The 72,089-nt window shown below is 44.7% G+C and overlaps 1 protein-coding gene across 1 annotated transcript; it reads left to right on the top strand.

Moving 5' to 3' along the window:
- Window positions 1-33,325: 33,325 nt before the first annotated feature.
- LOC129381627 (uncharacterized) lies at window positions 33,326-70,405 on the top strand. The gene is made up of 8 exons (XM_055064641.2): window positions 33,326-33,580; window positions 38,409-38,616; window positions 41,814-41,961; window positions 46,583-46,707; window positions 59,106-59,253; window positions 63,939-64,124; window positions 65,436-65,558; window positions 70,081-70,405. Exons 1-8 carry the CDS (start codon window positions 33,487-33,489, stop codon window positions 70,249-70,251), a joined length of 1,203 nt encoding a protein of 400 aa, XP_054920616.2. The 5' UTR covers window positions 33,326-33,486; the 3' UTR covers window positions 70,252-70,405.
- Window positions 70,406-72,089: the final 1,684 nt, after the last annotated feature.

Below are 72,089 nucleotides of genomic sequence, written 5' to 3'. Positions count from 1 at the left end.
GGTTACCGTTGAAGGCGTACTGTACAATTCTAATAGGCGATAACCGAAACATGCCGCCGTTCTATGCTGGCTCTTTGAGTTGGACCGATCCGAATGTGCGTTGCTTGCAGAAGCGAAATGAGTGCCAATCGGCGCGTTGTCGCCTCGTGCTAAGCGTCGCACTCGAGCGCCGTTTGCGCGGCGATGACGCGTGCATGAAGCTAGCTCACTGCGCAGACGCTAACGCGCAAAACGCGCAAGGGCGTGTACGCGACAATCTGCACACAAATCGCGTGGGGTGATCGGAGCCGCGCCCGAGCGGATAGCTTCAAAGAAGCGATACATGTTCTCACACGTACAGGCACGCTCGCATGGCTCTCGGCGTATCTTCTACTAAAAAATTCGATATCTGCTTGGTATCGGCTATGCACTGTCGCGTGGTCTTTGGTTCTGCGAGAGAGCCGGGACTATTTTTCCCCGCTGTGAAACATCGCTGTGCGTGTTTTAGCTAAAATTTACCGTAGCAACCCATTTCTTCCTTTTCTCGACGGCAGTCGTATAGAGTCGCAAATTTTTAATTGCCAGTATAGTGTGTACTTATATTTCGTGCGTAGTTATGTGCAGGGTGTGGCAGATTCTTAATCCGCGTTATCTAGTTTTCTGTCCGCATTCCCTTCGCACAGGTTACGCTTGCAGCAAATTCCCAGTGCTAAAGTGTTCTACGTCAACAGAACTTTCACGTCGTGCAAGAGACACCCGTTGATATGTGGCTGATTCGCTAGCAAGCCCGCATCTGTTGCCACTCTCCATCAAGTGGGATTTTCAACTATTTTTTATGCTGCTCTGTGATGTACTAGCTGCCGCATGGACGCTGTGAAGGCTTACTTTTGATTTGCTTTGGCGTTTAGTAGTAAATGATGGGCTACCTTTTGAGGGGAGGCATTTACTTTTCTTTGTGAGAATGTTTACCAGCCTAACCAAGTGATACGTGCGTACTGTAAACAGCAGCACGAACAGAGGCGGACGACGAAAAAGGTAGGAGCACACACGAGCGAAAGCTCAACTGAAAGTTTACTTTTGATGGCCGAGGTATTAAAGACACTGGTCAACTTGACAAAGGTAAAAAGCCGCGCATGCGTGGCAGAAACAGCCACGTGCGACAAGAAAAAAATATGAAAAAGCTATGTCATGCAGAATAAACGTGCGTGAAAAAGGAGAACTATCGGACAAATCTTTCGAAAAACCGAAAGATTTCCGATAAGTGATACTACCCAACGAGAAATACTCTTTTGAGAACTCCAACTTTTTCCCACTAAGGGCAACAGATAACCTGGTTATGCATTTGTTTCGTTTGTGATCAATAAATATTGCTTCTGAAACTCCTCTGGTGTTGCGGTATAGAGCAGAAAGAACGATTGTTTCATCACAAAGACCAGAACACAAGAGGACTTATGGAAGCATTATTTATTGATCACGAAGAAAAATTCATAAGCAAGATTTCTGTGAACCTTAGTAGGAATGGGTTGCTGCAGTACTTGTTAATATCACTTACAGGACAAACCTTTGAGTTTTCATGTTTTTGTTAGTTTTTGAGGCACATGTTTATTCTACAGGAAGTCTTTCGGTCCTTTTTGTTGTGCCGGGCTGTTTCCGCTGCGCATACATGGCTTTTTCTTTGTGAAGTTGGCCAGTGTGCTTAAAATCTTTGTCTTCACGAATAAACTAGTTGAGTCAGCGTTCATGTGTGTTCCTACCTTGATTCATCTTTCTCGTCTCTGTTTGGATGGTTGTCAAATATAAATGTACACCGAATTGGCGAAGTGTCCGTAGAATTGATACATGAAGTTATTTGCGCTGCTTATTTCAGGAAGAACGCTATAGGGTCTTATCTTCTCTTTGTTTTTAGCACTGATGTACATTTTTCCATTTCAACTTCAAGGAGTCCCCTGAGGAAGCCAATAAGAGTGATCGTAACTTCCTTTGTGTGTAAGATTTATGAATTTCATCCATTCAAGGCATGACTAGTCACGTGCCTGTTTGTAGGTATTGAAGCATTCGTAGTTTTTAAACATACTAAGCTTTACTTTTCGGTTCTCATGACGCTGCTTTCTACTGTGCTGCATTCTCCAGGCGCAGGAGCCTTTTTTATGTGGTAAGTGCACGTGTTCTTTTTGTATATATTGGAGAAGAAATTGTCGTGAGCTTAAATATGCATGTATATCACTTGTAATTTTTTTTCAACACGGGTGCTGTATCTCCCTCCGTCTTTGTTACTGCTTTGTCCCAATTTTTATGCAACTTTTATGTATTTTATGCAACAAGATTTTGGTAGCATTTTAATAGCATTTTACCTGCGCAATTGAGGTCATTGGTGTTTCGTATAAGCATTAATTTGCGTTTATCACTGTCTCACCAATCTGGCTGTCCAGTCATTGGAACCTTTTCTCATCCTTTATGACTATTTCTGGGGTACTTGATACTGCAAGTGCAGGTGACCATCTATCTGGCTGTTTGGAATTGTTATCCGTGCGTTACTACCAATTTTCTGTGCTAAATAATTCATTTTTCTCTTATCGTTCAAGGTATTAGCCTTGCCTTATCTCTTTATTGACTGAGGTCCCACTTAGTTGCTGTGTATAGGGAAAAAGGCACCAAAATGTGCTCTGATTAGCTTTGTGCAAGTCAAGAAATATTACCTGAAAATGAGCTCACTAAATTGAGGAAATGCCACCAACAAACTCTTGTGTACCCCAAATTAACATAATCAAATGGTGTACTGTTTGTTCTTGACTTGTGCCAGGGAGATAAGCTGCATTCATTACACAAAAGTTTTACACATTTACTTCTGAAGAAAGCAAGCCTGGCTCGTCAGAAATGTATGGTTCAGGTGTTCACCGTGCCCGACAACTTTCTAAATGATGTCTCGTCAATTATAAGCTAAGTTGAGTGATGTTATTTTATAAAATATTTGGCAAACATGAAAATATATATATCTCGAAGACAAAAAGCTCAAGCAAGTCTACTTTGGTACTTCATTAAATTTTATTCGCGGTGAAAGACGTGGTGCTAAAGCTTGTATATATTTACGTGAAGTCATTTGTTTCAAGTCTGTTATTTTGCCTTCTCACAGTCAGCCGTAGCTCTTCCTGTGATGTGTTAGTGTGCGAAACATTTTAATGTAACATATTCAGAGGTCTTTTGTGTATTCACACGCAAGCAGCTTCAAGTGTTCATGTGTTCAAAGCTGGTTGTTACAAGGGTATGCTTAAGCCGTGCCTTTTGAGTCGCTTTGCCTTCTAGTCATAAACTTAAATCGAAAGTGAACACCACAATGATGGTTTTGATTGAATTCATATGTATAAGTTTTTCAGATGTATTTACACTGCTAGAGGGCTGTAGGTACTAGCCTATGTGTCCAGGTTCGATGTAGTGGTGCCTTATGTACTGTAATAATGTTTCTTGTGCACGCATCTTTAGTGCAAATAAAGGTACTTCAAATTGATCAGTCTCTCCTTTGCTTTTGTTTGTGTTTGGGAAGGTTATGAGCAGGCACCGTGGCGTGAAAGAGTGAACAGCAAAGCAATTTCAATATATGGATAAAAATCTAATAGCCCAACGAAACGTCAATCATATTTCAATGGTATTTCAACTGGGCCACAATGTACTTTTCAGTGCTGTGGCAATAACTCAACAACAGGTCAATAGAACTACCACAACGCCAGTTCAACGCAGAATCAATGGTGACCCAACAACCATTCAACAGAACGAACACAACGGGCCGTGTAAGCACAATGGACTTTCAATCGTAACTTCATAATTATTCAACATTGAGATACCCAATGGTGTTTCAATTAAATTTCAGTGGCCAATATTCAAGAGCCTTTAACACTCAGCCCAACAATTCTCCAACAAACTCTCAATAATTCCTCATTAAAAAGCTCAACATTGACCAACAATATTTCAATGCCTTCTCAATAATTTTTTTATTCGGGTACTTAGTTTTGCTTGTACTTAATTTTAATGGGACAAGTTTGTGACGCATCTTATAGCCCTGCAACAACATATACCTTATTTCGGTATTCACGCTTGTCGAAAACGCGACGAGCGATTACCGAGAGTGATAACACGGAAGTGTTGCTTGCGCCGGCAGGACGCGTAAAAGATAACATGGAGGAATTAAAGAACTTGACATTTATGTATTCTAAGCGACTGAAAATAGGCCTTGCACCCACGAACCTGCCTTGAGTGCGACTGGAAAGCATTCTGCGAGCGTGTAACATCGTCTGGCTGAGCCTGTGTTGTAGCCACCTGTGTGTACTTGGCATACCATCGCGTCGATTGAGGCCAAGTTGTTTTGGAAACGCGTAGTCACCCGTGTATTTGTGCTCTTAAAGTGCAGGAAATAATGCCCGGGAAGGGAGGGATGCTTGAAAGTCGGATGTTTTCTTCAGCTTTTATGGCATTGTTTGGGAGGAGTCTTTGCTACGAAATGTACGTAAAAGTTAATTTACCTATTGCCGCTCATTCACCACTTACGCATGTTTCGCATCTACACGCAATATTCCTGTTAGGTCAATATACCAAAATGATACATGCTTGTGATTTATATTTTTTCAGCTGATGGCATCTGGTGGAGCTTCGTACGGCGACTGCTACTTACCTGGTGCCACAACTTTGGATGAATGCAGAAGAAGCCCGGAACGGGCATTTATATGGAGCAAAATAAACATTTCATCATTTCAGAAGACGTCCTGCGTTTTCTTTATAAAATTGCACATGACAGTTTCGGTGGAGTCTTGTAAAGGTCGTTCGCAATCGTTTTTACTAAGTAATTAAATTATTCCACGCGAAGGCCACGCGTGGTTCAGCAGAAGCGAAAAAAAATGCTACGCCGATCAGCGGAGCCGGCGCGGCGTATACCAACTGGTGTTCAAAAAGCACGCGCCCAAAACCGAAACCGGAAGGTGTTAATACCGTACTCTTGGTGGTCTACAGTCAATTAGGCCGCTGGGCTCTATGGGAGTGTCCGCTCTTGTTAAAATTTCTTTCTCTATGCGGGCCCTGCGAGCAAGTTTGTGGCCACTCCGATGGCACCGGTGTTCTTTCTTTCTTCTCGGCTAAAATTTGTTTCCGACACGAAGTAACTCGCAGTAAAATGACTTCGAAGTGTGCATGTCGTAAAACCTAGCGCGAAATAGTAAATCGTGGGCGTGATTTTGACTCGCAAGCGGTCAGCGCAGCCGTCGCTGCAATCGTCTCTGCGAAGTGTCTCGCCTGGCTAACAAGTTTTTTCATCGCTAATAACGGCGACAGGAAAACTAATTCTGTTGACACTTTTAAGCCTGCAGACGTTGATTCTGTCGACGAATACAGATGCCTTATTACGAGCTGCGGACGGATCGCACGGGCCGACGGCCCTGGATCTGTGGGCCAGCGAGCTATGCCTATAGAGTTTCCCAGCGACCGCCAGCTCGTCTAGCTTGCTCGTTCACTACCGGCAGCGTCGATGAGCCGCAGAAGTGGTCCGAGTTCACGCGCGCCGCTGGACACTTGCAAGGGACCCCGCTGAACAGCAGCCAGGTTTGCTCGCTTCCCATTTCGAGCATGCCTGGTATAAACAATATCCGCCGAGCATAGAGCAGTCCGATGATCTTCCACCAAGACTACGTACCCCCAAGCATGATGCTGTGCCGACTTTTACCTCGCCTTGTGTCCTGCTCCGGAATATGCTTCATTCCCAAAGCGCCCGGCACGAATGGTTCGTACTACTTGTAGCAATGCATACGCATCTTGATAGCTGTCGCTGGCCGCACTTTTCGAGTCGCTCCTTTGTAGTGGATCCCACAAAAAGTGGTTGGCCACGTCTAATACGGCTGCGACTGCCGGCTGCAGGAAGTAGTCGCCACTGGAGGACGAAAATGAGGACGACGATGATGGCGTGGACATCGCAAAGCACGCGTAGGCGTAGCAGACGAACAAGCAACACGAAGCTCGCGCGCCGGCGAACGCGCAGGCGTGCGTACGTCACAGCTTTGTGCGATCACGTGCCCAGCCGTGTTTACATTCCTTCTTTCGCCCATCACGTTGCTCCCTGAAACCGAAACTTGGACTAGTCACTACAAACAACACTCCAAATAATTACCTGTCATGCTCTGAAGCAAATGATGTTTTATTGCATGATTACTGGGTCATAAGCTACTTATTTCAGCGCAAGAAACAAGATCAAAAATGTTTGTGTCAGGACTCCTTCAAGCCTCCCAGTGGCCGTAGGAGCCTTCAAAACAAGCCTTGTACAAAGTCTCTGCGTAGAATTCAATGAGTAGTCACTCCAAGCGCAATGGTATTGCACTAGTCTCACATATTTCTTTTCATTTATTGATTTATTTTGTTTATTTATTTATTTCAGAATACTGCAGTCCAGCAGTTATGGCCCATGCAGGAGGGGTTATACAAAGCATGGAAATACACTGACATAAAAAGAAAAAAAAAGAAATGAAAGGCAGCTTAAGAGATTGTCGTTAATAAACAAGCAGAAAAATATGTATACACGTATACATATTTATACATATATACACGTATACGCAAATATACAGGCCTCATTCACTCAAACAAATGCTCTTCTAGAGCTATAACAAAAGTAGGGGACTGGAAAATGGTCCCCGGAAGACAGTTCCAGTCGGAAACGGTCCTGGGGAAAAACTTTGTTTGAATGTTTCAGGTCTTGCAAAAATTGTTTCCAGTAAATGACTTCCTGCGTGGTGTGTTCGTCTAGACGATAGATGTTTAAGTACTGTGGGATGCGAAACGTTTAGTTTATGTGCTAAAGGTTATGCATGAACAACAAACCGGACATTTTCCTACGTACTCGAAGTAGTTGGATGTTATTTGTTTTCATTAGTGTCGTAGGTGAATCAAGCCTTCTTTATTTGTTATAAATAAACCCAATTACCTGCCTTTGCACCATCTCAAGCTGGTAAATGTCCTTCTTTACGAACGGGTCCCATAAGATGGAAGCGTACTCTAATTTCGATCTAATAAATGTTATGTAGGCAAGACGTTTAAGCTTACTTGGAGCGCCTCTAAGCTTCCGTCTCAGAAAGCACAGCTTGGAAAATGATGAGGAACAAATGTCTGCAACGTGCGTGGGACCAAGTTAAAACGTTTGTTATTGTAACCCCTAAGTATTTATGGTGTGTGACCTCCATAATAGAATGATTTAGAAGGCTGTAAGAGAAAGGGGAAACATGCTTCGTGCGCGAAATTCGCAAGAGGACAGTTTTATCTAGGTTAAGTTGCATATTCCATTTAAGGCACCATTGATGAACGGCTAATAGCGAGTTTTGTTAGAGGTAATGATTATTACGCTCCTTTATGCTCTTGAAAAGAATGCAATCCTCTGCAAAAAGCTTGAAAGAGACATTTTCGGAAATAGCAGCTGGCAGCGGCAGCGGCTCTAAAACGCTTCCTTGGGGTACACCTGACCTAACTGGAAGCACTTCAGATTTACAACCATTAACCTCTACGTACTGTGTCCTGTGTTTTAAATAAGCATTAATCCAATTAACAAGGTAAGGAGGGATGCCAATACTTTACAGTTTATAAATAAGTTTACTGTGGTGAACTGTGTCAAATGCCTTGCGGAAATCTAAAATAAGTAGATCAATCTGCCCTGATTTATCAAGCACAACAGAAAAATCATGAATTGTTGTAACTAACTGTGCCACAGTGGACATTTCTTTCCAAAAGCAATGTTGTACAGGTGATAAAATGTTATTTTCAGCAAATAGCTGTTGAGATAACCAGAAACTATGTGTTCAAGCAGCTTGCAACAAGAGGAAGTGATTGAGATTGGTCGATAATTAGAAATAATTATCTTGTTCCCTTTTTTTAGAATTGGCACAACGCGGGCCATACTCCACTCCTCCGGCACATCTCCCGAAAGTAACAAAACTTGAAAGATCCTTGTTAGGGAAATAGATACCTGTGCTGCAAAACGCTTCAGAAAGGCATTTGGAAGCCCATCGGGACCCGCAGATTTTTTATCTGCGAGTTCACGCAGCATAGACACAACATCGTTCACAGAGATAGTTGGTACGTCACCAGGGTCTTCAACTGGAATTCTAGCTGTGGTTGGCCGTTCCATAAGGAACACGCTTTGAAAATACGAGTTAAAACATTGCACTAAGATCGTGGAGTCGGTTACAACGCTGATATTAACTCGAATTTTGGTGAAGTGGTCAGTCCTGCGACCTAGAAAATTGCAAAATTTTTGGGTATCACTTCTGATAAATTCGGGAAGCATCGTGTCAAAATAACGGAACTTTGCTAATTTTAACTTATAGGCAAGTTCCTCTTTTAGAACCTGCAATTGTTGCGGACAAGGTATTTTTTTCTTCCTACAGCGCCTTACTTTGCGTTTCATTTGAATAATTTCGCGACTTATCCAAGGATTGCAGCGATTAATACGAACCTTTCTAATGGGAACAAAATGTTAGTGTACTGTACTGTATTCTTAAAGTGTTGCCATAAACTATGAAGGTCATTGCTGCAAGGGTTATCTAACTGTGATTGTAAAGAGTCGATGATTGCATTATCGTCTGCACGTGAGTAGTCCTTGATCATTTTAATCGGACGCATCCCGGAAACAATTGGCAAAACACAACAGAAGAACAACAGACGATGGTCCGAGATTCCAGCTTCAACACTAAGCACTCCATCAAAAAAGGTTTGACTAACAAAGAAAAGGTCTAAGACAGATGTCTCTCTGGTGCGTGCATGAACGGTTTGCTTAAGGTTTAAAGAAAACATCAGATCAAGAATAATATCACATGAGGCAGACAGGCCATAATACGATTTATCCCAATCAATAGCAGGGAAATTAAAATCACCGGTAACAATTCAGTTCCGGTTTTGGTAAGGTAGTAAGCGGTCAAATAAACTATGCATGAAAGGATCCGCTGCATCAGGTGCACGATACACAGCACAAAGAATAAAAGTGAGACCATGCGCAGTAAAGTGCAACAACAAACTTTGATGCTGATCAATTTCTTCAAGCTCCACTACGTTTACTGCACGTTTCGCAATCACAGCAACGCCTCCACCACGTGAGCCGCGATCGCGTCTGTATATGACGCAGTCCGGTGGCACAATTTCTTCATCAAAAATACCACTATGTAACCATGTTTCGGAAACCACCAGTAGGTGGGGATCGTAAGAAATGAGCAGAACTTCAAGGCTATCTATTTTGTTTACAATGCTTCTAGCGTTCAGGGATATCACAGGTAACTGGCACGTATCTGGCGATGGGGTCGTCTTGATGTCAAGAGAACTACTGGCGTTAATATTAACCGATGGCGGTTTATGCTTCACTTGATTCGGAGAACCATGGGCGTAAAAGAAAGACACTGATTCTCAACATGTGGCTTGTCAAGTACTAGAAGCATTGGCGCGTTTCCTTCGCGGACGACCTGAATTTTCCCCGGTTCTGAGGCTTTCGCAACACCACTCTCATAGCTGTGATCAATACCGCGTGAAGCGGCTTCAGGTACTTTAAACCTTTGATTTTCCCTTTCGTCCCACGCGTAGACCTCTTCGTTAATGACTAATTTGTCATACTTAAGGTACACTTTATCCTCAGGCTCCTTTTCTTGGGCAGTAGCCCAGAGCAGCTTTCTAATTTTCCTTAGCCTAGGTGAGAAGTCTTCCGAAATGTACGTTTGAGTTCCCTTCAGCTTCGAAGCATTTCTGAGAAGTTCCGCCTTTTCACTGAAGTCAAAAAAATCTTATAATCACCGGACGCGCTTTCCCTACCGCTTTTCTTCCTAGGCGGTGTAAACTTTCTAGGCTCTCTACTTTTATTTCAAGTTTGCGTTCAAAAATTTCTGTAAGAATATGTTCCTTAAGACTATTTACCGTCTCTGCTTCAGACTCCTGAATACCATACACGAGCAGATTGTTCCGTCGAGAATAATTTTCAGTGTTGTCCACATTTCTCCTTAGTGAAGCAATATCTTCGTTTAGTTCCGCAAGCAATTGCTCGCATGTCTCCATCCTTTTAGCTGTCTGTGAAAGCACGTCGAGTGTACCTTCAATAGAAGACAGTCTCACGTTTGTCGCGGTAATGTACGAGTGTAGCTTAACTCCGATAGCATTTAGTTCACATGAAGAAGCTTTTTGATTTTGGAGAATTTCTTCGAGTTGCTCTGCTATCTTTGGGCATGGATTAAGCTCAACGTCCCCACTTAACAACAGTGCAAGTAGACAAAATGAGTCAAAACACTAAGCAAAAAACTCAAGCAAGACGCCTGGGCAAGGCAGCAGAACCAAACAGTGGGAATCACTTTTAAATTCACAGGAATTGCGATATCTACTAACCTGCATGAAAAAGACGAACAGGTTTAGCCGTGACTGCATCCCTCGGGTGCTGCCTTGCTTGCTGGCGAAGAAAACTTGAGGGGCGGTTTCCAAGAAATTTGATGATGACGATTTACTTGGGATAGCCAACGCGAATGCGGATAACGTTCAGAGCAGCAGCCATCGGTGCCGTTGCGAAATCCAGTGTTGGCATGGAAGAGCATCGTCACTGGCACATGATGTCGTTCTTTCCACGGCGCAGCACACTGACCGTCGACGGGATGAAAGAAGCAGTGTTGATGCACGAGGCAAAGACCTGCATGAAAAAGACGAACAGCTTTAGCCGTGACTGCATCCCTCGGGCGCTGCCTTGCCCATTTAAATGCACTTGAACCCTGAACATCCTTCTAGGCAAGCGTAAATGATGTGGCATATGCAAACATTTTCATAATCGACCTACCACCATAGAGAATTTGTCATGCGTGCAGTCTCAGCAATGTAGTGGGGGCACAACTCATTGACCATCGTCTCATGCCTCCAGCAAAGCTGTGAGCGCCGTGGCAGTGGAAGCTCACAGAATGTGACGCTTTGTTTATTGAGATGACTAAGCACGCCCCAGAGGCACGTATTAAGATTTACGTTCTATACCTGGAGGCAAAATACTCGTGCCCAGAGCATGATACTTACACCTTAAGATCAGATGCCAGCGTGTTACAGCAGCCTGAGGTTTATCCTTCTTGGATTCTGATTTTGTGAATACAGAAACAAATATCTTTACGGCTGAGGCCTATCCAAAATTGTTCGCTGTAAAGCACATCAATTAAACAAAAAAAAAGAAAAGCCAAGTCAAAACAGACTCGATAAGCATTGTCAAAGCAATAACGCTTTTGCGAAAGCAAAAATAATAATAATGTAAGCAATACTCTATTTTCGTTTAGGTGAACTGCGTATTCTTCTAACCAGCGAATCGTTCTTTGTTGGCTACCCGGTAATAAAGACGGCATTGCAGGTAATATGCTTGCAGACGAAATTGCTACGTCCATAACAACAAAAGCCTGTAACTCTTCTATAGCTATCCCGGCGATAGACATGAAACCCCTTTTGAGGAAATAAATCAGAATTTTTTGCAATACATTTGGGGACAAAGAATCCTAGAATAAGCCCCATTTAATCAAACCGCATTTAGGCGATTGCCGTGCACAGGAAACGCACGATGAATTGACGTCATCTTTTGTCAAGTGAGAATAAGACACACATACGGTACCCATTCCTACCTTTTCACTAGCGGTGAACCTCCAATTAATAGTAGATGTAGCGTGCAGCTTACCATACTGGAAATCTTGATGAAGTGCCGGGGAAGTGGAAGCTGAGCTAAAAAGGAAATAATTTTTCTACAGCTTACCAATAGCACACTCCTCTCCATCCAGCAATGATTCTTTGCGCGGAACCGTTCGCCGAAAGCAAACGTGGCTTAGCTTTTCCTAATAGATGTTGTGTTATATGTAATTAGCCCTCTAAAATTCTAACACATTCTCCCACTTGATTCGTGATGAGAATCAGAAGGTTGGCTTCGCCGATGCTTCTTTTAACGAGAAGAGGAAGGTGTTTACCATAGTTGTCGTGGACAATGAGGGCAGTGTCGTTAGCGCAGCTACCGTTCGGACTGATAGGCCAGAAGTCGCGGAGCAAGCGGCTATTGCACTCGCCCTGGTTGACAGTCGCAGGCCTTTTTTATATAGCGATTCAAAGTCGGCCGTTAGGGCCTTTGAGAAGGGCTTGGTGGCTAAGGTTGCTTTTAAAATTATGAAGACATGTGAGATCTCTCAACACTACTTATGTTGGTTCCCTGCTCACCTTGGGATGATTGAAGGAGGCCCTCCGAATCTCAATGAGTCCACTCATGAGGCAGCGCGAGATCTTACCCTCCGCTCTGCCCCGCGCCACGGCGTGGTGGTACTCCCCGAGAACAGCGACTCCCCTTCCACATACAATGAAATCACGAAGTATTACCTTCTTAATCGCAGGGTTTAAGGTTTGCCCCATCCTAAACTAAACAGGGCTCAGGCACTTACATTACGCTTACTACAGACTGGTACTTATCCTTGCCCACGGAGACTGAACATCTTTTATCCGGAGACGTATAAAGAGCCTTATTGCCAAGATTGTGGTGCTTTAGCCACGCTCCAACACATGCTCTGGTCTTGCGAAGGAATTGAAGACTCGGCGATCAAGGATGCGTCCAGGTGAGAGGCTGCACTTCGTAGCCCGGACCTGGATGAACAATTCTGGGCTGTCCAGCAGGCTCACGACGTGGCCGTGAGACTTGGTCTTCCGGGCCCGACGTGGGAGCGGCCCGCTTAGTGGTTAATTATCACTACTTGCAGGACCAAATAAAGTTTTCCATCCTGCCATCCCACTTGAGGCTTCTGCTGCAGTAGCAGCGTTTTCTACGGCACTCGCCACCAGGTCCTTGCGGTTAAGAGCCTTGACGAGGCAGTATTGCCGCTGACATTTACACGTTTCAATATTTCTACCAAATCAAACCATATTTCTCATGCCTATAGTGCAACTGACCAGCCATTGCCATTGCTTGAACACGTATACATATTTGTCGCTTCTCAGCGAAAGGTTTTAGGCCTCTGTACCATCCCGCTACATATATAGATACATAATTTACCATTTGTCATTGACTACGTCCTCGACTACAGTACACTACTGATTGGCGCTCGTTGCTCATCATTGGCCCTGGCGCCATATAAGCGCATACAGCATCATCACTGATTACGAGAAAGCGGTTCATCCAGTCGAAACCTCACCAGTCATGGAGGCATTATGGAATCAAGGTGCAGACGAGCCGTATGGAAAAATAGGGAAAATATCTATAGCGGCTCCACAGCCCCCGTAGTCCTCCATAAAAAAGCCACAATATCCCAATAAAGAAAGGCGTCATGCAGGGAGATAAGATCTCCCCAATGCTATTCACAGCATGTTTACAGGAGGTACTGGGAGACCTGGATTGGGAAGAATTGGGGAAAAAGTTAATGGAGAATACTTTAGTAACTTGCGATTCGCTAATGATTTTGCCTTGCTTAGTAACTCAGGGGACCAATTGCAATGCATGCTCACTGACCCGAACAGGGAAAGCAGAAGGTTGGCTCTAAAAATTAATCTACAGAAAACTGAACTATGTTTAACAGTCTCGTAAGAGAACAGCAGTTTACGATAGGTAGCGAGGCACTGAAAGTGGTAAGGGAATACATCTACTTAGGGCAGGTAGTGACCGCGGATCCGGATCATGAGACTGAAATAATCAGAAGAATAAGGATGGGCTGGGGTGCATTTGGCAGGCATTCTCCGATCATGAACAGCAGGTTGACATGGTCCCTCAAGAGAAAAGTGTATAACAGCTGTGTCTTACAAGTACTTACTTGCGGGGCAGAAACCTGGAGGCTTACGAAAAGGGTTCTACTTAAATTGAGGACGATGCAACGAGCTATAGAAAGATGAATGATGGGTGTAACGTTAAGGGATAAGAAAAGAGCAGATTGGGTGAGGGAACAAACGCGAGTTAATGACATCTCAGTTCCAATCAAGAAAAAGAAATGGCAATGGGAAGGACACGTAATGAGGAGTGAAGATAACCGATGGTCATTAAGGGTTACGGACTGGATTCCAAGAGAAAAGAAGCATAGCAGGGGGCGGCAGAAAGTTAGGTGGCGGATGAGATTAAGAAGTTTGCAGGGACAACATGGCCACAATTAGCACATGACCGGGTAGAGTTAGACGTATGGCAGAGGCCTTTGCCCTGCAGTGAGCGTAGCCAGGCTGATGATGATCATCATCACTAAATTTTAATTAAATTGCCTCTCTCTACGCTACCGTCGGCACTACTTCCGCTTCTTTGGACGACAGGAAGAGGAATCCCGCAAATAATCCAAGTCAAGTGAACGTCTCATTTTACAGTGATCTTCACTGAAAACAAATTTCAGATGCATCTGGTTCCTCAGTGTAGTGGGTGAGCGCCATTGCTTCGGAAGAAAGTAAGGGGGGCAGGTCTCAAGGAGCGGGTGCTGTACCCTGGCACGAGCAAAAAGAAGAAGAGGAGCTTTGTCCAAGCAACCGTGGCTTTTCAGCATTTCCTGGCAACGCGTTGACCTGAAGAAGTCACCGTTGCTGCCTTAGCTGACTGTGCTCTCCGTGAGGAGTTTCTGCTGCAGCGGTCCCACGAGTTCTAAGCAGCCTCTTCGCTCTTTGGCCTCCGGTAGTGTTGGGGAGCTGGGAGCTTCAGGCGACCTCGACGAGGAAGGTACGCTTTTCGAGCACCCATTACAATCAATACGGAGTGTTCAATTTTGCCCACCCAGAACTCGGCTACCCGTACCACCGGGCTTTACACGAAACGCAAAGGCGGACATACGGGTTATTGCTTAGGGAAAGCCGCTTGGATGCACCGTATCTGAACCTCCGTAATGGATTGCATATAAGTAGTTATTGCAACGAGGACTGCACAGAGCCCACATCGACGGATAGCGCTACGGCGCATATCGTTTGTTTCGCGGTAATGTCAAAGCAGCATAACGGCACGTACGATCATCGCTCAAGAATTTCCAGAGAGGGTGTCGCTGCAGGATATGAGAATTTCCGTTTCGCGAGCATCCCAGGCGCTTTCACCTTCCTTACATTTCCTAACCCACTGATGCCTCGTTGGACTGTTATATACCAGTTGATGAGCAGTCGAAATACTATCGTTCTTTTAAGTGTGTTTTTTTTTATTTGGGGAAGACCATGATTCGAGTTCAGACGAAGATGAGTTTTCTTTTTCAATGCGAAGCATTCTTTCCTTCGTACTTGGCACTTTGACGTAAGTGCTCTGTCTGGCATCGTTTGTTGTCTCTTTATTACAATAAATATTCCTTGCAAGGCCAGCACTTGAACCAGGGCCCTATCGGTCAGCTGACCAATACGTTAGCCTACAGGTTGCAGATGTATGCGCTCGTGCCTTGAATCAGTTGAGACGATATGCGTGCCTGTCACGTCGCGTAGGAAGAATATTTGTAAAAAAGGTAAAGTCTGTTGGAGACACGTGTTTTCTCAGACTACAAGCGTAGCAATAGGACACATAATTGCCAATCGTAACATCGCTCTTTGCGTTCCACAGGTTGCATACTAACGCTGCTAACAAAACTTGATGGAGCCAGGCCCCCTCGCTCTTCCCATGTGCCAGAGACCACTTTGAGATTATACTTCATATTGAACGTCATCTTGGAATTGATTCATGTCCCGACACAACTCCTTGTGAGCTTTCATGACATGAGTAACTCATGACATCGTTGTCATGCGTGCCGAGGTCTTGCCATTGTTGTCACGCACTCGCTTGTTCCACACGCAATCGCTCGTCTTACAAGGACGTGTTGCATCATGTGCGGACGCTTTGCGCCACCTATTACTATAGTAAATAGAAAGCTGCCTGAAATACGCTTCGCCGTCGATTAATCCCAATAGGGCGTACGATGCGTACAATTTCTTGTATTTAGGTCATCGGGTCTGCAACAAGAGTAGCAAGTAATAAATTCGTAATACTAGCAATTATGAATAGAATAAAACAATCGGGTAGGCTGTATCAGGGACGCAGCCGCAGCATGGTAATATACCTTGTGGGAGGGGCAGGCAGTTTATGGCCACTACGGTATGAAATCACGTAACAAAATGCAGGAGTTATATTTATTTATGCTTTAAATAAGGTACCAGCCCAACTTATGTTACAGCTAGTGGGTGCCTTACTGTCTAAATGTTGCATCATGCTCGCTTCCTAAAATCGTAAGTGGTAAGCGAGTTCGCACATGGCCAACTAATATGAAAAACAGCGAAAGAAGCCTGCTAGTAACAGCGCAAAATGTAGACAAGGGACGAGACAAGAAGACACCACAGCGCTTGTGGTGTCTTCTTGTCTCGTCCCTTGTCTACATTTTGCGCTGTTACTAGCAGGATGGAAAACCAACAAGCCCAAGCTGCTATTCGAGCGAAAGAAGCGCATGCACAACAAACAAGCAGTACAGCCCCGTCTTGCCTAGACCTTCTTTCTGTGTATGCGTTTCTGTCACTGATAGTCATCTTAGTTCATTATTCATATTGGGCCCGTTTGTTTCTGTGAGGGTGTTTGGGCACTCTGGTAAAGAAATGACCGGGCGTACTGGTAGCGCCCGAGATCGCCTTGTGCCTGTCGAGCCCGATGCAGTAGTAGATTGTAAGGGCTCCTGTCGTTGCTTCAATCGCCTGCGCGTGCACTCCCAACGAAGACGGGAACTATCGGCAGTAGCCAAGTGGCGTTTACAACAATTCGGGAAGTGAAACTGTCTGGTTGCGCGCAGACTCGGCACGCCATCTTCGCAACGGACGTGTTCCGCTCAAGCGCGGAATTTCTGGAACAAATTGAAAAGTTGTAGTCCCTATAACTCCTGCTGAGAGCCAATGTCTACTTGAACTTACACCTACTATGTCAGCTCTCTCAAAGCGGACCATTCCTGCTCCTATAGAAAAGCGTGCTGCCTAGCTATGCCTCTCTGAAAGTCCCGCGCGAGGCTAAATTTAGCCCCATTTCGTCATGCTTACAACGACAACGGCGCCAGTCTGCGCACGCGCCTGAGCATGACCGACTAATGGGCACTTTCCTCTACATAACCCTGTGACAGTAAAGCGCGTTTCCTTTTTCACGCATTAGAAGACTTAATGCTTAACACATACCATAGGTTAGAGTCAGTTGGTATCCCATAGTCTAATGTTCCAGTCGTGCTGGCTCCGTAGGCGTGGTCGACCCGACATTTTCAGAGGTTGTGGGTCCCACTAGCCTCCCTTTGTCTGGCTACCCGGGTCTCTTAGCACCATTGCCGAACACTGCGGATGAAATTTTGGGTTGCCATGTCCAAGCGAGTATGAAACAAACTTTTGCAGAATATTGCGCACTTGTACACTTTAGAAGTCCTGAGGAACACACGGATGAGTTCGGTGGAATACAGGTTCCATGACTGCGGTGAACAATATCAAAGATGACCACTGCCGCACGGATCGACAAAGGTACTGCTGAGCTATGCCTCTAACAACGACAAACAAGAGGCTAAATTTCAGTCTGGTTTCGTCATGCGTGATGCCAAGAATGGCGCCAGCTGCGCGCGTGAAATCTGCCTCATCGACTAATTGGTTTTTGCTGTACACAGCAATACCACAGTATGAAGCGTGGATATTATGTTTGTAAAGATATTAGTGATACCACTATAACGTATTTTCATTGCATACGGCTCTTGCAAAATCTGACACGTCAAAAAAAAAAAGAAATCAAGGATGTTCACGGTAGCACTATTCCTGCCATCCGGCGTCATCGCTAAATAACCTTGTCAGAAGTTGCATTATCTGGTACCTCCTTTGACATTTCATTGCTGCGCATTATTACATAATTTAGCAGATGGTCAAGCAGTCTTTCGAGACAGGTTAGCTCTTTTATGCAGCACTTTGTGTTTTGTCTTTGCGCAATTGTTTAACGTGCTGTTCTTGTATACTCAGTTTTCAGTTCGTAATTAGAAATATAATGTCGGTAATATGCACGCCTTATATCACGTTTTTTTTTTTCATCATGCGCGCGCTACGATCTTTGCTGAAGCACGGCGGGCGATCTTTCTGGACACCTCTTTGTCTACGAGCCCTGGCTCAGCATGGCCGTGAGTAAGTATTGGTAACATTGTGGCACTCTGTTATTTGGCTTACGGGAGAGATTTCAATTTGTCTAAGAACTAAATCTCCATCCACACATCGATTCGCATTCGGCATAAACACAGGTGTGCGAGCATGTGATTTCCACTGAGTAATTGCTGGGCATATATAACCTCTTCACTCTAAGCGCTATGACAGCGCACCTTTCCTAAGCAGTCCCTCGCAAACACTCATCATTCAACATTTCGCCAAGCAAGTTATTTTCATAATTATAGTTGCCCTAATTATTCTCTTCTTTTCGTTTCTTCTGTAAGAGGAAAAATGCACTGTTTGTCAAAGTAGTTCGAGAGAAAATATAATTATGTGTCTCTGCTTTAGCTGCTTCCTTCATTTCTCTTCCGGTTATGCTATTTTAGTCAAGACAAAAAAAAGGAAGCTGCCGTTGTGGTCGTCCCTACCTAGGTATTAAATAAAAAGTTATGTCAATATGTTCACCTTGAGAAAGTTTGTCTTAGAAAGGGTTACCTTTGTGCAGTGAAGGCTGCTCTATAAGCAAATGGGGTAAGCAGGAACTGTTTGGAAGAACATTTATTGCCCATGGTGTCTGGATCCAAGCATCAGAAAGGATAGCTTGGTTTGTGTAGTTCATTTTGCTAGGAGCTCAGTTCTTCATTCCACGTGCCCTCATTCTTGAGGGTCTAAAATTTATTCCGAACGAATATAGCCCAAAGCTAAAAAACTCTGAAGGGTTTATCACAACAAGCGTCGCATCTAGTGAAAGATTTGCACGGGAATGCCGATCGATCATGTGACTAACGCCATTCAAGAGTGGAGGCTAAACATTTGAGCTAACCAAGAGGCTACTTCATCTAAAACTGTGCCGAATAAATCGACAGTTCGGGGACCAGAGACTCCCAATATGCCAAATCGCTTCTATGAAAGCCAACAACGCGATGACTATCTTGGGTTTCTTAGATTGTCCTTCAAGTTGCAGATTTCTGCAAAACCTTTTGCTACAGATATAGGTCCTACAACAATGCTAATCGGGGAGGAGCATTTATGTAATTTGTTCGTGGAATAAATGGACAGCTAGCAGTTTCTAAATAAACAGGTTTCCACTCGCTAAGGTTGTTACTGATTGAATAGTGACATTTCGTACCATCCATATTTAATAATTCTCCTGTACACAAAATGGCCTTGCAAATTAAAAAGATATTCTGACGAGTCACTAAGATGAGCTAAATAGTCGGCCATCGTTTGGCGTTAAATTTGAAAGCTTCATATTTGGAAACTTTGACGGTTCAGATGGACCCCCCTGTCCTGAATCGCCGGGTATGAACATGTATTAAGTTTGATAAATTGAAAACTTACGATTGATGTGGACCTTAATGAGATTAACATTGAGGAGAATGCAGCGACACAGCACATTGGCGCAGTCGAAATGTGTATGCCGCCGGACTCCTTCTCTGGTACTTCCCACTGCACACACTGCGCCATCTAGTGGCGCCGCCGCAAAGTCCGCGCGTGGCGCGGGTCGGATTGCGTTATGCTATCGCAGGTCGCATAAAGCACTGCATTCGTCTCTCCAAAGCGACGCATAAACAGTCCTAGACGCCCAGTTACTCAACTTCGCATCAAAGAGGTTCATTGAACTGCGGCACGGATCCAATGCCATGTATCCCGTGCCCCATATCCAGCGCCCATGCGCACTGACACAAGTTGGTCCGATGGTTAGTTTCAAATTCGGTTTACTGAGCACTTCAGCACGATGAGCTACCCGTTAAACCTGCCTATCGAACCATGTTGGAGGGAAAATGGTTAGAGATAGATAGATAGATAGATAGATAGATAGATAGATAGATAGATAGATAGATAGATAGATAGATAGATAGATAGATAGATAGATAGATAGATAGATAGATAGATAGATAGCCCCCGGAAAGTTCTGTAAGTACCCAAATATGCTTACGGCATAAAAAACAGAGGCGTCTTTTGAGAAAAGCTTCATATTTAGTGAAAATGTGCACTGGCATGACAATCGTTCATGGGGTCAACGCCGTCCCATGTTTGTCGCTCAACCATCTGAGCTAACCAAAAGGCTAGCGGAACTCAGGGGCCCTATAACGTAAAACTATTCCAATATGTTTCTATTCCAATCTCCTGACATCAAATTTGCGTAACCGCCGACGCAAGCATCGGGCTGCCACCCGCAGGCTTGTCTGAACAGACCAATCAAACACTCTCCTCGTTCATAGGAGGTCACATTTGTTTGCTTCACAAACGAATAACATTGCCTACACTGAGCGGCTTGTCGTATCTAATTGGCCGACAAGAGGCGAGGAGAACGCCCAAGTGGAGAGGGATTCGCTGGGAGCAGAGCCGGTGCACTGAAAAGCGATAACCGGATGAAGAGGGGGGTGCCTGCGTCTGGGATTGGTCGGCTTTCCCTTACTTAGCTTGTGGTGGCTGGTCGAAAATCGGGGCGGCATGCAACGGAAGCTTATAAATGACGCGAAAACTGACCCTCAGCAAAGAAGAGTTGGCAGAGTGAGGTGGTAAACGTGCTGAAAGTGCCCGAAAGCGTTACACGGCCACGCAAGAAGATTTATTATACGCAAATACACCCACGCTCTCCGGAAGGCGCGAGTAGCCAGCGTCTCAGCGATTGGCGGCAGCCATCTTTTATTCCTTTCGGAACGTGGCAGCCTGCGGCTATTCCGAAGAAAATTCAGTTTTGTTCCGGATATTAATGCATCTTTATCGCGTACACGTCACTTTGACGCGGTGAGTTTGTTCGGTTTTGTGACGTCGCGTGACAGGCAGGTGAAGTGGATGAAACCTGAAAACTTTTTACCAATAGCCGAGGGCTAATGGCAAAAAGGGGTCGTATCAGAAATAACTGTTCTTCTTTTTTCTGTCAAATCATGCGTAATCAGTGTATACACATCATGTCAGATGGGGAGCTATCGCGGTTTTCGTGACGTCGCGTGACAGACAGGTGAAGTGGGGGTGGTCGAAAAAAGTTTTTGACCAATCGTGGAGGACTGATAGCAGAATTGGAATAGAAAAGTTTGGAATAGTTCTACGTTATAGCTCCCCAGAACTACGCTGATTGAATTGACAATTTCAAAGCCAGAGGCTCCAAACGTGGCAATTTAGTTCGGTGGAAGCTCGTTGGTGGATGAAATTTGAGCGTTTCTTTGATCATCCTTCATGTTGCAGGCCTATGGAGACCTGATTTGCCAGAAGTATAGGTTTTACAGAAACGCCAAACGTGTAGGAAATTTATGCAGCTTGATGATTGAATTAGGAGCGAATTAGCAAGCAGTTGGGAACATACGTGTTTTCAACTAGGTGAGATTGCTACAGTTTTGATGGCTGCATTTTTTACCATCCATTTATATAAGATTTTTGCTGTACACGATCACCGTTCTAGTTGAAGAGTTCAGCCAACGAGTCACGAAGCAGATTTGGTACTTGTTTGCAGTTAAATTTTTACTGCTTGATATTTTGGAAACTCTCTCGTTTTCACTTGGACCGCCGAGTCCTGATCGCCTGATAGGAACAAGTTATAAGCTTGCTAAGTCGAAAACTTGCGATGAATGTCAACGTTAACACGATCAGCATTGAAAGAATACAGCGACACACCACACTGGCAAAGTCGAAATGTGTTTGCTGCCGGGCTCTTTATCTAGCGCTGCCCACTGCACCCACTGCGCCATCTATTGACACCGCCTCAAAGTCCGCGCGTGGCGCTACGGCATAACTTATAAACGCTGCATTTGTCAGGACGAGATTTGTCTGCGAGATTTTCCAATATGTATGTTTTCGACTGGGTGGTATTGATGCCACTGTGTTGGCTGTCTGCTTTAGCATCTATTCATATGGAGTTTGTGCTCGAGAAGGCGGCCACGTTGAGTCATGAGTTGGGCCGAGAAATAACGAAGTTTAGCTCCAAATTTGGACTTCGTTGCTGTAAATTTCACCACTTGATATTTGGAATATTTCACATTTCCAGGTGAAACCCTGAGGCCTGAACCGACTGGTAAGAACATTGAGCGGGCTTGAGAAATTGAAAAATTTCCCCGTTTCTTTTAATAGTCTTCAGCTTAGGTAAGTGTTACGCTATTGGTGCTGCGTGGCATCTGTTTCATTAGCCAAGGTCTAGACGTGAAGCAAAAGTCTCACCTTACCTTTAGCTTCACCATTTTTACCATTCATTCATATAAGCTTTTTGCTGTACAATATTACCGTTCTAGTTGAAAAGTTCAGCTAACGAGTCACGAAGAATATTTGGTCTTTGTTTGCAGTTAAAATTTACTGCTTGATATTTTGGAAACTCGTTTACACTTGGACCGCCCAGTCCGGAATCGCCTGATAAGAACCAGTAATAAGCTTGCTAAGTCGACAGCTTGCGATGAATGTCAACGTTAACACGATCAGCATTGAAAAAATACAGCGACACACCACACTGGCAAAGTCGAAATGTCTTTGCTGCCGGGCTCTTTATCTAGCGCTGCCCACTGCACCCACTGCGCCATCTATTGACACCACCTCAAAGTCCCCGCGTGGCGCTACGGCATAACTTATAAACCTGCATTTGTCACTGAAAAACGAGGCATACACAATGACAAGCACCCAGTTGATCAAGTTGGCATCGAATATTTTTATTGAACGGAGCCACGCATCCCGTGCCATGTGTCCAGTGACACATATCCAATACGCAGTGACCCAAGTTGCTCCGATGCTTAGTTTCGCATCCTTTTTCATGAGCACATCAGCCAGGTAAGCTAACCATTCGACCATGGTATACCTAGCGAGTGACTCAACTAAGCGGGATAATGGGTATGAATAGGTAGGTAGGCAGATAGATAAGACAGATCGATAGGGATATTTTCTAGATATATACACGCACATAGATACATAGATAGGCTCAGTAAACTTTGTGAAGTACCGGAAAGTACTGATCGCATAAAAAACCAAGGGGCTTCTGAAAAAGCTTCACATCTAATAATAATTGATCCTGCGAAGGCGGTCGAAGACAAGATCAGTGTCTTTCCAGGGTGGTCGCTTAACCGAATATATCAACAGTCAGGAGACCAGAGAACCCAAATACGACAAATAGGCTCTGCGAAAGTCCGTAAGGTTAGGCGAATTTCACGTTTATTCAATCATGCTTCACTTTGCAGGCTTCCGTTGAGCTAATCTGCGACAAATATGTTTGACCAGAACGCTAAATATGCGACTAAATATGCAAACGCTAAATATGCAACTCGCTAAAAGACGCTAAATCAGCGTCTTTTAGCGAGTTTTTCCAATATGTATGTTTTCGACTGGGTGGTATTGATGCCACTGTGTTGGCTGTCTGCTTTACCATCCATTCATATGATGTTTGTGCTCAAGGAGGCGGCCACGTTGAGTCATGAGTTGGGCCGAGAAATCACGAAGTTTAGCTCAAAATTTGGACTTCGTTGCTGTACATTTCACCCCTTGATATTTGGGATATTTCACGTTTCCAGGTGGAACCCTGAGGCCTGAATCGTTTGGTAAGAACATTTAGCGGTCTTGAGAAATCGAAAAATTTCCCCGTTTCTTTTAATATTCTTCAGCTTAGGTAAGTGTTACGCTATTGGTGCTGCGTGGCATCTGTTTCATTAGCCAAGGTCTAGACGTGAAGCAAATGTCTCACCTTACCTTTAGCTTCACCATAGCTTGTAAGTGTACACGTGTGTTTTGGGGAATTTCACCCCTCTGAATATTCATTACTTGATAGAAAGGCAAAAAATTTACTCGTCATTCCCGCCCTGCGACACTGTATGTCTATCAAAACTGTTGAAAGGACCACAACTTCTGAGGACGGTATGCAATGGTGTATGGCTTTAGAGTAACGGTAGTATTTATATTTTAGAGTGATGGTAGTAATGGGAATAACGACAATTCTGACAGCGCGCCGCCTCTCATAGTGGTGCTGCAACAACATGCGATTCAATGCATTGGCTTGTTATATTATATACGAAAGGCTAGGGACGTCACTGGTCACGTCACAAGCGGCTGTCGCCGTGAGAACTTGCGCAAGAATAATCCTTGCCAAAAACGTATGCGGGGACCGCTACGCGCTTCGCAATGCACGCAAGATCACGAGCGCCTTATCATCAATTAAGTGGTTCCGATGCTAGTATTGAGCTTGTTCTTTATTCTAACTTATACTGCTCTGGGTATGTTCTTTGCATGATTCAAAAGAGTGTATGCACTGTTAGCTTCACTTCGCTGAGTGCTTGTAGTCTCTGCCTTACGGTGGCATGAGCCATTTCATTTGGGAGTATGTGGCCTTGAGCGTCATAGTGTTCTGCCGACTTCATGCCGCGAAAAAAATATCTGAACCCTATCCATAGCGGCTCCGCTGTAAAAAGAGTAGCAAGACACTCATATAACGGCGAGGTGCTAAAATATTTCTGTATTCCTTTCACCGAACATTTGTCTCGTCGTTCAGCGGGAACAATGTGGTGTCGCCTGCCGCCACGGATTACGCAAGTGAAGCTGTGTTCCTGCAGGAAAGAAACATGCTGTTGAATCTGTGGCAGCTGCAGGTCACTTTATTTATATGGCGACTGTAATGTCTGTAGGTATGCGTTGTACATATGGATAAAAGAAAAAACGATGGAGAGTCCTCGTGTTCCAAACACTTGTACAACCGCATTCACTCACAGTAGTCTCATTATGCGACTTTCTCCCCAACAACTTAGACAAGGTGCCATGGCCGGTGAGATGAATGTCCTGCGTTGAGGCGACATCCTCAGATAATATAAATCCGAACAAAAGACACAGCGCTGTCTGAATCGCAGAAATATTGTTGCCCGTTGGAGTTCAATGTCACGAAGAATACATTTCAAATGTTGCTAGGTCGCACTTCCCAAGCCAGACAGCGCGTTGCATCCTTTACAGTTACTGCAACAGTTCTCTATCACCAAGGCATAATTTCTACGCATTCGTTTCCTTAAGATGTTAGTGGCGCGCTTTGTCAACAACCTAAATAGTGTTTACTTGTGCCAAGGTTTGGAGTAATTTTGCATTCTCTCGGTTTTTCTGCGCCATATTCACTTGAATGTGTCCGTTGTAATTTGTGCTGGTTAAACATTCTCGCGGATATTTTCTACCGTTAAATGGTCACGCTGTTCAACCTTGAGTGGCTGGCCGGAGAAGAAATTGTCACCTTCTAGCAGCAGCAATAACAATAAGAAGGTGTTGTGTCAGTTCTGACTCATCACTGAAGCATATCAAATTGTACTAGCCGTGTGCTCTCAATAACTTACGCGCAGTTATTTTCAAATAGTGCAACTTCCCACTGACGTGCCAAAATGAAAATTGCATCATTTTCATGCAATGCTTATCCACTTTTTTGCAGTAACCGTCGTCGGTAGGGGTTCCTGTAGGTCTCAGTGAATTTCTTACGCAAATAAATCACATCATTGCGTTCAAGTCACATATAGGAATGTCGTTAAAAAGGGCTAATCTCTAGCAAGGAATATTGCACGCGCCAAAGATGCTCCAAATTTCGTTTTCACAATTCCAGGAAAGTCCCAGAATTAGGGAATGAAAATGCGGATGACAAATATTTTTGCTCCGGCGCACAGGAGGGGTTGCGCTATATATGTTGATTTTATGCATCGCATGGGTCAGCGGTAGACTTGGCGAGCTTTGCGAGCTTTGCGCTTGATATGTAGTCGAGGTTACATGGGTAAGTTTCTCGCATCGCAGTGTACCTAGCCTGTATAAGTAAAGTACCAATAACTAAGGGTCGCATTGGTTGTTTTAGGTCTATAACTTCCTGCGCTTTGAGAGATTTTATGGCAATGCATGAAATTCAATCAAAAACATCTTGTACACGCTTACTTAAACAAATTTTAAGGTAACCGTGACGTTTCAGTCGTGTATAAGGAGACAGAACACACCGAGGCATGCGCAATGTATGCGCAAGATGTCAGCGAGATCAAAGATGTCATGCATGTCTAAATATTCTGTAAAAGCGCCACCTATCACAAAGTATAAGGTCTTGCGGCTGTTTCCGTCTCTAACTAGCTGGCCTGTACTTTGTGGTGCAGGGCTTAAAAACGAATAGTCGCACCTGCAATTAGTGTCAGCGGCGTACAGATTGTTTTCCCGTTCTTTCAAATCCCTTTTGTCGCTTCTAGTGAGTCTTAACTGTTATCAAGCACTTAATAATTTTTCATAAACTACTTTTCTATGCCTTCCGGCTACATTATCCGTCATGTTTTTGTAATTGCCCTCTTGCGCTCAAAATGGACTTCAGTTGTCTCGAATAAGACAAGCGCGCCAAATGAATGTGTTTTATTTCGAACGTCATTGCTTTTTTCGCATTGCAGCTGTCACGTAAGTCAATCCATCATCACTTAAGTATTCCTTCGTCTTAACTTTACATATTTAAATAATGATGCTTCAGATGGAGAGTATATGCCTGTATCTTGTCCACCTAATTGAAGATATTGACAAAGAAATTACCGGGTGCAACTTACCATATTAAACAAATGCTACATATTCCTAACAAATGTATTGACAGTTGTTGCATCATTCACCATTGAGTGCGGTGTAATGCAAAAAGGGGCACGGGAGACGACACAGAGTACAAGTACACGGCGTCGAACACGGGACCAGATCTTTGTTTATCCTGTTTTGCTGCATGCGTTGATTCCGCTATACCTCAGGTAACGCAATACCAAATAGCCCTTCAGGCTTATGGGTTATTCACTGCTTTTTTAAAGTGTTTCTCGCGCTTCTCTACTGTTTCTTTGAGCTACGTTGCCAAAGGTATTGGTATATTCCGGGTAGAGACCGGTTAAAGTGAACTGGGGGAGAACAGTCAGAGCAAATTTATTTTAGGGCCTAGCGGAAGGTACTTTACCACAACTTGTACTATTGCCTGGAAAGCCTAGCACTTTAGAACCTCCGTATTTACCATACAGTGTCCAGCTAGGTGTTTCTACTTTTAAATGTAGAAACGAGAAGTGCCACTTCCACTCGTCGACAGGAGATGAGCGTCAGTGTCTGCCCTTGAGATCGCAATCGTTGCTCGGACGTTTCCAAAGGACGTTGACCTAATTCAATGTCAGTCAAAAGTTCCCCAGAAAGGAAGCCGTGCATTTATTTCTCTGTACGCGTACACCACTGCTGTGCTAACACATTGTAAACGGAACGGGATTGCAAAGGAAGGACGCAAGTGGCGATGTAGAGGTGAGAGTAAACGCACTATCGCAGGCGTTCCTCCTTTGCATCATAGAATGAAATTAAGAGGGAAAAGTCAAATAACAAATCAATTCCATTAAAGTTCTTTATTGACGGCTCATGACGTGAAAATTGTAGTCAATAACCTACCTCAGTGCGCTATCTAAGACCCGCTCATTTCAGCCTTCTAACAAATAAATAGGTTACGGCACGTATTCTGTGTCAAATTACTGGAGGTCAAACTTGCTGTACTGTATTGAAACGAACGTTTCATGGCGCGTGCAGGGACCGGTACGGTGCATGACGCAGCCATAACCTCGCTTTACTGTTATCCACTGCAAGAGCGCTTAGGATGACATGTGACAGCTTCAATGTTTCCTAAAGCTACACGTATTTTTACGCGCTCTTATTTTCGCACCTCTGGATAAGTACGAAATTATAATAGAAATTACACTTCCTCTGCACTGCTTCATAAAACGGTCATCAAGCTCAGAAGTTAATCTTTGCTATATCTTTCTTTCTGTCAGCACTTTTGTAGATAGTTATCTGAATGTCTTTTGCAGAAAACATTTTCAACTCTAAATACGCTACTGCATGGCTAATACCTCCTTACACCTTTATGGACTAGCATGTGAAAGCGATGTTATTCGCACTAATTCTGTGTGTTGGTAGCCTAACAGCGCAGTTCTCAATTTTTCCTTGCAGCAATGATATCAGCGATGGACAACGTGTTTACTCCATTGCCGCCTGTTTGATATTCGTTGGCCTCATGTGTTTGATAACATTGATGGTGCTCGGAATAACAAAAGAAGGTATGAGAAACAATAGTCTCTCGTTTTCTACGTTCACGGACAAACAGCCTACGTATATACTTCTTGGCTGCTACCTCTCGTGTAAATGAAGCTTTACCAGATGAACTTAGCTGCACAGGTACTCCCTACCAGACTTGTACGTAAGGAAGTACATGTAGTTATCCATTTTTAATGAATTACGTTTATTAGCACTTAGTAATTGATCAATAGCTTATTGTGTTTGTAACGCTCATTGTAATTCAATTACTGTTTGCGTAAGCAATTGGATTTCATCATTGGCTTCAGGAAAAATTCAAGCACAAGCAGGTGACGCAGTCTGAAGCCCTCAAAGTTTGCGTGAATTAGAGTAGAATGGCCATTATCGGGCCAGGCAGAAGCCTTGCCGAAGCGAATGGTGATCGTAAGTTGTTTTCTTATGATAATGCACCGCCACATGTGTCCAAGCGGTTTGATCCTGCGCTCCTATGGCTCGATAGTGAAGACCGCTTCTGATCTGGAAGCAAAGCCATCAACAAATTTTCCGGAATCATCGGAAATTACCAAACAATGCGTATACATCCACCCATTTACCATGGCGGAGTTCGGGGCCTTACGCAGTTGCGGTAACAAGTCGGCACCAGGAAGACATAGAGTAGCTTACGACATAATAAAACACTTAACCCTGAAACCAACTGTACATTTATCTCTCTGTTTAGTTCCATATTTTGTGGTGGCTACATCCCGACGGCCCGAAAAGAGGCAATAATGATTTCTGTTCTCAAAAAGAGCAACTGCCTGATTTGGGCCAGCAATTACAGGCCTACAACTGTAACGAATTGCATATGCAAACTTTCTTGAAAAATGACTATCCGGCGCCTGAACAATTTTATTGTAAGCAGCAAAACACTAGATTCCTTAGAGCGCGGTTTCCCGGAGCGTAGATCCACAACAGATCAACAAGTCTGCATCAATTACTACGTCCATCATGCCTTTGTGCCCAAACACGCTTCTTATCCGTATCTTTAGAAGCGAAGAAAGCATATGACACTAATTTGTGTTTCGGAATCATTCGTGATTTGGCTGGAATGGGCGTCCGTCCGAGGCAAGTTGCTGAATGTGATTCGAACTACACTTCGTGTTCGAATTGGTAACTACCTGTTTTGTCCATATGTTCGATAGATTGGTGTATCACAGGGTGGTGTGCAAAGGTGTAGTGTACTTGTTATCAAAAAGCACTCGATCCGTACCTCTATACCATCATACTACGTACGATATTTTATTTTATATACAGGGCGTTTCAGCGAACACCTTCAAAAATATTAAAAGGTTGCCTGTGGCAGTTATCACAATTCTAGTTCATGAGCTGATCTACTCGAAGCGGCGGACAATACTTCCACAAAATTTTAGATGCGAAATCGACTAGTAAATAAAAATTTACTAATTCAGTTTTTAACTAATTATATTATGGCCCATATTGCAATTTACAAATTCTAGCCCTGAGTTCGCCAGGCGAATCCACTTGAAACGAATTTTCAAGATGACACCAGTTTCGAGATATGAATTGCCGAACTATGCGGAGGAATGCATTGGCCTTCCAGTTACTTGTGTGCTTCAGTGCATGAAACGACATTTTGTTAACAAACTAACTGGAGCAATAATGCATCCACACTTTATCCAACACTTGAAATATTTGAATCCAAATCTCTGTAGACAATGAATCTACTGAAGCTAGTGTCCTGCATACCCTGGGGAAATAACAGAAGCTGCCTCTTGAGCTTGTACTCAGTCTCACTCAGTCACACCTTGACAATGGAGTCATTGTCTCTAACTCTGCTACACCTCGCGCTTTCAATATGCTGCATTTCGTCCACTACTTGGGTATCGGTCTTGCTAGCGGTGCGTTGAGGACTATCGATCGAGAAAGCCTTTACGTTGAATCCAACGAACGGTCTCTACATCTCCAAAGAACATATTTAAGCTGCTCCTAGGCCCTTAAGGAGAACTGAGACGTACTTCATCCATGTCATCCAATTATTCGCGACTTGTCCACGGCCAGGCTATCTGTAACCGCCCAGACATTAGGACTTCTCGATTCCTTCGGTTGCATGCATGGCCAGCAGAAACAGTCGTCTCTCTTCTACAGAATGTCCTAATAGCTCTTATATGGCTTCCACCCCCTGATCATGGAAGACCATCCAGTGTGGCGTCTTCCTCATAGACATATCAAAACGAGCACAATGTAGATTCACATTTTCTTGAACATCAGGATAACTATTCCAGTGATGAGTTTTATGCCGATGTTATGAAGTCTCCTGCTGGTGTTGCTTACAAAGATCTAGGATCATCGTTTTTAATCTTCAGCGTATTAAATCCACATACATGTATTTTCACGGCGGAAGCACACACAATACTTTCTGCAGTTAAGCAAATCAAGCAAGCCAATCTCACTAGGCCTATTGTGATCACGGAATTATTGAGTGCCGTCCGAGCCCTATTGAATGTACGAAAACATAAAACACTGTCTTTAACGTAACATATGCACTGTTGTGCTCAGATTATATGGATAAACAAGTCATCGTACTATGCTGTGCACTTCACCACAACTGCATAAAAGGAAATGACGCTGCTGACGCCAACGCTACCTCAGTAGGTTTTAGTGAGACCAATAAGAAAATACCCATTCCAGACACAGACATTAAAGCATACTTAAGGCATAGGTTGAAGAACTGGCAGAAACAGTGCGATGTCCAGGTACCCAATAAACTGTAGCCATAAAACCTAAACTGGGGCACTGGATATCGGATAACACAGCCCGATAGAAGGATGTGATTGTTTGAAGATTGAGAATCGGACAAACACGTTGCACTCATTCCTACCTCTTGACGGGAAGCAACCCTCCGGCATGTAGTATGTGTGGAATTTCTCGAACAGTGATTCGTGATTTTCTTCAGTACTCTGCTAAGGAAACAGAGAGCAAAATATTTTGCATTTCCTGATATCATGAACACATCCCTCGACACCAAGTACGTTCTCTTCGTAATGAACCCCTTTCTAACTTGAAAACTGTTTTGAACAGTTTAGCCGACTCAAACATCTAAATCATTTGGCCATTGTATTTCTAACACATGTTTATCAGTGCTTGGCCGTTAAGGGCGCTCTTGGAGCACTGTTGACATTGTCACTGAAATATTTTATTACATCACCTAGTCTTAATGAAATCCTCTTTGTCATGGCCACACCATTCATTGATATTACTATAAGAGGTATACATTATATGCCAGTTACAGTGACAGACATTCAGGAATTATGCACAAATGTTACATCAACCATTAGCACTCCATTTTTTTTGTCATTTCATGCAGACTCAATTGAGAACACATCCTGTGTTATGGAGATATTTGGTCATATCTGGCGTCTGTGCCATTAAACACAAGGTGTCATCAGCATCACCCACAATCGTTGGTTATCACTCAGTATTCATTGTGACAGCCACCGTTATCAACTCACGCACATATGGTACCACTTCGCGCCCTCTCTGCTATTCACCCTTGTTCCTACCCTTGTGGAATCGCAGTACCGGCTGCTGGCGATCATGCTCACATCTACTCGTATTCACTGTCACTGAAGTTCACAGTCACGTGTACTTGCACTCACTGGAACCAGTTCATGGTCGTAATTAAGCACGCCGGACAGTAGTCCCTCTCACATACTCATACCAACTCCTGTGAAATGCATGCATTATTGAAAACAAAACCTGTATGCCCCATAAGCATCATATCCAATAATTTCATATGAAAATTGGAAGTGGTTGGTGTGTAGCATATTTCTTGTTTGGAGTAGGGATGAGCTCTACACCGTGAATGCTACATGTTCGCGGTCTCACATTGCTGGTTCCCGACCGAACGTGAAAGCTCAGTACACGAGTGTCCGTTAATGCAAAAGAAGCCAAAACTGAAGCAGCTTAAGTGCCCAGTGCCTCTATGCTTATAACTACGACGTAAGTAGCGATATTGACACTACCAATACCCTACTCACGCCGCTCAAATGATGGAAGGGACATCTTCCGTGTTGTTTGGCTGTCCATGTGGAACACACGCACACCATGATTTTCATCACGAAATGCTATTACTAGCTAGCCCGACAGTAATGAATGTCAACTGTAAATCCCTTTCTACCCGTCTCTCCACATTTTTCTTTACTTCGTATGCGCAGCCGACGACGACCCCGACGACGTTGGTGGTGGTGGGGGCGGTGGCAGCGGTGGCGGCGGTAGTGGCGGAAGTGGAGGTGTGGGTGACGGTGCTGCTTCTCCGAAATCGTCTCCAGCAGGAAAACCACCACCGACAACCTGTACGTCTAAGTTGACCTACTGCGTCAAATACCCTAAAAAAGTCATTGTGGACAGAAATTAAAAAAAATTATGACAATGGTTTCATATCAGTGCTCAACAATGTCATCCTCGGCAGCCGTACTAGCCTTATCATCATTCTTTGAAGCACAGTTAAAATTTACGCACGCCGTGGTGGCGTAATGGATTTGGTGTTGCGCTCCTAAGTCCGAGCTTGCGGGATGAAATCCCGGCTGCGGTGCCCACATTTGGATGAGGGGTAAATGCGACAACACCCGTGTGGCGGTGCATTAGTTGCACGTTAAAGAACCCCAGGTGGTCAAAATTAATCCGGAGTCCTTCACTACGGCGTGTGGAATAATCATATAATAGTTTAGGCGCCTAAAAATCCCAGAAAGAATAGTCATCATACATAACAACGAGTTACCTTCTCCGCTGAACAATATGAACCCCCGTATTCCGTATTCCTTCTAGCTGTAATATAATTATTTTTATTTCTTGTTGCCCATTATGAGGCATCACTTGTTTGCCACCAGATACAAGAGATGCTATATAGTTTTTAATTATGTACATATTTTCGGCGCTTGCAAAATTTCACACAATATTATTCTTACTCTTCTGATTCCTGTCTTATAAACCATGAACGACCTATGGCTAGGGCGTCTACAAATAATATCTTCGCAACTCATGTATGACCTCTTTTTTTGTTTTTCTTGTGCTGAAAACCTCCTGAATAAAGCTTTCATAAATGCTTTGTTTGCATAACCTAATTTCTGTTCTAGGTTCTATCGTATTTCTATTCAGCCCATCATAAGGAATAAATGACAAATACAAATATGCTTGACACGTGATTCGCTAAATAAGTGGCGAAGCTGCACTCATTGCGTTAACCCACTGAACTTAAACCCAGTGAAGCCGTCGGGTGTGCTACCGTCGGGAAGGGTGCCATCAAGCGTGCCATCATCGGATGCGCCACCGCCCGGAGTGACATCAGTTGTGCCAGCGTCTGCCTTGCCATTGCCTCCATTGGGAGCGCCTACACCACAGCGTCCGGCTACTCCGCGACTGACAACAACGATGACGACCACGACGACCACGACAACCACGACGACTACCACGACAACGACTACGACGACGACAACGACCACGACCACGACGACATTTGCACCATGTAAGTCCGAGTCGAGCAGCTTATCTATTTGGGCAGTGTGCGACAGTGAAAACGTTTTCGCCAGGTTAAACGCCAAGTGGGAATTCAGTAACTACGAGACAGATGGCATCATGAAGTCATCGCCTGTGATCGCTGACACCGAAATTAATATCTTAGTGTCAAAACAGAATGGCGCTTTTGTTAACACAACTTACTAACACCATACCGTGTTGTGCCCTCCGTGGATAACTTAGCCTACAGAGCCATTCTTAATTTTTCTTGAGGTGGCGTTCGGGTCCCGCTCTCGCTGAGTCTCATTAAGTGAGTGTTGTGCTGCTTTTGTTCTATATTTTGCCGTTGGTTAGTATATCGGGGTCATCTGAGTAATCGGGACTGAGCTATCGTGACTGTGAATTCGCACATTTCATAGGCTGCGTAGCGTGTTCCATACCATGTGTTTCATAAGTGCAAGAAGGTTGAAACGAGAAGGAGAGTGACTTCATAAATTTGAAAACCACCAGAACGCACTAGTGGTTAGTGTCTAGGGAGTTTTGGTATTTCCAGTCGCCCGTGCACAAAGCGCGGACTTCACAAAAGAAACAGCCTGGACGCGGCCGCAACACGTGGCTTCCACATTCACAGGTTTCATGCAAGAAGATAAGTATGGTGCGTAGCAAAACGACTGATGATGTACAGGCATGTCTGGAAAAAATGTGGACAGAGCGGTTCTGAGAGCGCCCGATCATATGCACATTGATTAATACCTGAGGAAACTAAACGTATTCGGCAGGACGCGCCGAGGGAAGCCGTTATGAGTTGCAGGTTCTCACGAGCACACACTTAAGACTAGGACGAAAGATCCATGCACAGGACAAGTGCTTCTTCTTCGCACCTTTCTTCTTCTAAAGGTGTGCACTTGAAGTCTGCCAGTATGGACTAACGAGAGCACCAACATGGTTGGTCACGTGATCAGCCGACGTTTAGAGATACTAAGCAGGAAAGGACTAAGAAAACGGCTTCACGGTACATAGGTTGGTTGCGTGGCCATATTTGCTCTCTGCATTTCTTTCAATGTATCATAACTGCGCACCTGGGGCTCTCTGAGTACTGAACTGATTCGCTCGTACTGTATCTTTCTAATGCGCAATACCTGGCGCAGTGACACCATAGCTGCACTCGGCAGCATCTGCGGAGAAGAGACAGCAAGCCAGGCACATTAAAGCATGCCGGGACAGCACAGTCAGATCTAGGACCAAAGACGTGTATTTATGACGGCCTGCTCTCAATTAAGAAGCACTTGTGGTGATCAGGTCTTCTCGTAATACGGACCAACGAGGCGTATAATTGAACAATAGAGTCGACTTTGATCAGTGCAGCGCCGGAGCAGGCGCAGAAGCAGTTCTGCCTTTAAAGGATGAGTGCAGGCTTTAGCCTCCACTCATCCTGTAAAGGAAGAACATGACGTTGGGATTTTCTAAGAGCTTTATGCCTGAGCTCAATTTCTGAAGAAAAATGTGTACAGGCAGTTTGCGGCTACCCTGTAGTTGTATACCAGGTACACCGTTGCATTCCACAGGATGTCGACGTGATATCACATATTTTTCACGTTAATCTATTATAATTGCCTTGCAGCGCGAGGTCAAAGCTTGGTATGCAATCGACACCGGTTATGATGCGGAAACGTTCTTTTGCCCAAAAGCTTTCACAACGTGAAATATCGCAGGATTTTCCAGAATGGTAGAATAGGATAGTGTGTCCTGACTGTGCTAGAGCGCAGTGTCTACGCTCTGGCAACGTTGATGCAGGCATTGCCCTGAACACCACCACCATTCCGGCGACTAGCCAAGAAATGGCTTTCTTATTCAAGAAATATATTATACTTCATTTCAACATTGCAATCATGCACTTTCTTCTGCCTTCAGTATGATGCACAAGTTGCGTAAAACAGAAGACGTGGTTTATTCGGTAATGACAAATCTTGACCGGTGTTAACAAAACGTTCTTGAGCTATAATTATTCGCGAAAAGAAACTCAAGCTAATGCTTATGCTGGACATATTACGCGCGAAGCCAGCCAGCCAATGGCAAAGGACGCTTACGAATGAGCACATTTTCTGAATTCGGCCCCATAACCGTAGGGAAATACCACGGCGTGCATATCTTGCAGCCAATGAAATGCCCGGGCCCTGATGCCTACGCTCTAAGGGCTCATCAGTGCGATCCGTAGAAACAGACGGTAGCACCACTTTGATATTTAAAAAGAACGCAAGCAACTGCACTTTCACAGGTTTAAATACATTGTCGTAGAAGTAATTGATGATTACCAAATTTAGTGACAACGTTCTGTATTTTCTGTTCAATTCCACAGCACTCCCTTTCTCAATTTAAAAGCAGCATAGTAGCGCAGTCGAATTGGACACATTCATCACATTCTGCATACCTCCCGATGTTTAGAAACTTTCGCAAAATTTAGGTCGTTGTACGTTTATGCGAATGTTGCGTCACGTTTTACGAAAGGTAAACTCGGTTTGCAAGATAAAAAGCCTTAGTTATGTTCATGAATGGGGTGACGAACGAATGAAAAAACATACATTCAAAAATTAGTGGTGCACTTTCTTAGAGTATACCTGTTATAGTATCTGAAGCAGGTGAAATTGGCAGCACCAATGTAACTGAAAAAGTCAGTGCGATGTAGCCACAACGTATTGCTTGCAGACTTGTAGGCAACAAATTACTTTAAATTACATTTGAATAAATAAATTTATTATACATTTTTATTTCATAGGTTATTTTCTCACTCACTAACTAAATAGATCTTTTGTTCGGTAGCAAGTTACATGTAATCAGTTACTGCGTGGGAGAGGCAAGCTGTACCATGCAACCCAGCTTTGACCACTTGAAGTGAACGAGAACTACAGTCGCAGGTGGGAAACTACTCAAGTTCGAGCCACGCAGTAGCCTCTAGGACACGTGTACTGAGCTAGGCAGGTCGGGCGAGCTTTGCATTTGTTTGCTCAGCTTAACGCTTCACGAAAGGTTGGCCGACGAATTGAACCCGAGGTGCCATGCCTCGTTAGCAATGTCCGCCTCGGACGTTGATGCTAGGAATTCGCCTACGGACTGTTTTTCCTGCTTTTATTAGCTCTAGCCGAGCTCCAGTCACGGCGAAGCTCTGGGTTTCACAGGGGACCTAGACCCAACCATGGCGACATTGAGCAAACGCAGTCTTGTGCGCAAGGTGCTCGTGCGTTCTAAAAGCGCGCTTCTCTGCAGTGCGAGCATCGCGCTGTAGTTCTCACTGTCACTGCAGATCCCTCGACAGGAAAACTAGAGAAGACGACTAAACGAAAATTCGAAATACAATTCCTAGTGAACATAAACAGTGCAAATACATACAGAGGATCCACTGAATTTGTCATGCCAACATGTACCTGCTGCATTTGCATAAAAAGGTAATAAATCTCTGGAGTAAGGTCACGTAAATTTAATCAATTACTAATTAATAGTTGCTCATTTACTTTCCTGAGGCAGTATTTGGTCACTAAAATCATATACTTTATGGAAAGGAGTAACTTTAATTGTTATGAGTTACGTTTTCAAGTATTCTGCACCCGCGTGTTTGCTTGTCAGTCTGTTTCATCTGCTTCTTGTGTCCAGCGTATGAAGCTATGAAGCGCGTTCGTACGTCAAGAAAAGGTGTGTGCTCATGGCAACGTTGTTACGGATTCGTGTCAAGCTCTTACCCACGTCCGTGTTCCTGCTAGCAATATTTCACAAATTTTAAGTTTCACACGTTGGCAGGTACTTTTGCTGTGCCCTATGCACGTTTCTGGTCCAGCGAGACATTCGCGTATACAGTTAGCACAACAAAAATTTTAACTTCGTCGAAAAACCAAAATAATGCTATCGTTTTCAAAAGTTAAGGCCCACTATGCTACACGTTCAAGGTGACTCGTAGCTCCGGAGTGGGTTGTACCTCCTGCTAGGCGGATGGAATGACTTGGACGGCATGATCGGACACAAGGAGTGCATTGCCGATTGCTGAGATGATCTCAAATTATTGAACTCTGAGCACCAGTAAGCTTATGGTACATACACGATCGCACCGCGCCTTATTAGGCGAACACTGCATAGGCAGCTTGCAACGCGGGTGCTTCCTTTCCTCGCATCGCTACGCATCTCCAGCTTCAGACATACAGCATGACAAACTACACTGCTCACACTCTCTTTTTCGCGGATTCTGAGCCTCCTGTAGTCCTCGGAGCATCCTGGTGATGAACTAAAAGCAGTATTTTTCACACAATGCGTAACTTTCAAAATAGCGGCCAAATAGCTGATATATCGGTTCTAAAAGAAGTGGTTACCTGCAGTCGGTAACGTACAACTTAAGCCACGTATATTCAGGCGTTATATGCACGTTATATGTCCTAACGTGGGAGAATTTTGAGATGAGATATACATACTTAAGTGGCAGCTGTAGTATTCAACATGTTATTGCCTCCTGACAAATGTACATGTTCAGCGCTCCTATAAATTTCACTTCATATGACCAGAACTTTGCCTTCAAATTATTTTGAGCTCCATAATATTGTTCTATGAGCGATTTCACATTACTTGCTTTATTAACAATCCTCAAAGCCGGCTACCTATGCAGACTATAAAATCTCATTTAAGAGCTTCAATGTTTCAAAAGCAATTTGTGTCATATTGCAGTACGAAGCTTTACATCAGCATTTTCATGAAGGGATTTTTACATGTCAATGATGACCGCCTCAGTCGTTGCAGTAGCTTGTATATAATTGTTGCTGTGTCAAAGCACCTACCTTGTGAAAATTCTTTCCTCTTCTTAGTCACAGAACTCATCTGCACGGTTTCCGCCTTCGCGGTCTTCAGCACCATGTACCCGCCGGATGGCTTGTGTCACTACCTGTTCTACTGGAACGTGGTCGTAAGTCGCGGCACCATGCGGGGCGTAGAGGTGTCGACTTCGTGGGACGTCTTTAAGAAAGAAATGATAAAGCGCAAGAATACTTCCGGAGGCGTCAGTTTTGACTCCCGGTAAGTTACTTAGAGTTACCATGCCAATCAAATTAGGTATACCCACTTCAAAACTTTTAAACACTGCTAAGGTACTTTAGATATGTGGTCCCGGTCTTGCTGCGGTGCGCAACTACATCAATTTTGCACCAAGAACCTCGACTTCACTGTCGATGCTCATGGCAGATAGCAATACTGTTTCATATTTTTTATTTTATACCGCCATTTCTACCGCTAGCGAATAACCAGTCTCAAAGTTCATGGCGCCTTCATTGCACCCCACCTACCCATCGATGAGAAGGATCTTGATGTTGGCTTGTGGTTGAATGTCAACCCCCTGGGATCCTATGACCTTTGCGCGAAGTAATGTACAGTAGTAAGTTCGGCTTTTCACCTTTACGGTCTTTCGAATGCGACCTGCGCCGCCGGAAAAAGAACCAATGTTATGTCGCTCAACAGCAGCAGGATACCATAGTCATCGACTACAAAAGTGTGTTTTCCATTACTCGTGGTCCGGCCAACTTATCGCAATCGCGTTCCACGGTGAACGCTTGATGAATAACTCCACGTTCGCACGAAAGCAAGAAACCAGTTTTGACGTGCACGTTCACTAAGGTCATTCATGCGCAAGCTGCTTAACAGCCAAAATCAAAATTACATTTAGAGTGAGCAGCATTTAGTTCAGAGGAGTGGCTTTTACATGGATTTTACAATAAAGCAAGGACAATTATCAGATAAACTGCAACATTTCAAGCCCGCAGTGATATGCAATGTCCCTCCGTACACCGTGACATAGCGGCTAAGCCCTTCTGCAGTAGGTATTGCATTCGAATCGAACGGGCAGCTGCATTCCGAGGATGAAATAAAAAAAATTAATTCGTCTACATTGGTTTAAGTGTATTGTGAAGCGGATGTTACGCAAATTGTAACGGAGTACACCAATGCAGCGTGTCGGACCACGGTAGTACCCGCGGTTCTGCACTTTCCCGCTTGCGCTCTCACTTCTTGAGGCAGCTGGTGTGTGCCATGCGATGCACGGTATTTTGTTGTGTGGAGGCCTTCTCATCTGCTGTTTCATTTCTGCTTCCGCAAAAGACGCGTCTGGTCGCAGAATGTCCTCGGATGTCTTCACACACAACACCACAAATGATGTGGTTTCGTAGTTACCGGCCCCTGTAAGTTAAATTCAAAACATTCAGGCCATTGCTACAAATTCTTTAATGAAAAACATTCGATGCACTCATTGACCTGAAATATCTAGCAATTGAAATCACTCCAGCAGCAAATTGCTCGCAAGTTGCAGACCACTTTTCTAACGCACACCTTTCCTTTCCTAATTCCCTAGCGTCGTTGCAATTCCATGAATCACAGCGTCCCTGCATGACGACAACAGCTCTTTCTAGTAGCCATAATATGCAGAAGCCTTCATTGCTCAGCCAACTCTGCATTCTTAGAGATCAGCTATTCACCGGCAGTGGCATAGAAAACGATGCTGCATAAGCGATAGCAATATCCCACTAAACATGCACAGATTGAATCCTGTCATCACATTGGCTCACCTAACTGCATGGCTCCTTCTTGGCTCATTCTGGCATGCGACAAGGCTCCGTGATTTGTGATTTATTTCTCATTTCGAGCACTTGATTGCCAGCTAACATATTCGAAATGAGTCTTTCTTCATATGTCTACATTTTTTTCTGAAGGGGTGCTAACTTAACAGTGCTCTGTCTTTCCAGACAAGTAGACAAGGTAGATTACTGCTGCTAGGCGAGGCAAGTGGATCTAACGGCTAACGCAGCACAATAGGCTTGAATCCAAAGCCATCGCCTTGTCTTCATGATTTGTTAACTAATGCTCCGCTTGAATTGGGTTTATCATGTCTGTATCTTTTATGTTATGTAATAGTAAGCTTTTTTGGATACCCCATAATAACCTTGTTAACCAAGACTAACCCATGCCATCGTTCTTGAGGAGATACTTATTTCAACTCTTCATTTATTGATAACACCTGGCGCACACAGCCGAAGTCTGTTTACGACGAGAATAGGGGCTGGCATTCGAGAACCAAATAATCTTTACTAAATAAGTCAACTGTAAGACGAGCACGACTGCTATACTAGTATCATTTCGTCCAATTATAGGCGAACACAATCGAATCTACAGCTAAGTATATATACCATCATTCTAGCCACGCAGTATGAAAGTTTTTATCTTACTGAACATATTCAAATGGATTACACATATCCTCGTCTTAACTCTCTCCAACCGATGACCGTGTTATTTATAATATGATGCATTGACTAGCGCAGAAATATGTTACCATCAAGTAAGACAATAACTTGCTGGGGTGCGTTTGTTCCAAACAACGGCTATGACTAAAACCGCCACACACTTTACGCACAACTTTATTCAGCATGACGATTTTATTACTACATTGAAAAAACAGTGCTTATGAAATTCCTGTGTTTTTAGTCATTGTTCCTGATAACTACGATATATCTATTGCTCTTGCATTATTGGGGGAGGGCTCTTGGTCTTTCGTGACTGAACAATCTAATGATTCCCATTTACCGGCTTAGTCGCCGTAAGGTTCCATATTAATTGAGAAATTTGAGTGCCGTGCTCTTCGCATGGAACTTATACTTGAACGTGTTGGGCAACATTCGATGTTTTTTTTTTCAGACCGCATACACGAAACCAGCGCGTAAAACGACGGTAATTAGAGAAGGATAGCACACGTCCTATGTGGCCATTTTTACTGTTGCCACCCTTTGTGTCAGTTCAGTGAATCATTTATCACGGTTCGTTACTTTTATTGATTGATTGACTTTCAACTTCTTGGTCATTCAAAATTGCTCAAACTGTATCCCTGCCCTCCTTCACGTGGCCCTCAATGCCCCTTCTCCTTCGGCGCCTGCGGGCGCCATATCGATAAAGTAAATTCGAACCGTGGCGATATTTGAGACACGTGTGGGGCTTGTCCCTTCCCAGTTGTCACTACTGCTTCAGCATGGCCGACATAAACAGCCACAATAGGACGTTGCTTTCTTAAGTTACACAGGATACATACGTAAACTTAAGGTAAAGAACACACGAAACGAGTCCTCACATTGGAAGGGCTTATGGCCTTTTGGAGGCACACCAATTTACACATATATAACGATAGCCCACGTTTGTATGATCGCAGTTTCCTTCAAACGGCATTAATTTCCACTCAGGTACGTGACTGCTGCTAGTATCCGCTCAGTAGAGAAGGAGCTGGATGATCTGACCACGAAAAACATCATGCACTATGGCGTTCTCAATATGTTGGCCACTCCAGCGAAAGCGCACGGCTTGTGGCAGCGGACCAAAGCGCTTCTTAAAGTAAGTGACTGCGATTATATGCACTTCAGTGCTTCTTATATCGTTTGATGGAGGTGTAGGTCGCGCGAGGTTCTCTAGCACAAAGCAAAGTTGTTGTGCACCTCAGAAACGAAGAATCCTGCTCTAGGCTAGGAAAAGACAAACTTGCCATTTGGCAAAGAAAGAAGAAATCCTGTTCCATGAATCGAGCTCGGAGAGTGGCAGATAGGCGTGTGGTGGTCAATGTAGTAGTATTTCCACCGTCATTGGGCGAGCTTTCTTTCTGGCAATCCAAGCACGCGTCGCACTCCCCTAAAATTTTTTATCAACTATTTTATCAACTTTCGGCAGGATATTTGCTCATGTTCAATAGCCATTGATTTTTTCCTTCATTGGTGTTTAAGTTTCCTTCATTGGTGTTAAAAAAAAGGGAAGCTGCAAAATTTTCTTATACTTTTGATGTTGCACACACAATGCAAATAACTTGGGAAATGATTACCACAGGCTAGATAAAAAATTTGTGTATAGCTTGCATTGCTAAAAAATGCTAATTAACGAAAGCACTATAGAAACCGTTTCTTTTTATGGAAACACAACTTGATTACCATGTTCGCGCGAATTTAGCGTGAATATTAGGAATGACCAAACAGTGATTATCTTACCTTGAAATATACAGATTTTTCGCTGGGTTGGGCGAAACCAAAAGAGAGATTTGTCCAAATTTAATTTATTGCTCAATTCGTGCACAGACAGTAAAGGTAAAGGCTGATATGAGGCGTATTCATTAGCTAGAAATGCATGTTCATTTGAAACATTAAGCTGGCGTTATATTAGGGTACAAAATGAGATGCTCATCGCCGATCTCGAAATTTACGAGAAGAGCCTCATAGCCTTGAATTACTTTATATAAAGTAGCCTGCTTTATCTCAGAAAACACTGAAAACCAGTCGTCTCAAGTGACAGATTTCACAACATTCGGTAAGAGAATTGGCATATTTAAACACTGTGTAGCATGTGCGTAAATCAGCGTTACAGAATAAGCCTACAATTCGGTATTCCAGGTGTTAGGTGCTTGAGCCATACTTTCGATAAACCTGTGCGTCTAACCAACGTTCACGAGCGGGATAGTTTTCGTTGCCTTGGTGCGTTTTATTGATGCAAGTGTGGTGAGCTTATCAGTTACCCCTGATTAATACAACCAGGACTATACCTAGTAAACATCAATACACAAGTTAGTGGACGGATTGATGGCCGTCACCGCAGGGTAATTTGTAGTGCAACGCGTGCGTAATGTGGAGGTTGTGGGCTCGTCTCCCAATGGTGACGTGCTATCTTTTCGTTTCATTTCTCTTTTCTTTATTATTCTCTACATTTCCGTTTCAACCACAGGTAAATACACCGATCCTATCGCCGATGCCTCGATGCATGATTGTCTGTTGGTTCGATATGGTCATGATTAACAAAATCGAGACCCTCGGTTTCCCTTCTTCTATATATATATATATATATATATATATATATATATATATAAATTCCGCACAACAAATAAAGCCATAATAATATCTTTCTTCGTCGTGTTTTACTAGATGTCGCGTGACTTCCACGTCATCTAGCACATTAGATTCGCACCCCACGATAAGGTTAAATAATTGAGCGAGTCACATGGCTTGCGAAGCGCAGGCATTGTCGAAGGCATCGTGCCATCAGGTTACCACATCATCATTGCAGCGCTTCATTATCCTTGCCTAAATAATCAACGGAGCTTTTTTTGACCGGCAAATAATTGTGTTGCCGAATGTTCCTCCTGGGTTCGTTGTAGTATACAGAATCTGCAAAATGTATACGTGCAAAACATAAATGACGATCTGTCAAAATATTTATTTAGTTTCCAATTGCCCTTTTCTTTGTTTGTTTAACAGCAACGCTCTTAATGTAGTTCAACTTTATTGAGAAGTTTTTTTTTCTGACAGCGCGACAGAAGTGAAACAATGCCGGTGGAAGAACAAAAGATTACTAACACAGTAGCCTGGCGACGTTCGTTAACCTGTTTGGAATGCGCAAGAGACAGCCATGCTAGAAGTTAATAATAATATTACACACCAAATACATACAGGTGTTTTTAGGTGAGCATAAATTTACAGTCACTGTATACATTTTATGTAGGCGCTCTTATGCACGCATACATGTATTTACTACACAAACATATAAAACATAACCTATAGTACATTGGTATGACTAAAAAAATAAAGCATGTAGCTCTAGTAGCGAAAACGCCGACAACAGCGACAACAAAGGAGATAATTACAAACTGCAAAAGGGACAAAGAGCAATAAAATAATTACAGGAACTATGCAATCAGGGCATGTCCTACAAATCACAACAAAATTAACCACATAAAAACACTATAGCTCATTCATCGTGCGAAACAATTCGTGTCGGATTATGGCCAATGTCCAAGGCATGTGTTTTCTTGGATAACGTACTTCTTTCATTTTTAAAGCTTGTTTACAAAATTGTTCTGTCTTTGTAGGAAATATAAGTAATCAGGCACATGATGGCGCAGCGTGTGAAGGCAATGGTTTCGCTTGCGTATAACCTTCTCGTATCCCTTGTAAAAAACGCTTGACAAAGAGATTGGTTTGTAATTGGAAAAATCGTTTCTATTGAGTGATTTATTTATAATTCCTTCTGTAGCACAATGCCTAGCCTCTGGGAACATACCAGTGAGTAAACAATTATTGCAAAAGTGGCAAACAGCTGGAGTCACTAAATCTACAATAAACCTAATGGGTTTCATTTCAAGGTCGATGTCCCGGGCTTTACTGTTTTCTTTTGCAATTAATAAGTAAATAATGGGGTTTTACATCCCAGAACCACGATCTGATTATGAGGCGTGCGTAGTGGGGGACTTCGTAAATTCTGGGCCACCTGCGGGTATTTAACGTATGCCTGAATCTAAGTAAATGGGGGTTTTCGCATTTCGCCACGTCAAAACGTGGCGGCGGTGACCGGGATTCCACCCCGCGACCTCTTGCTTAGCAGCCCAACACCATAGCCTCTAGGCAACCACGGCGGGAATACGGTTCTCTAACTGTCTTTTTAATGAGAAGAGCAGAGTATATTTAATCAGAAGTTATCGGTTCAAAAATTACAGTTCTAGGGTTAGATGCGCCAAATATTTTTCTAGTTTCACCACTGTCGAACATAGCAATTCCTGGGGCTAGAGTGGTAAGTATTTGTCAAACCCTTTTGCAAGGCCCTTGTCTTCTAGTGTTTTATCATTTACGGTTACTTGAAGTACTTCACTGTTCCGTGTACCAGACTTTAGTGATTTTTTAGGTTCGCGCCATAAAACATCAGTCTGACTATCGAGTGATTGAGCAACATCTCAAAATATGATTTCTTTATTTTACGCAGAGGCTGTTTGAAAATTTCGGTGTCTTTTGAAAGCAGAGAGATCATCCAAGTTTCTTGTTTGGATGACCTTTATGTATACGTATTCCGATCTTTTAATCATTTTGAAGCATTCATCAGTTATTGAGGAGTTGCGTAACATTTTTATTTCTTTGCGGTCTTTAACCTAAAACAGGTGTAATAATATGACCTAAAAATGGACAGAAAGGTTTCATGCGCTAGTTAAGTACTAGTGCACTCAAATACGTGGCCACAGTTTAGTTTGCGTGTTTGCCTTTTATATGCTTCAAGGTCCCTGGAATTTATTTCTCTGACAGTATAGGGCTCGGGCCGGTGCACCTTTTGTTTAAGTAATACATTATTTTCGCATATCATGTAAATAGGAAAGTGATCACTTAAGCATATGGTTATTCTGCCCGAATGAACACAATCACTCACAGTATTTGCCTCTCGTTGGTCGGCATTTTTCGTGTCCCCGTCCGTTAGCAAAACTGTAGGCTGATCCCGGTGGTAGTGCCGGAGCAGGAGCAGTGTCTCGTATCCCCGTAAGGCACAGGCACGAAGCACTCCGGAAAGTGAAGCGAACAATGCATACATTCTTATCAATCCCGAGTACAGCATACAGCAGAGAATAGGTTGCACAAAAGAACAAGCACAAAACATGGATCCGAACCACATAATTGATGATAAGTCGCTCCTGGTCAAGCGCTCCCCCCATGTGTTTCCCAGTCAAGATTACTGTCCCAGAACCTGCCGCGGCGAGGGCAGCTTCCGGCGTGGGAAGCGACGTCACTAGACTTTCCTATGTAAAACAACCAATCTTGCAATTGATTAGAATGTTATTGCAACACCGCTATGCACGAAGACATGCGGTCGAAATTAAAAAACTACCATTATAGTAAAGTGCCACTAATACTATTACTATAGGGCAATAAGGCACTGCGTACTCCCTCAGCTGTACTCGTGGTTTTCAACAGCCTTGCTAGCCATCCACTTTGGCAGGGTCGGGATCGCGAGACCATTTCTTTTTTGGTGACGCGAAATGCAGATATCGAACAAAACTTTATGTCGAGAGTGGTTTCAGGCTGGCCACTAAGCACGTACCAAATAGAAGAGCAGCGACCGTGATTCTCTTGGTTTCTCGATTGTCACGTTCTTTTTTCTCGGCACTTTCTCTGACAAAAGAACTAAATGTATCATTTTTTTGCTCCCCGATGCACCACCGCAGGAACTCAAGACTATACAAGGAAACGATACCAACAAAAGCGTTATACTGGCAATGGGCCTATACGATTACGGCTCGCAGGGAGAATATTACGGCGACTTCACGGTTCTATTCAGAGAAGCCATCGAGTGAGTACACAACACAGGGTCGCCCCTAAGCACGTGCTGGAGCTTTTCATCTTCACAGAGCTAGCTCAAAAGATTAGGCGAGCGAGTTACTGGACGGAAGATGATGCAACCAGCATCGGAATAGCCGTTTCCAGTATTGGCCAGAACAACCATCAACAACGTTCCAAGTTCACTAATATTTATTTCTTCCAGCATATCATTTAAAAAAAATGCGATACCTAGTGATGACCGTTTCTGTCAAGCTATATTTTGATTTATTGAGGACTATCTGTTAAAAATATTTAGTGTTCCCTGTACTATATACAATATGAAGACTATCTAAAACATGTACTGTTGATAATCTTTTAAATCGATGCCTTATCACCTATTCAGTACGGTTCTCATCGTGCTCTGTTTCGTAGTGTTGTGTAGTGGTTGCAGTCAAAACTAATCGATAAATGACAAACTAGACTGTTCATTCCATAGGCATTTTTCTAAGAACAAGAACAATACTTACAATGCTCGAGGTACTTGAACAGCTGGCGCCTACTCTGAACACTAACATGACGGCTTGTCACACTTTCATGTAGTGTACTCTATAGGTTACAGAATAACGCCGCGGATGTCTGCACTGGGACATAGATGCCCGTAATCATATGCGTATAACTACTAAACCCAATACTGCGGTGTCACCTACATTCACCCCAAATACAACTATTGCAGGTGCGTTATTGATTACTGCGTCAATGAATTACGTTTATTCTCTTGTTGTCTTTGACAAATATTATGCATTTCTGTTTTAGTTTTCTAGGAGACCCTTCTATTGCGACGCATATATATACGCTAAAAATATTGATTTTCTAATGTGCAATACGCCTCGACAATAAGCAGTATCAACGAAAGGAAGAAAATATTTTGCGGGGAATTTGACAGCAATAAGGGGAAACACCAAACAAGAAAGTGGAAGTGGGCTTCACCTCAAGTCAGTTATGGCTTCGCTTGGAATTCATACGGAGAGCTCTCGTGATGTGGGAGCCATACGTATACATTTGATTTTCTCCAATTCCCGTGTTGGGACATGACAGCTGCCGGAAATCTTGCATCCGTCTATCTACTCTGACCCTGCTTTCAAAAGAAAGCGATTCACATGCCGTCAGACATCTTCTTACTCATCCTGTGTTCCTGCTCTAAGCAAATAATGGTGTTGGCTACCTGTCATTCAGTCTTGGCCCAATATGTTAGCTAGAAACTTTGTACTTAGCAAAAAAATAAAAAGTTTCTTCCGGAACGCTGCCTGAATGAAATATTCGTCAATAAAGGGTTGACCAGGTTTCGTTGCTTTGCCACTGCGGACGTCGACTTCGCTGCAGAAAGCTTAGCATGCCAACCGCGTGCCATACTTTTTCTATAGTCGATCATGTCACGTTCTCCACAGAACTGCTACCACTTTATTGTCAATTGGTCTGTACCACGTTATGATTTTTGCTCCTAGTTTAAACACGCTCTGGATAGAAGCATCAGAACCAACGGACACTTAACTGCTAGCGTGCAAGTTGAGGCCCTGTGCGGTCATTTTACTGCCAACGGTGATAGCTTACGCATGGCCAACATTCTTTACCATACGCATGTGTGTATTCTGCTCCAGCTTTATTTACTCCGGCGACTTCAAGCTGAAGTTTGCGTGTTGTTGTATGGAGATATGCTTCCTATATTCATAGAGTACTGAATATTTGCGGAAGACTTCAAACGCGTTTCTTGGTTTCTGTCTGCAGCAATTCAGTTAATCTAGGTTATAAGGGAGTGTGCCGACGTACACGCTGGACGGACGTTGCAGTTAATCTGAGAAACTAACCTAAAACGCTGAGAGGAATAAAGAAGCTGTTCGATAAATAGGAAACATTATTCTATAGGCAAAATACATGCGTACTTGAGCGTATGGCCTGCCCATTTCTGTGGCACCGTTATAACTTGTGTGTATAAAGCATTGGAGTCACTTTTCTACCTCAGTGAGGTCACGTAATTCGGGCAGGATGGAGAATAAAGCACTCTTTAAAAAATTTGCACCCTTCGGTGCCTTATCTCGTCTCCCGATAATAATCCTCATCTGCCTGGCTTGCGTTTCCTTTCTGCAAAAACTCCGCGCTTGCTACTTTCCTTTCGAGAATGCTATGCCTCGCTGAAAACACGCATGCCGTTCGTCACCTGGAAGTACTGGGCTCGCAGAGTTAAAGAAAGGAAATGCGGGCAAGATAGAATGCGATTATTGTTGCGGCACAAGATAAGCCCAATAGGCTGAATACTTTTTTAGGATGGCGGGAGGCCGCTCAACGTCTGGCGGCGCTAGTCTTGTTGATCTTAATGCCCGCAGGGAAGGGGTGTTTGGAATACTAAGCGATACTAGACCGAGAGTACAATATTCGAACTCTTGCAGCTTGTACACGCAGGGAAATACACACAAGTGGTAGGTGTAGGAATCGCCCACCATCACAACAACAAGTAAAGACTTTAGAAAAATGCACAGGTGTTTTTGCACCCAGCAATACAACATGCGTCAACGACAGGGCGCTTAGGCCAAACGACTGCTTCACATCACTACAGTTTTTTTTTTTTTTTGAGGTAGTGGATTTGCGCGGGGTGATCTGTGTCCCGGATTTTTATTCATTCATTGGGATTTATTCAGTTATCACATTTTTTATTCAGTCGAAGAGGAGTGAATTATTTCAGAACGCACATAGATTTGGAAATAATTTTGAAGCGATAACCAGTTTTCATATGATCGTTGCCAAGTTACGGTAAAATTTCACTTTTATCGCACTTACGCTTTAGCCCGAACGCCTCTTTTGGTATATCGAAGCTGCAAGATTACTGAGCAACCTTGCATTGTGGCCGAAATTGGGGAGGCACATCATAAAAGATACTTAGCATTATGACAATTTTGAAGTGGACACAAATTTCCAAGTCAATAGCTACAACTTGTGAAACGCGACATATGCCGTAGTGTAACTTGGTAAATATTAAATATACATTTGATTTTTCGTGCAAAGAATGTCCACTTGTGCGACAAATCGAGTTCAAGAAATAATATTATGCTACTAGCACTGAGTGCAAAAAAACTAAACTATAAGAAAAAGGAATCATAATTGGCTTAATCAAAACACGTCGTCGGCGATTTAAATGGGAAACACCGCCCCCATTGGGTTCTGCCCTAACTTTGCCCAGAAGACCATGGAAAGGGGGCGTAGCAGAAGGCTCCAACGATGAATGAAAAGGCATAGGGTGACCAGATGCGCACCTAAAGCTCGTGTGATTGTGAAGGCGGTGAGGCATACCCGTCTAACGCGTCTCAAGGCTGGGAGACGTATCGTTTGCTTTTATTGGCACCTCTATGACGTTCCTACATTCGTCATATGGCCTTAGCTCTCAAACTGAAGCCTAATATACAATGTAGGTGCTACACAATCATTTCGATAGTGTTCGATCCAATCATACTATACAAATAATACTCTCTTCCGAAGAGACGCATCTTTTGGTTTCTAAATATTTTGTCCGTTTCGCTGAATGACCAGTTGTTTTGAAAGCGAAATAATGTACAAGGTCTGAAGGATGATTGAATATTAGAAAAGACCCATACTTTCATGAGCGTAATAGCTGTGTTGCGGGCCTTGCAAGAGCGCATTCGAGCAGCTTGATATCTTTTCGCAGGCAACTGCAACGCAACGACATTCGTGCACTAGAACAAAAAGAAAACACAAAATGTCATGACGCCCATATTTAACCCGTAACTTGAAACTCAATAGGTTCGTAAATAAATTAGAGCGATAGTTCATTTCCAGCCTAATTCATTTCTACCGGATAATCCTAATGTTATTGAATTACAATTGAATTAGGGTCAATGGCTACGGTGCTTGAAAGACGAGGACATCATCATAATCATCAGCCTGGCTACGCCCACTGCAGACCAAAGGCCTCTCCCATACTTCTCCAACTACCCCGGTCATGTGCTGATCGTGGCCATGTTGTCACTGAAAACGTCTTAATCTCATCTGCCCAGCGAACTTTCGGCCACCCCCTGCTATGCTTCCCTTCTATTGGAATCCACTCCGTAACCCTTAATGACCATCGATTCTCTTGCTTCTTCATTACATGTCCTGCCCATGCCTATTTATTTTTCGTGATTTCAACCAAGATATCATTAACTCGTGTTTGTTCCCTCAACCAATCTGCTCTTTACTTATTACCTAACTTTACACCCATCATTCTTCTATCCATAGCTCGTTGCGTCGTCCTCAATTTAAGTAAAACCCTTATCGTAATGCTCCAGGTTTCTGCCCCGTAGCAGAGTACTGGTAAGACACAGCTGTTATACACTTTTCTCTTGAGGGATAACGGCAACGTGCTGATCATGATCTGAGAATGCCTGCCAAACGCACCCCAACCAATTCTTACTATTCTTATTATTTCAGTCCCATGTTCCGGATCCGTGGCCACTACCTGCCCTAAGTACATGTATTCTCTTACCACTTCCAGTGTCTCGCTACCTATCGTAATCTTCTGTTCTCTTACGAGACTGTTAAGCATTACTTTAGTTTTCTGCAGATAAATTTTTAGACCCACCCTTCTGCTTTGCCTCTCCAGATCAGTTAGCATGCATTGCAATTGGTGCCATGTGTTACTAAGCAAGGCAATATCATCAGCCAATCGCAAGTTTCTAAAGGATTCTCCACTAATTCTTCTCCCCAATTCTTCCCAATCCAGGTCTCTGAATACGTTCTGTAAACACGCTGCGAATAGCATTGGAGAGATCATATCTCCCTGCCTGACGCCTTTCTTTATTGGGAAATTGTTGCTTTCTTTATGGAGGACTACGGTGGCTGTGGATCCGCTGTAGATATCTTTTGAGTATTTTTACATATGGCTCGTCTACACCCTGATTCCGTTATGCCTCCATGATTTCTGAGGTTTCTACTGAATCAACCGCTTTCTCGTAATCAATGAAAGCTATATATAAATGTTGCTTATATTCCGCACATTTCTCTATCACCTGATTGATAGTGTGAATGTGGTGAATGTGGTCTATTGTTTAGTAGCCTTTACAAAATCCTGCCTGGTCCTTTGGTTAACAGAAGCCAAAGGGGGTCCTGATTCTATTTGCAATTATCTTAGTAAATACTTTGTAGGCAATGGACTGTAAGCTGATCGGTCTATAGTTTTTCAAATCTCTGGCCTCCCCTTATATGGATTAAGATTATGTTGGCGTTCTTCCAAGATTCCGGTACGCTCGAGGTCATGAGGCATTGCGTGTACAGGGCGGCCATTTTTTACAACAATCTGCCCACCATCCCTCAACAAATCTGCTGTTACCTGATCCTCCCCAGCTGCCTTCCCCCTTTGCATAGCTTCCAAGGCTTCCTTTAGTTTTTCTGGCGTTACATGCGTGATGTCAAATTCCTCTAGAATATTATCGCGTCCATTATCGTCGTGGGTGCCACTAGTACCGTATAAATGTCTATAGAACTCCTCAGAGGAAACACGGGAAAGGCGGGAGATGGAAATTCAAGACGATGAACAAAACCTTGTTCTCGTTTTGCTCATCGCTATAGAACTCCTCAGCCACTTGAACTATCTCATCCATATTAGTAATGATGTTTCCGAGAGCACAGGGTGACACAAAGGACATATACGGCGTGAAGTTAGAATTGTTTATTCACAGGAAACCACGCAATTTTATGCATGTAATCTAATATATTTTTCTATAATCTAGATTTGTGCCAAATTTATCTTTCATTCATTGGCAAGTGCAGCAATTCTCAACAGCAATTGTTAAAATGGGTAATTGTAATGTAGTTAATATTTATATGTGCTTGGATCACTACATCGTGGTTTGAAATTCGAGGCTAGCCTTGGCGTTGCTTTGACAAAAATTAGCCAACACCTATAGGAAAGAAATCCGCGGGCTCGATTTCACCTGGGATATGCCACGGGATACCACAATTCAATATCTGGACCTTAAACTTAGTTTCCAGAAGACCCAGGTGTGCTGGATTCATAACAAAATGACTAATAAAAGCCTTCTACCATTTGACAGCACACATTCTAATCTGATCAAGAGAGAAATAGCTAACACTTGCCTTCCCGAAGACCCAGGTGTGCTGGATTCATAACATAATGACTAATAAAAGCCTTCTACCATTTGGCAGCACACATCCTAATGTGATCAAGGGAGAAATAGCTAACACTTGCCTAAACTCGCAAATAATGAAGTCATACGAGCGCCATCGTGTTACACGTTCCCGTAATAAGATTTGCCGCTTGTAAGACGCTTGGTTTCCTCCCTCCGTTATTACGGATGTGTGAAAGAGCCTCCTGAACAGGGGAAAAGATAGGGCAAATGTGCAGGCGCCAAGAAAAAAAAGTAATGCGCACGTAATGCTTTTCGTATACATAAGTTTTCACACAATCTTGCTACACGGGTGTGATATTTGCTTGTTTGAACGAGGCGCGTGGGCGCCATCATTCGAGAAAAGAGGAGGAAGAACAAACTGGGTTCGCGCTGTGAATCTAACCGGTGAGCGCTGCACCCACTGTTGTAAACATAACCTGTAAATAGTTGCTTGTCTTACTGACTCGTCCTTCGCGTAACATTGTGGTGGAGGTGGAACATTCCCCGTCCTCGCCACGGAGCACCAAAGCGGCCGCACCGTCGTCTTCTCAGCCATGGCTTCAGATGGAACCACCCCATCACCACTTATAACCTGCGGCGCCTACCACAACGGACGTTGCGGTTGCTAGTCTCCGTGATCCTGGGACATTCTCCGCCCAAAATCATGTTGACGTCATTTTGACTGGCTCAGCATGTATGAGCGTGTTAGCCAAAGCCACCACTGGGACCCTACCATCATGCTTGCGAATGTTACTTTTATCTTGACGGAACACCGCGTGTTTCGTTTCGCACCCATGAGGACGAGCCCTCCACCTGGGACATTTTCAAAGAGTGGCTTCGCAAACTATTTGGCAACTCGTCAGGTAGCCAACAGAATGCGCAAAAAGAGGTTGCCACCCGTGTCCAGTCGTCCACCGAATCATGTCTCCTACATACAGGAAGTGCTCGCGCTTTGCCGGAAAGTCGACGAGCACATGAGCGAGGTTGACAAGGTGGGCCATATACTAAAGGGCATCGCGGACGACGCCTTCAATTTCTTGTCTATAACGACGTTTCTACCGTCGACGCCAGCGTCAAAGAATGCCGCCGCTTCGAGGTAGTCAAAAGCCGCCACGTCGTCCCACACTTTTCCTGGCTCCCAAACACCCCTGCCACGTCTTCTTGCTCCGCTCTTACCGCCACACGGCCATTTCAAAAGGACGTCACCCGTATCGTTCGCCGTGAGATTGAAGCGGCGAGTCCGGCCAGCCTTCATCCACGACCCCCTGAAGGTACCTTTGACTAAGCGGCCCCCAGTATTTCCGTTATCTGGCAAGAAATTGCAAACCTCGGCATCCCTACCGCCTGCTCTGTCTCCCGACCTGATTCGGCACCTATTTTCAGGTCCACAACCTGTAATGACCAGTATTTCGCTCCCAGACCACGCAATCCTGCCGAATGGCGAACCCCAGACGACAAACCGATCTGCTTCCGCTGCCACCGCATTGGTCATGTATCCCGCTACTGCCGCACCACGTGAATACCCTCGTACTGGAGCTCATTCCCAGCGCCGCGTCCATACGCCGACGCTCGCCGTTATTCACCTCGCCGTCTGTACCATACTTCTGATGCCCTGACAGCCGCTCCTCCGTGCGATCGCCGTCGCCTCAATGCCGCCGCTGCCCGTCACCCCAGCCTCGCCACTTTTCTTCGCAAAACCGATGGACGGAAAACTAGGCTATGCAGCTCTTGGAGGTAGTGCTGCATCACGTTCGTCCTGTCCAAACCCTCCGTTGACGATCCTCACCCACACGAACCTAATTGAAGTAGGCGTAGATAGTTTTACATTCACGGCATTAATTGATACTGTACCCCAAGAATCCATAATGAGCACTAAGCTATGTCGTCGCCTCAAAAAAAGTTCTTACGCTTGCCATCACTCGAGCCGTACGCGTCGCCAATGGCGCCACTGTGGCCGTCAGGGTTATGTGCACTGCTCGCATAGGAATTGCTGACCGCCAAGTTCCAGTGCTGTTCACCGTGCTGTCCAGTTACCCTCTTGACCTAATCTTCCGGCTCGACTTTCTGACGACGTATTCTGCCCTGATCGACTGTGCCACCGCTACACTGTGCCTAGATGTCTCTTCTTTCACACATTCGCCCTGAAAAACCGAACATCCTCTGCACTACAGTGTTTGTTCGCTTACCTCCAAAAGCCCTAACATTCGTCGAATTGGCCTCAACGGCAACCGTGCCTGATGGCGAATTTGTCGTCGCAACTATTGGTGATGTCCTCCTGGCGCGCGACATCTCTGTGCCACACTCCGTCATAACCCTTGCCGCTAATAGGATGTGTCTCCCCGTTATCAATTTTGGTTTGACGAAGCAAGTGTTACCTGAAGGAATAGTGGTGGCCACGCTCCGACCAATGACAGACGACCACGTCACTGCTTATGGAGCCAACGCATCTCCAGGTCATCCTGATTATCCGCAGGATGCCTTGAACATCGACCGCCCATTACATCCCATGGTCGCTCCGGACCTCACACCTGACCAGGCAGCCGCCCTATATCGCCTTTTCTTTCCTACTGCGACTTGGTCAGACGTCCCTTGTTAAGCATCGGATAAACACTGGTGATGTAGTGTCCACCTCCGAGTTGCAAGTTATTCAGCAGGAAGTGAACAAGATGCTTGCCAGAGGCACTGTTGAGCCCTCATCGAGTCCTTGGGCGTCGCCAGTCGTGCTCGTCAAAAAAATGGCTCGTGGCGTTTCTGTGTTGATTACCGCCACCTAAATCGAATTACTAAAAAGGATATTTACCCTTTACCACGAATCGACGACGCTCTTGATTGTTTTCATGGTGCCAAATACTTTTCGGCCATCCACCTTCGATCTGGTTATTGGCAGATTTCTTTCGATGAGCCAGACCAAGAAAAGACCACTTTCTTCACTCCAGATGGCCTCTGCTAATTCAAGGTTATGGCATTGGGTTTGCGCAAGGCCCCCGCCACGTTCGAATGGATTATGGACTCTCTGCCTCGAGGTTTCAAATGGTCAACTTGCCTTTGTTACCTCGACGACGTCCTTGTGTTCTCTCCCACATTTGAGACGCACGTTGAGCGCGTCATAGCTAAGCTTGACGTCTTCGGCAAGGCTGGGCTCCAGTTAAACTAATCGAAGTGCCACTTCGGGCGCCAACAGATTACAGTGCTTGGCCATCTCGTCGATGCTTTCGGAGTACAAACCGACCCAGACAAGGTTCGAGCGATAACAGCTTTTCCTGTACCTCATACTGTCAAAGGCGTGCGAAGTTTTGTGGTGCTCTGTTTTTATTTCCGACGGTTCGTGAAAGATTTCGCAGCAATCGCTCGACCGCTCACTGAACGTCTGAAGAAAGACGTGCCTTTTACGTGGGGTTCGCCTCAGGCTGCTGCATTTTCACGCCTTATCACGATTCTCACCAATCCACCGGTCTTGGCCTACTTTGACCCGTCTGCACCATCAGAGGTCCGAACCGATACCACTGGTTATGGGATTGACGCCGTCTTATCGCAACGCCAACACGGACACGACCGCGTTAAAGCCTGCGCTAGCCGGCTCCTGTCAACTGCAGAGCGCAAGTGTTCGATTACCGAGCACGAATGTCTTGCTCTCGTCTGGGTAGCTGTTTTAAAGTTCCACCCGTATTTATATGGCAAGTCCTTCTTAGTAATCACAGATTACCATGCGCCTTGCTGGCTTTCGTCACTCGAGGATCCTACTGGCCGGCTCGGTCGTTGAGCCCTCCAACTACAAGAATATCCCCACACAGTGACTTCTACCTCTACGTCTGATACTGACACCGACGCCTGTGTTCTTTCTGCTATTCCACTGCTCCATGTCGCCGACGAACAGCGCCATGACCCGTCCTTACGTGTCATCATTGACCGCCTGGAATCGTCACTCGCCGACAGTTCTCTTCGCCTATTCACCCTAAAAGAGGGCGTACTCTATCGCCACAACGTTCAGGCCGATGGCCCTGCATTACTGCTTGTGATCCCTAAACACCTTTGCTCGGTTGTTCTCCACGAACTTCACGGCCTCTCCACTGCCGGTCACCTGGGAGTGTCACGTACCTACGACAGGATCCGCCGACGCTTCTTTTGGCCAGGGCTTGCTCGCTCCGTTCGAAGATACGTAGCTGCGTGTGAGAAATACTAGCGACACAAGAAACCAGCGACACTCCCTGCTGGGTACCTTCAACCACTCGACATTCCCGCGGAACCATTCTTTCGGGTTGGTCTGGACTTACTTGGCCCTTTTCCTCTTTCTACCTCTGAAACAGGTGAATCGATGTGGCCACGTTTTACGCCACGCGCTACGCCATCATCCGAGCGATTCCTACAAGCTACGCCACAGATGTCACAGATTTGTTTCTGCGCGACTTGATTTTATTACATGGAGCTCCGCGACAACTTCTCACTGACCGTGGCAGCACATTCCTATCAAAAGTTATCGCGGACATCCTGCAGTCCTGTGCCACGAGGCACAAGCTATCTACGTCATACCATCCGCAAACAAATGGCCTCACGGAGCGTCTCAATCGCACTCTCGCAGACGTGCTGGTGAAATATGTCTTTTCAGACCACCCTGACTGGGACCTCGCTCTACCGTTTGTCACATTTGCTTATAATTCCTCGCACCACGACACAGCCGGTTGTTTCCCATATTTCCTTGTGTTCGGCCGAGACCCAGCGCTGCCCCTCGACACAACCCTCTCTGTTCGTGCGGCACCGACCAGTGAATATGCACTTGACGCCATCGCCCGCTGTGCCCACGCAATGGAAATTGCCCGTGACCGCCTTCTGAAATCCCAAGACAGTCAAAGGCGTTTGTACAACCAGCAACACCGAGACGTGCATTTCCCGCCTGATTCTTTGGTGCTTCTATAGTCTCCGGCGCGTCAGGTCAGCCTGTCAGAAAAACTGCTGTCCCGTTACACAGGCCCATACCGAGTGTTTCATGCTGTGAGTCCCGTCACCTACGAGATCGCGCCTGACGCCCCATCTGCTTCTCAGTTCACTGATATCGTGCACGTTACACGACTGAAGCAGTATCACCCTCCCAGTGATGTCATTTAGACGCCCCGGGACGTCGCTTTTGCCACCGGGGGAAAATGATACACGCGTGTGATACTTGCTTGTTTGAACGAGGCGCGTGGGCGCCATCACTCGAGAAAAGAGGAGGAAGAACAAACTGGGCTCGCGCTGTGAATCTAACCGGTAAGCGCTGCAACCGCAGTTGTAAATCTAACCTGTAAATAGTTGCTCGTCTTAGTGACTCATCCTTCGCGTAACAGTAAAAAGAAGGTCGCAACTATATACCATGTGGCCATTGTTCTTTCCGCTCCCCATAATCTCGCCAAGATTTGCTCTTTGGTAGCGAATATGTTGCCGGCTACGTGGTCCAAGGAGCACGCCACACACTTCACCAATGCTGTTACCGACGTGGTTCACAGTATACCCCTAAGCTGTGACAGGGTGTATATTGGACAAAATGGACGACGCTCAACCATCGTGCGGTTAGGCAGCCAACTGCCTAAACGGACGATGAGGTCTGTTAAGGGGGCGCTTGACAGACCACTGATACGCTGTGGTTAGGCACCACTCCAGGGCCAAACGACTTTTCTAAAGAAAGCAAGAAACCACGCTGAAAGGGAAATAAGACGTCCTCAACAACAAAAAAGAGCAGGCAATGAGCGCGATAGCATGCGGGTCACAAGCAATAATTAGGTAACATTGAAACGTTATTCATAAAGATAGCCTCTAATCCTCGCCAAGATTAGAGCGTGAAGCTGCCCTAATTGGTTTGATGCTCTGTTTACGCCTGTAATGCACGCATGTTTTTATGTGCCGTCTCTATAGTTCAGTTTAGGTCAAATCGAATATACTGTTATCTATTAAGTTTGTCCCCACCTTACGTTTGGTTCTTAAATCCTATCAAACTTGTTAGTTTCTCGCTACTGTAATTATTTTTCGCTTAAGGTCGGTGTTTAAAGGTGCGTGGTTTCTGGTTAATAAACAGTTGGCAGTTAGCACCCATATGTGTGGTTTATGTCTCGCTCCGTCCTCTTGTTCCGGGTGCCGTAACCGTCGTCCGTAAGTGATGAACCAACTAGCTCAGTCACAAGCTCGCTTACGCATTGAAACGCCTGCAAAGCGAAAGCGCTTTTTTGTTTTTGTTTTATTAGTCTTTCTCCAAGGACAATTTATTTGTGAGGATATGCACTACTCAATGCAGGGAGTCGAGCGCGGACACAGTCATCGCCATCAGCTCTGTCGGTTGGTCATACGACGGGAGGCGGTGTGAATGTACTCCACCCTCCGTTTGGGACACGGAGGCATTACCCAACTTGCGCAACACTTTCGCAAGGAAGTATCCTGACCTGGTGAGTAGTGATGATTCGTAAATGAAAGGGCCAGCATGAGGAATACGTTGTTTGGCATTTGCGGTCGCATTAAACTACCTCATCTTCTACTGGACAATGCAGTTGAACAAAAAGGATTGCTATATGTATATATATATGAGTATTTGCCAGCTGAAACTCAGTTTTCCGATGCTTCGTCCAGTTTGACAATTATTCAATTAAATTAACGCCATTATTGGAAAATGCGTATGTTTTCAGATTGATCCGATCTCTGTTTACGGATACCTAATACCTATGATGCTTACCCAGGAATATTTCCTGCATTCCATGAGACCACTCACTTCTGAAGACGAGCCTTAGTGTTTGGAAGTGAACATACGAATATTTGCAATATAGGACGAGTGTCCCCAGTTCTTCTGATCATTGCTCTACACACATTTACCATAGCCTGCACTTCGCCTACACCTACAATGTGGTGAAAGCGCATTACAATGTGAAGATAGTAGTCATTCCGTGACCCAGCAAGAGTTTTTATTTTTTATCGCATGTACATTGGCGCATACACTCTCAGCCATGGCGTTACTCGTCTCGTTTTATATGCAGCCGCGTGAATGCGCTTTTGAATGCCGGAACACCATGCCCCGATGTACATATTATGCTGACCGCCGCTCGCACGAAACTGCTCTGGTGTCGTAGAGCACCTGACACTCATCTTTCTGAAAACTTATTCTTCATTCGCAGGAGATTTTGGAAGCTTACTACAATGAAGCTGTATATGACTAGGGTTCCATGCATTTCACAGCGAACCTCTATATGGCTAGGATTCCTTGCATTTCTGTTCTGCGGGATGAAGAACAATCATGATCAATGGCTCATATCCCTGTAAGCACATATGCTGCCGTAAGCAAGCAAAAAAAGCGTTGGCTCATAGCCCCGTAAAGCAGACGCTAGAGGCACTCAGCAAAGTGAAGCTAACAGTGCTTAATGTCTTTCGAATCACGCGTGCAACATATAAAACAGCATGTCGAGAACTTTCATCATCAATAGCTCATACCCCCGTGAGCAATGGCTCATACCCCCGTAAGCAAGCACTCATAGTCCCGTAAGGTTCTTGGCTACTAACTTTGCGTGAATTGGCTGCGTTGACACTCCCTGTTATCGTTGTCGGTGATTTCAATGTGAATCTGTCGTTATTCAAAAAATGAGCGTTTTACGCGTTCGGTGTTGAAGACATTGCTTGCGTTGCCTCACCGATCCGGCCCAATTGACCACCCAGAGGTGAACGTGCATCGATTTGACACCAAAGAATATGATTACAGTTGCAATTGAAATAATCACCACCGATCAAGACACTAAATGGGTGTGCGAGCCTCTCGTCCTTATGACCACCCATCAAGACAATAAATGAGCTCCTGCCTTTGTTCAAAATTATGTGTCACTTCCGTGTCATGTACTACACAGCTTCGCTGCTCCACCACCTTTACATAGTGGAATGGCTTCTTGTTTTTATTTTTCTTTCGACGTTGGGAAATTTCAGGCAAACAGGAGCGAGGGATCCGTATACTTCTTAACGCTCCTCAAAAAGTGTTGCAGGAAACAGTAGAAGTTATTGTAAAATTATGCAAATAGCTTATAGGAACCTTAGAAAACAAATGGAACAATACTTCCAAAGTGTACTTCTGACGCCGATCATGATGTTTTATGAAAGTGGCACAAATTATTGTCGACAAGGCTTGGTAGATTGCATGGTGGCGCGACCATGATGATGGTGCCGTTACGATTGAGCTCATGACAGTGCTGCTGTGATGGCAACGTGCCAAGACGACACGACATCAGTGCCACGACAGCGCGGGATGAGGTCGGTAACGTTATCATAACGAAATCATCGCAGCGCGAATATGCTCGCGTGACAACGGTGGTGTGGCTGTCCTTTTTCAAGCAAAGCTTGTATTGGCTCACAAGTTTCGGTGGCAATATGGTCACGCAAGAACCCAATTGCTCGCAGAGCAGAGCAGCTGCTGGAAAGGGCAGTTTGCGCCCTAAAGAAGCATTAGCATGTATATTAAAGCCCAATTTCGTTCTAGATAGCCAGAGACTAACCCCTTTCCGAAAGGAATAAAAGTTCGCTGCCCCCCACCAAGGACTCTGCCACTGGCTACTCCGAGCTTCCGGGGCGATTGGTTTTCTCCGCGTATAATAAAAATTTTTGAGTTAGAGCATAATTTTGTCGAGCCCATTCGGTACGTGTGCGGCATGACTCTGACAATTTTTCTTCGCTGAGAACACACGTTAGTGGCATTTCTAATCTTCATTTTCACGCCACCTCAATTTTTGACCAGCCACCTTATTCAATGGGAAGCGGACCAATCGGAGGTGTTGGCACCGCCTCCCTCATCTGGTTACCTACTTTCACTGTGCTAGCTCAGTCCCAGTGAAATCCTCTCCATGTATGTGCTCCCTTTCACTCTCGTCAGCCAATCAGATCGGAAAAACAGTGATAGAAGCACTGTTATTTACTTTTAAACAAATCGAGGTGACCTCCTATTACCTTGCAGACTGTCTGATTGGGCTGTTCAAACAATGCTTCGAATCACCGCCCGACGCTTTCGTCGCTGCCTACGTAAATTTTATGTCTGCATATTGGAATAAAATAAGACTGGAAGAGTTTTACATTGTACGGGCTGTTGTGCGCTGCGCACTATAGTCGTTACGAGGTAGATAGACTAAACCCAGGAAATTGTGTGAACGCAAGACAATGACAAAGTAAGCACTATGGCGGCGCGTCTACACCCTCTTTAAGGCACACTTATTCTTTGCGCATGAATGCGCAATGTATGGATTATGTCTGATGCTTTAATGATTTGCCCAGGTGAGAAGGTGCTTTCATGTCCTCGTCGCGTTTTATGTTCCCATCGGAAACATAAATATTGGTAGCCTGGTAGAGGGGTTTCAACATTCGAACTCTCTCCAGCGTGCATCGTGATAAAGTGGCCTAAGTGCGCGGAGTAGTAATCGTTGGTTATGTGAAAATTTATCCTGTGTTCTGATGTGTTCTGAGTCGCACATTGTGTTAGGTGTTAAGACAGCACTGAACAACATTTATTGTAGTGCAATTAACGAGCACCAGGAAACGTAATTGCTACGTTTCAGTTATCAACGCTGTACGCTCTGTTAACGCTCTACGAGGTGCTTAATGATTTAGAGTGGAGACAGAGACTTGGGGCGGTATAACGTAAAACTATCCCAATATGTTTTTTATTCCAATCTCCTGACGTCAAATTTGCGTAACCGCCGACGCAAGCATCGGGCTGCCACCTGAAGGGTCACATAGGAGGTCACTTTTGTTTGCTTGAGAAGCAAATAACATTGCCTGCACTTAGTGGCTTGTCTTATCTAATTGGCTCACAAGACGCGAGGAGCATCCTGACGTGGAGAGGGATTCGATGGGGCCTAGGCACTGTACTGAATATTGATAACCGGATGAACAGGGTGGTGCCGGCGTCTGCGATTGGTCCGCTTTCCGTTACTGAGCTTGGGGTGGCTGGTCGAAAATTGTGGCGGCATGCAACGGAAGCTTAAGGATGACGCTAAAACGGATCCTCGGCAAAGAAGAGTCGGCAGTACGAGGTCGTAAACGTGCCGAAAGTGCTCGAAAACGTTACACGGCCACACAAAAAGCTTTATTATACGCAAATAAATGCATGCCCTCCGGCAGGTGCGAGACGCCCTGCCTGAGCGATCGGCGGCAGCCATCTTTTATTCCTTTCGGAACGGGGCAGCCTGCGGCTATTCAGAAGAAAATCCAGTTTTGTTCGGCATATTAACGCATCTGTAAGGCCTACACGTCACTTTGATGCGGTGAGCTTTTGCGGTTTTGTGACGTCGCGTGACGAGAAGGTGAATTGGGTGCATCTCGAAAATTTGTGACCAATAGCCGAGGGCTAATGACAAAACGGAGTCGACTCAGAATTAACTATTTTTCTTTTCTTCGGTCAAATCATGCATTTTCAGTGTGTACACGTCATATCAGATGGGGAGCTATCGCGGCTTTCGTGACGTCGCGTGACACACAGGTGAACTAGGGGGAGGGGGGAGTCAAAACAAGCGTTTGACCAATCGCGGCGGGCTGATTGCAGAATTGGAATAGACACGTTTGGCATAGTTTTACCTTATAGTGCCCCTGATTTTATTCCTGAAGTGCTCGCCATGTGCAGCTTATTTGTAATACATACCGAGCCGTTCCTCCGGTCTAGAGATAGGCTCTCGAAAACTCAAGTCACAGAATCGAGTCGGCCCTTAGCCAGCCGACGATTCCTGGAAACATGTTTAACCGGCCATTCCAGCTCAGTGGCTTTGGAGTTAAGCTGCTGAGCTCAAGGTCGTGAGTTGAAACCATAACTTTTACGTTTTTAGCACACGAAAAGGGGCGAGAGACGCGGTTATGGAATACCGACATGCCTAAACTGGCGCTCTTTCAAGTTTAAACCATGTCACAGTAGCTGCTTTTCGATGAAGGCAAAGAGCAAAAACACTTGTTTACTTAGATTTAAGTGCCCGGTAATGAACCTGAGTGGGTAAACATTTATGATGACTCCTGCATTACAACGTGTGCCATAATGGGATCATGGTTTCGGGAAGCATAATTTAAGAATTGAACTTGTTTTTCTTAAACATCTCTTACTTTGCTGTGTGCGTTTTGTCCACAGCGGAGGCATGCAGCGTTGATGACGAAAGGCCAGTCCTACAGCTTGAAGCTTAAAACAGGCCTGTCTTTCGAGTTAGCCACACTGGTGTACAACATGACACAAAGCTATCAGCACCAAGACGCTCTGGATGTCGCATTGCTATACAGCGAGTGCAACCTCTTCTTTGCGACGAACTATGACGTCGTGGTAAGTTTATGTTTCTCAAACCTGTATTTCCTTTGATCCATTGTTCTAGGTGATTGAGCTAAGAATTACGCAAAACTCACTTCTTTGTAAACAAACTAGAAGTATGATCCAGAACTCTTGAATGTGGCTCTAAATTTAGAAAAGAGAAAGCTGAGGGCAAAGGACTGAACGTCTTGTAAATGATTGGCATGGTATGAGAGCGAAGGTGAGACCCGGCTCATCGCACGCCGCCCCATTATGGCACAATGCAAACTGCCCTCCTTGCGAACTCTTTGAGATCTCACTCTATAGTAGCACTTTTTGAATATATGCATTTCGTCAGCCCTACTTTACTCCTTCGCACCCTTTCCTATTACTCGCTTTTGGTAGTGAAATTGTCTGTTTGCATAAACGCAGCCAAGAAAAGCAGCTGTTTCCATTACTAAAGAAAACTTTGCTTGACAAGACGTTGTCCCCATGCTGAAGCTTTCCTTCCTGCACCGCTAATCACGTAAACTTGATTCGCTATCTTTGAACCCTATATATATTTGACAACCGTGATATGATCTGTTCCCTTCAGTAGTTTATCATAGAGCAGGAGCCTAAATGTTTCTGTTTTGCTAGGTAATACTTGCTATGAGTTATACAAGTTGAATTCAGCAATGGTGCTTTGAGTTCGGATACCCGCGAGAGAATGTAATCATATTATTACAATATCATCGAGCGATGCTCAACGGCCGAGCCGCCGCGAGAACGACGACGAAGTGGGTCTCTGCCCTTGGCGCCAGTGAATGTCGGCCTGTTGCTCTGGCTCCAGTCCAGTGTAAATAGCCTGTAAATAGCCTCTTTCGTCTGTGTCTTTCTACACGTAACAATACTGCTGTGTTCACAATGCGTATGTTGATTTGAAATATACGGTAAAGTTATTGGGCAGTTCAATGACTTTTCCCTTACTTGGTGCAAGTGTGGTTTTAAATATCTTGAACCCTTGCTGCTACAGTTATTTGCCGGCTTTCATTGCATTAGTACATTTATTACGGTTTAAACGATACTTCGCATTTGGCGGCCGTGCTTTGCTCTCTTCTCTCTCACAATTCTGGTATCTCCTAAGTCTCGCTGTCAACCTTGGCGTCTCTGGTGTCTCGCTTAGTGACTGCTCCAACTGACGTCCAATCCATGCCCGTGCGCTTGACGACTGAATGACAACATCTCGAAGGCAACTCCTGTGCCGCTCGAAAGCCCGCAACAATTAGAGTACTGTTGAGAATGTAGATACGATTGTAGGGAGCTATACGAATACATTTACGCCTTCTTTCTTTTTTTTTCTTGCAGCCATGTAAAAATGTTTCACGCTTAACTCGTAGCCTAGTGCACCCGGACGTCGGCATCGCATCTGCGGAACTTCAGCCATCTCTGATTTTCATCTTTGAGGACGAGGATACTCTAGAGAAAAAGGTGAGTGTTTCGGCATTTGTATCGCCTGCTTACTGAAATCGATGATTGTCGATAGAACACTTTAGCTTGTTACACTTACCACAACGCTTCACATTGCTAAATATTTTAGTCCATGCAGGAAGTACAGAGGTGGAAGGGAGCATGCGCAATGGGGGCCCTATAACGTAAAACTATTTAAATATGATTTTATTCCATTCTCTTGACGTCAAATTTGCGTAACCGCCGACGCAACCACCGAGTAGTAACCCCCAGGGTTGTCTGAACAGACCAATGAAACGCTCTCCTCGTTCATAGGAGGTCACTTTTGTTTGCTTGAAAAACGAATAAGATTGCCTACACTGAGCGGCTTGCCTTATCTAATAGGCTGACAAGAGGCGAGGAGCACGCTCAAGTGGAGAGGGATTCGATGGGACCGAGCAACTGCACTCAAAATCGATAACCGGATCAAGAGGGTCGTGCCAGCGTCTGTGATTGGTCTGCTTTCCCTTACTTAGCTTGTGCTGGCTGGTCGAAAATTGCGGCAGCATGCAACGGAAGCTTAAGTATGACGCTGAAACGGACCCTCAGCTAAGAAGAGTTGGCAGAACGAGGTTGTAAGCGTGCCGAAAGTGCTCGAAAACGTTATACGGCCACGCAAAAAAGCTTTATTACACGCAAATAAACCCATGCTCTCCGGCAGGTGCGAGTCGCCAGTGCCTGAGCGATCGGCGGCAGCCATCTTCTATTCCTTTGGGCACGGGGCAGCCTGCGGCTATTGAGAAGAAAATTCAGTTTCGTTCGGCATATTAATGCATCTTTCAGGCGTTCACGTCACTTTGACGCGGTGAGTTTTTGCGCTTTTGTGAAGTCACGTGACAAGAAGGTGAAGTGGGTGCACCTCGAAAACTTGTGACCAATAGCCGAGGGCTAATGGCAAAAAGTGGTCGAATCAGAAAACTATTTTTCTTTTGTTCGGTCAAATCATGCATTTTCAGTGTGTACACGTCATATCAGATGGGGAGCTATCACTGTTTGCGGGACGTCGCGTGACAGACAGGTGAAGTGGGGGTGGTCCAAAAATGTTTTTGACCAATCGCGGTGGGCTGATTGCAAAATTGGAATAGAAATGTTTGGAAAAGTTTTACGTTATAGCGCCCCTGGATTGAAGCCACACAATTCGGCACATCACTCGATGGTCGCGTCAGAGCACACGGTATGTTTTTGCAATCCCGCTCAGCAGCCTGAGCTACGTTAGGGCCGCCGAAGAAGCGCTGCGTCCATGAAAAACCACTGATATCCACACATAACCTAGGCCAATATGCTGAATCTCAGAGTTCACACACTGGGCCGACACCCCGGAGGGGACAGCTTTGGATTAATTTTAAAGAACTCCAGATGGTTAAAATAATACGACAGCAATAATAATGCCTCAGTTATTTGGGTTTCGGCTCGTAACACGCCAGAATTTCAAAAACCGAAAGGAATGGCTTCTTGGAGAGTTCCTTTCTGGTTGCAAAACGCAATTGGCCCTCTTAGTTTATTCCCCATGACTCGGTACATTAGAAGTGATTACATTGTTAAGGACAGCCGACACCTTAAGCATATGTGTATATCTGAGTGCCTCGAAATCTTAGCTCATAGCATTAAATTACGGTGAAAGAGTAATAAACAGCGTATAGTTAAATTTATTTGCTTAACGCGACCGCGACACCGTAAATTTCGAGCTAAATTTATTTTCTGCGTGGTAAAACATCCGCGTCTTACGGCAAGCTCGCTGAACCTAGGTACGTTCGGCGGGACTGAAAATTTGCATTTCTACTTCGCATTGCAGTTAACGGTAGTTGCGCCTGTCAACGCTAACCCGTGAAAAAATGGAGGGTGTTCGTCGTGGCTAAGGCGCAGGCTATGCATGTTTTTTTTTTTTTTTTTTTTCCGCAAGCGCACCTCGGTGGTCAGCCCGATATCCAACCCTATATGCTCGAGAACGCAGGCGTTCTCCGGTTTCCGTTGCTGCAGTCAGGGGAGAAAAACTCACGGGCACAATGCACCGGTGACGTGTTTGCTGTACTTTTGGCTGCCAGAGCATGCGGAGCTTCGAGACTCCAACATCGTTCTTGCATACTTTGAACCTTCCTCTGAAACGTAAGACGTCGAAACTGAACGAAGGACGACAGAACGGGTAGGCTCAAAATACTCCCCCGAAGCATTTGGCCGGGCACAGCACAGCTCAGCAATGCCTGTATCACGCTACCTAATCTTCCAAGGAAAAACATTTGAGCGATTTGCTCATTCCGTGCTGTAGTGATTTACGACCCATGCCCAGCGGGGGGTGACCATCTATGCTACCCCAAGATGTGGTTTGGATGTGTTGAGAGCTCTGCGAGTGTAAATCAAGGGAGGAAAACTGCGTTACTTGCAAGCGTCCGCTGAAGTAAATTAAGTAAATTGACTCGCGCGTACTATGATGACGTTTTGTTCGTCGACACAGCCTCCTACCAACGTAAACCCTCCTTAGTATTCGTGTCTAATTGGTTTGCCAGCACCGCTCATGACCATTGTTTGGCATTGTTCTCTCCAGGTTCGGAGTAGTAAAGGAACTAGCAAGGGGCCGGAGTGATCTGTTAACGCAAACGCAGCGACTAGGATTCGTGTACAAAAGAGCGAAGAAAAAAACCAGTTGAAATGCGACCGCCGCAGAGCATCCAAGGGACAACATTTGAAGTCGGACACTCCGCAAGAGTGAAGAAACCTAATCCAGGTCCGAAGGTACACAAACCTTCGGCCAGCCTCTGAAGATCATCGTCCCATTGCTTGGAATATTGGCGAATATATAATGCCTCGAAACTCTGCTGTTCGAAGTGAGGCATGGTAAGAGGGCCTCGCAGCAGCCTGAAGTGCGACTACAGAGTTTCCTTCTGGCGAATAAAAACTAGTTTTTGTCAGCAACACCTAACAGCTTGATGAACTTGACCATGCTTCGATGCAAGAGCGTAGGGAGCCATAACCTGGAAATAATGAGATGGACAAGGCAGTACATCTTCGCAGGTCTAGGCGCGAGGGAAAGCCACCAGTCCGATGGGAAGAGTATGTTCTGGCCACGAAGTGACTTTTCTCTTTTGTTTTCTTTTTTTTTTTTTTGCTTGAAGTGTAGAAATATTGTTTATTGAAGTGCACCTCATTTACATTCACTATGTTTGTCTGATAAGTTCTGAGATGGTTTATTAGGGTTTGTTTTCTTTCTGATCAGGAGGGGTATCAGAAGTGATGTTGAACGCTGATGGCAGGGTTCAGAGTTACAGATTTCGTTGCCATCTAGAGATGGCGCAACGAGTGCATGTGTATGGCCGATTACGGTTCATGATTTGCTTGGCATAAGCATGTAACACGCGTTTATACAGCGTTATTTAACTATTTCATGTGCAAACTGCCCCGCATACAAGCTTAATTGTCAACACAGTGGATGTTTCGGCATAAAGACGGATATCTAACAGAAAGTAGGATGTATCGTTACGTACCTGTACAATCAATTTGCCTCCCCATATCTCTTTTCTTTTACTGTGCAGTAACGGTCGCTCCCCGCCTTTAGTGTTTGCGTTACCTATAAAGAGTGTTAAGCTGTGACAATAGCTATAAACGCTGTTGATAAAACACGTGCCAAATAGGTTTTTACGCCAACTACCTGCTGATAAAATGACAACTGTACTTTCTGAATGAGGGTATTTGGTAAAATTGAGAATAATTCATATTTGCAGCTGATGTCACACGTACACATTGCATTTAGGCACTGGTAAATGTTACTACATTCTGTTCACAAACAAGAGCCAAATACTTGAAGAATACTACATAAGGGGCAAATCAGCAACAAAATCTTATAGTTTAAAGTACTTTGTTACTGCGTTTCACGTCTGAACTAGATTGGTTGGTTCACATAGATGCGATAATTAAAAAAAAATGCCTGGCGCTTGCCATGCATCTTTCAAATACTCTCACGTAGTGGTGACGCGGAAGAACACAGTATCAGAATCGAGAATCGTGGAAATGTGTGAGCGTGTCAAGCGCGTCGGTTGTTATACATCACCCGTTGAAGCTTCAAGTGTAATCGCTTGTGCCCGCGTGGTTTAGAGAAACCATTTTGCATTCCGTGTAAGTGCATACATACGCGACAGATTGAATGATTGGTAACACTCGCGTAAGTTCCAAATGATACAGGCGCTTCTCGCGTTGAGCGATAAAGCTTCACATTTGCTGGCCGCTGAAAAGCGGTCACCCGATAAACATAAAGAAGTACTCGTGTTAACGCCCCCCTCTTATAAAGCATCATTCCGATGCTACAAACATAAAAGGGAAGCGAAACAATTCACGAGCCGTTCCGCTCTGTGATGGTCGACGACATGCGAAGTAGATTCACTCAAATATGCGCATCTTTTCTTGAAAATCAACAATAATAACCACAATCGAGGGATCCCGTATGCCATGCACAACGTAATGGCTTGTAGTGTGCAGGAAATTCTTTTAAAAAGTGACTTTGCGTCTGACCGCGCAGTGCAAGGACCTGGCAAGACCGTCGACCTACCTGCGGCCAAACATGGCGATACTCCTGCTGAACGTTCACCTCGGCGACTACTCCCTGAACGCATGCGGCAATGCCGACCCGCTGAGGGCCGACCCGTTTTGGCGCATCCGCGTGGTGAAGAGGACGTTGAATATTACGTGACGTCCCGTCGAGGTGGTTGCGGTTTCTGCCCTGAGAAGTACAGACATGCAACACTGGCCTTAGGCAGCAACACACCGGGCATGTTTGGAATTTTTTATTATATTGTTATATATTTATCATATATTAATAAATGATTCGTTGTTGCATCACCATAGCTTGCCATATAATGTACCCTCCTTCTCTTTACTTTGCTATATTTTTGACGTACAATGAGCAATAAATTAGCAAAAAGAAATGTTGTGCGTGTGGGAAGATATACCGTGTACTCTCCAAGCACATATGCGCTTTAAAAACCAGCACATTTTGATTCAGCCCGTTGTGTACTTCTTTACTATAATAACAGCCGGCTGCTGCAACTAACGCCGTCAGCTGCCCGCGGAACTTGGGCTTAATATGTGGCAGGTACCCCGATTTGTTCAGGATGTACACTCAGAGATGCGCATATCATCTTGCACTATCGCATTGCCTGCTGTGTTCGTCAAAATGCTCCAATAGTTTTGCCATTGCCACAGTGCGCTCTACATAATTTCAATCAAGATCTGCAAAACATAATTCTTACTCTTGTAATACAGTGTACTAGAAGCGAGTAGTGCGCTCTGGCATAACCTATGGCGAACTATCCTCTTGTGGACGTTGTCAGGTGGCGTCACTTTGGCTTTTGATGCATGGAAGCCGCCTGTTTACTCCGCTACGATATGCGACGACTGCTTGTTGCGCTTGTGAATATTGATACGGAACAGCCGCCACAATGTGGCTGCACTGAAGAGGAAGAAGACGATGTGTTCCCGCTTTATATAGCATCGCCATCTCTGCCACCGTTGGTCTACGTTTAAATATATTGTAAATAGAGTTGTACATCAGCTACACGTAGCATTAATTTGGTGGAGGCAGACGTTCCCCGTACCCATGGAGCTCCGCAGCGGTCGCAACGGCGACAGTGTAATTTCGGCTCCTGCTGGCGGCACTTCATCTACGCAAACGTCTCCGCATGCAGCCCCGACCTACGTCGCTGTTTCCCCCCCTCGGTATCCTGGTGTTTTCACCGGAATCGGCAGTCCTGATGTTGACGACTGGCTCCGCCTATACGAACGTGTCAGTACCAGTCACAGGTGGGATCCGACTATTATCCTTGCCAACGTTCTTTTCTACCTCGACGAAGCTCTACTGGCATGGTTCTACACTCATGAAGAGGAGATATCGAGCTGGGATCTCTTCAAAGAGAAGCTCCGCGACCTTTTTGGCAATCCGTTCCGTCGCCAAGTCAATACAAAGAAAGCCCTTGCCACACGTGTACAGATGTCGACCGAGTCCTACGTGTCGTACATTCTCTACGTCGTGGCCCTTTGTGCCAAGGCTGACCCGACCATGTCTGAGGACGATAAGGTTAAGGACGTCCTCAAACACATTGCTGACGACGCCTTCAATTTACTGGTGTTTACGAACGTCACTAGCATCGATACGATCCTCAAGGGTTGCCATCATCTCGAGCATGCTAAAAGCCGCCGCGTATCCAAGCACATCACGTGACTTCCCAACACAGCTGCTACGTCATCTTGCGACGACCTCTTCCACCAGCCGTCGCGATGTGACAACTTGACCTGCACCATTCGTCGTGAGGTCGAAGCAGCCCAACCGGCGGCCCCTTCATTCCCGTCACCTGGTCATTCTCCGGTGACAATCTCTTTGATCCAGGCCACCGTCCGTCAAGAGTTGTCCAACGTCGGCCTGCAATCCATTTGTTCCGCATGCTCGGAACCTCTTCCTCCACGCACGTCCCCACCCCGCACGTCTTACTCCTTTTATGGACAGAGCAACCCCTCCGAATGGCGAACCGAGGA

This window comes from Dermacentor andersoni, chromosome 11 (genome assembly GCF_023375885.2).
Source record: "Dermacentor andersoni chromosome 11, qqDerAnde1_hic_scaffold, whole genome shotgun sequence".
Lineage (NCBI taxonomy): Eukaryota > Metazoa > Arthropoda > Arachnida > Ixodida > Ixodidae > Dermacentor > Dermacentor andersoni.
This window is presented reverse-complemented; position numbering and strand designations above follow the sequence as displayed.

What these genes read in the sequence shown, in the direction of transcription:
- LOC129381627 (XM_055064641.2), top strand. Translation starts at nt 33,487, where the DNA reads ATGACGACCACGACGACCACGACAACCACGACGACTACCACGACAACG. An exon ending in CACGACGACATTTGCACCAT is followed by an intron (nt 33,581 to 38,408) that starts GTAAGTCCGAGT and finishes TCCTCTTCTTAG; the next exon opens with TCACAGAACTCATCTGCACG. An exon ending in CTATTCAGAGAAGCCATCGA is followed by an intron (nt 46,708 to 59,105) that starts GTGAGTACACAA and finishes TACTCAATGCAG; the next exon opens with GGAGTCGAGCGCGGACACAG.